Source organism: Toxotes jaculatrix, chromosome 14 (genome assembly GCF_017976425.1).
Source record: "Toxotes jaculatrix isolate fToxJac2 chromosome 14, fToxJac2.pri, whole genome shotgun sequence".
NCBI classification, from domain to species: domain Eukaryota; kingdom Metazoa; phylum Chordata; class Actinopteri; family Toxotidae; genus Toxotes; species Toxotes jaculatrix.
The window spans coordinates 13,428,844-13,500,932 of record NC_054407.1 but is presented as its reverse complement, the minus strand read 5'-3'; the positions used below and the strand labels follow the sequence as shown (position 1 = coordinate 13,500,932).

Genomic DNA, 72,089 nt, shown 5'->3' with positions numbered 1-72,089 from the left:
TGAGTCCTCTTTGTCTTCTGGTTTTGAGGTCAGAATAGAATTTACTCCATTTGTTAGACATTTATTCGGCCACACTAACACATTTTCACTATCTTCACGTGTCATCAGAGAGGCCTGCCTAATCATCAAGTTAGTTTTCTTATTTTAAGATTTTAAGAGTTCAATCTTTACTCATTGTCGAAACTCCCAAATTCCTGATTTAAACAATTTAAACAAAAAACACTGTGCACAATTACCTTTACCTGAACATTAAAATGCATGTCTAGGTGAACAGTGATCCAGATAATATTTGGTCTTACTAAAAAAATGACTTTTTTGGCCTATTTTGACGTCTATGACATTTTTTATGACATTTTGAGGTCTTACTAAAATATGTATTTTTTTTGGCCTATTTTGACGCCTTACTAAAATATGTCTTTTTTTTGGCCTATTTTGACGCCTTACTAAAATATGTCTTATTTTTGACCTATTTGACGCCTTACTATACTATGACGTTTTTATGACATTTTGAGGTCTTTCCAAAATATGACTTTTTTTGGCCTATTTTGACGCCTTACTATACTGTGACGTTTCTTATGACATTTTCAGGTCTTGCTAAGATATGACTTTTTTTGGCCTATTTGACCTATAATGGTCATAGTATAGTAAGGCGTCAAAATCGGCCAAAAAAAGTCAAAAATTTTTTTGACCTCAAAATGTCATAAAAAACGTCATAGTATAGTAAGGCGTCAAAATCGGCCAAAAAAAGTCAAAAATTTTTTTCACCTTAAAATGTCATAAAAAACGTCATAGTATAGTAAGGCGTCAAAATCGGCCAAAAAAAGTCAAAAATTTTTTTGACCTCAAAATGTCATAAAAAACGTCATAGTATAGTAAGGCGTTTTTTTCGGCCAAAAAAAGTCACAAATTTTTTTTGACCTCAAAATGTCATAAAAAACGTCATAGTATAGTAAGGCGTCAAAATCGGCCAAAAAAAGTCGAAATTTTTTTTCACCTCAAAATGTCATAAAAAACATCATAGTATAGTAAGGCGTCAAAATCAGCCAAAAAAAGTCAAAAAATTTTTTGACCTCAAAATGTCATAAAAAACGTCATAGTATAGTAAGGCGTCAAAATCGGCCAAAAAAAGTCAAAAATTTTTTTGACCTCAAAATGTCATAAAAAACGTCATAGTATAGTATGGCGTCAAAATCGGACAAAAAAAGTCCAAAATTTTTTTGACCTCAAAATGTCATTAAAAACGTCATAGTATAGTATGGCGTTTTTTTCGGCCAAAAAGTCAAAAAATTTTTTTGACCTCAAAATGTCATAAAAAACGTCATAGTATAGTAAGGCGTCAAAATCGGCCAAAAAAAGTCAAAATTTTTTTTGACCTCAGAATGTCATAAAAAACGTCATAGTATAGTAAGGCGTTTTTTTCGGCCAAAAAAAGTCAAAATTTTTTTTGACCTCAAAATGTCATAAAAAACGTCATAGTATAGTAAGGCGTTTTTTTCGGCCAAAAAAAGTCAAAAAATTTTTTGACCTCAAAATGTCATAAAAAACGTCATAGTATAGTAAGGCGTCAAAATCAGCCAAAAAAAGTCAAAATTTTTTTTGACCTCAGAATGTCATAAAAAACGTCATAGTATAGTAAGGCGTTTTTTTCGGCCAAAAAAAGTCAAAAATTTTTTTGACCTCAAAATGTCATAAAAAACGTCATAGTATAGTAAGGCGTTTTTTTCGGCCAAAAAAAGTCAAAATTTTTTTTCATCTCAAAATGTCATAAAAAACGTCATAGTATAGTATGGCGTCAAACTCGGACAAAAAAAGTCAAAATTTTTTTTGACCTCAAAATGTCATAAAAAACGTCATAGTATATTAAGGCGTCAAAATCGGACAAAAAAAGTCAAAAATTTTTTTGACCTCAAAATGTCATAAAAAACTTCATAGTATAGTAAGGCGTTTTTTTCGGCCAAAAAAAGTCAACATTTTTTTTCACTTCAAAATGTCATAAAAAACGTCATAGTATAGTAAGGCGTTTTTTTCGGCCAAAAAAAGTCAAAATTTTTTTTGACCTCAAAATGTCATAAAAAACGTCATAGTATAGTAAGGCGTCAAAATCGGCCAAAAAAAGTCAAAAATTTTTTTGACCTCAAAATGTCATAAAAAACGTCATAGTATAGTATGGCGTCAAAATCGGACAAAAAAAGTCCAAAATTTTTTTGACCTCAAAATGTCATTAAAAACGTCATAGTATAGTATGGCGTTTTTTTCGGCCAAAAAGTCAAAAAAATTTTTGACCTCAAAATGTCATAAAAAACGTCATAGTATAGTAAGCCGTCAAAATCGGCCAAAAAAAGTCAAAATTTTTTTTGACCTCAGAATGTCATAAAAAACGTCATAGTATAGTAAGGCGTTTTTTTCGGCCAAAAAAAGTCAAAATTTTTTTTGACCTCAAAATGTCATAAAAAACGTCATAGTATAGTAAGGCGTTTTTTTCGGCCAAAAAAAGTCAAAAAATTTTTTGACCTCAAAATGTCATAAAAAACGTCATAGTATAGTAAGGCGTCAAAATCAGCCAAAAAAAGTCAAAATTTTTTTTGACCTCAGAATGTCATAAAAAACGTCATAGTATAGTAAGGCGTTTTTTTCGGCCAAAAAAAGTCAAAAATTTTTTTGACCTCAAAATGTCATAAAAAACATCATAGTATAGTAAGGCGTTTTTTTCGGCCAAAAAAAGTCAAAATTTTTTTTCATCTCAAAATGTCATAAAAAACGTCATAGTATAGTATGGCGTCAAACTCGGACAAAAAAAGTCAACATTTTTTTTGACCTCAAAATGTCATAAAAAACGTCATAGTATAGTAAGGCGTCAAAATCGGACAAAAAAAGTCAAAAATTTTTTTGACCTCAAAATGTCATAAAAAACGTCATAGTATAGTATGGCGTTTTTTTCGGGCAAAAAAAGACAAAATTTTTTTTGACCTCAAAATGTCATAAAAAACGTCATAGTATAGTAAGGCGTTTTTTTCGGCCAAAAAAAGTCAAAAATTTTTTTGACCTCAAAATGTCATAAAAAACGTCATAGTATAGTAAGGCGTTTTTTTCGGCCAAAAAAAGTCAACATTTTTTTTCACTTCAAAATGTCATAAAAAACGTCATAGTATAGTAAGGCGTTTTTTTCGGCCAAAAAAAGTCAAAATTTTTTTTGACCTCAAAATGTCATAAAAAACGTCATAGTATAGTAAGGCGTCAAAATCGGCCAAAAAAAGTCAAAATTTTTTTGACCTCAAAATGTCATAAAAAACGTCATAGTATAGTAAGGCGTCAAAATCGGCCAAAAAAAGTCAAAAAATTTTTTGACCTCAAAATGTCATAAAAAACGTCATAGTATAGTAAGGCGTTTTTTTCGGCCAAAAAAAGTCAAAAAAATTTTTTGACCTCAAAATGTCATAAAAAACGTCATAGTACAGTATGGCGTTTTTTTCGGCGAAAAAAAGTCAAAAATTTTTTTGACCTCAAAATGTCATAAAAAACGTCATAGTATAGTAAGGCGTTTTTTTCGGCCAAAAAAAGTCAAAAATTTTTTTGACCTCAAAATGTCATAAAAAACGTCATAGTATAGTAAGGCGTTTTTTTTTGCCATAAGAAGTCAACATTTTTTTTGACCTCAAAATGTCATAAAAAACGTCATAGTATAGTAAGGCGTTTTTTTCGGCCAAAAAAAGTCAAAAATTTTTTTCACTTCAAAATGTCATAAAAAACGTCATAGTATAGTAAGGCGTCAAAATCAGCCAAAAAAAGTCAAAATTTTTTTTGACCTCAAAATGTCATAAAAAACGTCATAGTATAGTAAGGCGTCAAAATCGGCCAAAAAAAGTCAAAAATTTTTTTGACCTCAAAATGTCATTAAAAACGTCATAGTATAGTATGGCGTTTTTTTCGGGCAAAAAAAGACAAAATTTTTTTTGACCTCAAAATGTCATAAAAAACGTCATAGTATAGTATGGCGTTTTTTTCGGCCAAAAAAAGTCAAAATTTTTTTTGACCTCAAAATGTCATAAAAAACGTCATAGTATAGTAAGGCGTTTTTTTCGGCCAAAAAAAGTCAAAAAATTTTTTGACCTCAAAATGTCATAAAAAACGTCATAGTATAGTAAGGCGTCAAAATCGGCCAAAAAAAGTCAAAATTTTTTTTGACCTCAGAATGTCATAAAAAACGTCATAGTATAGTAAGGCGTTTTTTTCGGCCAAAAAAAGTCAAAAATTTTTTTGACCTCAAAATGTCATAAAAAACGTCATAGTATAGTAAGGCGTTTTTTTCGGCCAAAAAAAGTCAAAATTTTTTTTCATCTCAAAATGTCATAAAAAACGTCATAGTATAGTATGGCGTCAAACTCGGACAAAAAAAGTCAAAATTTTTTTTGACCTCAAAATGTCATAAAAAACGTCATAGTATAGTAAGGCGTCAAAATCGGACAAAAAAAGTCAAAAATTTTTTTGACCTCAAAATGTCATAAAAAACGTCATAGTATAGTATGGCGTTTTTTTCGGGCAAAAAAAGACAAAAATTTTTTTGACCTCAAAATGTCATAAAAAACGTCATAGTATAGTATGCCGTTTTTTTCGGCCAAAAAAAGTCAAAAATTTTTTTGACCTCAAAATGTCATAAAAAACGTCATAGTATAGTAAGGCGTTTTTTTCGGCCAAAAAAAGTCAACATTTTTTTTCACTTCAAAATGTCATAAAAAACGTCATAGTATAGTAAGGCGTTTTTTTCAGCCAAAAAAAGTCAAAATTTTTTTTGACCTCAAAATGTCATAAAAAACGTCATAGTATAGTAAGGCGTCAAAATCGGCCAAAAAAAGTCAAAATTTTTTTTGACCTCAAAATGTCATAAAAAACGTCATAGTATAGTAAGGCGTTTTTTTCGGCCAAAAAAAGTCAAAATTTTTTTTCATCTCAAAATGTCATAAAAAACGTCATAGTATAGTAAGGCGTCAAAATCGGCCAAAAAAAGTCAAAAAATTTTTTGACCTCAAAATGTCATAAAAAACGTCATAGTATAGTAAGGCGTTTTTTTCGGCCAAAAAAAGTCAAAAAAATTTTTTGACCTCAAAATGTCATAAAAAACGTCATAGTACAGTATGGCGTTTTTTTCGGCGAAAAAAAGTCAAAAATTTTTTTGACCTCAAAATGTCATAAAAAACGTCATAGTATAGTATGGCGTCAAAATCGGACAAAAAAAGTCAAAAAATTTTTTGACCTCAAAATGTCATAAAAAACGTCATAGTATAGTAAGGCGTTTTTTTCGGCCAAAAAAAGTCAAAAATTTTTTTGACCTCAAAATGTCATAAAAAACGTCATAGTATAGTAAGGTGTTTTTTTTTGCCATAAGAAGTCAACATTTTTTTTGACCTCAAAATGTCATAAAAAACGTCATAGTATAGTAAGGCGTTTTTTTCGGCCAAAAAAAGTCAAAAATTTTTTTCACTTCAAAATGTCATAAAAAACGTCATAGTATAGTAAGGCGTTTTTTTAGGCCAAAAAAAGTCAAAAAATTTTTTGACCTCAAAATGTCATAAAAAACGTCATAGTATAGTAAGGCGTTTTTTTAGGCCAAAAAAAGTCAAAAATTTTTTTGACCTCAAAATGTCATAAAAAACGTCATAGTATAGTAAGGCGTCAAAATCGGCCAAAAAAAGTCAAAATTTTTTTTGACCTCAAAATGTCATAAAAAACGTCATAGTATAGTAAGGCGTTTTTTTCGGCCAAAAAAAGTCAAAATTTTTTTTCATCTCAAAATGTCATAAAAAACGTCATAGTATAGTAAGGCGTTTTTTTCGGCCAAAAAAAGTCAAAAAATGTTTTGACCTCAAAATGTCATAAAAAACGTCATAGTATAGTAAGGCGTTTTTTTCGGCCAAAAAAAGTCAAAAATTATTTTGACCTCAAAATGTCATAAAAAACGTCATAGTATAGTAAGGCGTTTTTTTAGGCCAAAAAAAGTCAAAAAATTTTTTGACCTCAAAATGTCATAAAAAACGTCATAGTATAGTAAGGCGTCAAAATCGGCCAAAAAAAGTCAAAAAATTTTTTGACCTCAAAATGTCATAAAAAACGTCATAGTATAGTAAGGCGTTTTTTTCGGCCAAAAAAAGTCAAAATTTTTTTTGACCTCAAAATGTCATAAAAAACGTCATAGTATAGTAAGGCGTCAAAATCGGACAAAAAAAGTCAAAAATTTTTTTGACCTCAAAATGTCATAAAAAACGTCATAGTATAGTAAGGCGTTTTTTTCGGCCAAAAAAAGTCAAAAAATTTTTTCACTTCAAAATGTCATAAAAAACGTCATAGTATAGTAAGGCGTCAAAATCAGCCAAAAAAAGTCAAAATTTTTTTTGACCTCAAAATGTCATAAAAAACGTCATAGTATAGTAAGGCGTCAAAATCGGCCAAAAAAAGTCAAAAATTTTTTTGACCTCAAAATGTCATTAAAAACGTCATAGTATAGTATGGCGTTTTTTTCGGGCAAAAAAAGACAAAATTTTTTTTGACCTCAAAATGTCATAAAAAACGTCATAGTATAGTATGGCGTTTTTTTCGGCCAAAAAAAGTCAAAATTTTTTTTGACCTCAAAATGTCATAAAAAACGTCATAGTATAGTAAGGCGTTTTTTTCGGCCAAAAAAAGTCAAAAATTTTATTGACCTCAAAATGTCATAAAAAACGTCATAGTATAGTAAGGCGTTTTTTTCGGCCAAAAAAAGTCAAAATTTTTTTTCATCTCAAAATGTCATAAAAAACGTCATAGTATAGTAAGGCGTCAAAATCGGACAAAAAAAGTCAAAAATTTTTTTGACCTCAAAATGTCATAAAAAACGTCATAGTATAGTATGGCGTTTTTTTCGGGCAAAAAAAGACAAAAATTTTTTTGACCTCAAAATGTCATAAAAAACGTCATAGTATAGTATGCCGTTTTTTTCGGCCAAAAAAAGTCAAAAATTTTTTTGACCTCAAAATGTCATAAAAAACGTCATAGTATAGTAAGGCGTTTTTTTAGGCCAAAAAAAGTCAAAAATTTTTTTGACCTCAAAATGTCATAAAAAACGTCATAGTATAGTAAGGCGTCAAAATCGGCCAAAAAAAGTCAAAATTTTTTTTGACCTCAAAATGTCATAAAAAACGTCATAGTATAGTAAGGCGTTTTTTTCGGCCAAAAAAAGTCAAAATTTTTTTTGACCTCAAAATGTCATAAAAAACGTCATAGTATAGTAAGGCGTTTTTTTCGGCCAAAAAAAGTCAAAAATTATTTTGACCTCAAAATGTCATAAAAAACGTCATAGTATAGTAAGGCGTTTTTTTAGGCCAAAAAAAGTCAAAAAATTTTTTGACCTCAAAATGTCATAAAAAACGTCATAGTATAGTAAGGCGTCAAAATCGGCCAAAAAAAGTCAAAAAATTTTTTGACCTCAAAATGTCATAAAAAACGTCATAGTATAGTAAGGCGTTTTTTTCGGCCAAAAAAAGTCAAAAAATTTTTTTGACCTCAAAATGTCATAAAAAACGTCATAGTATAGTAAGGCGTCAAAATCGGCCAAAAAAAGTCAAAAATTTTTTTGACCTCAAAATGTCATAAAAAACGTCATAGTATAGTAAGGCGTTTTTTTCGGCCAAAAAAAGTCAAAAATTTTTTTGACCTCAAAATGTCATAAAAAACGTCATAGTATAGTAAGGCGTTTTTTTCTGCCAAAAAAAGTCAAAATTTTTTTTGACCTCAAAATGTCATAAAAAACGTCATAGTATAGTAAGGCGTCAAAATCGGCCAAAAAAAGTCACAAATTTTTTTGACCTCAAAATGTCATTAAAAACGTCATAGTATAGTATGGCGTTTTTTTCGGGCAAAAAAAGACAAAATTTTTTTTGACCTCAAAATGTCATAAAAAACGTCATAGTATAGTATGGCGTTTTTTTCGGCCAAAAAAAGTCAAAATTTTTTTTGACCTCAAAATGTCATAAAAAACGTCATAGTATAGTAAGGCGTTTTTTTCGGGCAAAAAAAGTCAAAAAATTTTTTGACCTCAAAATGTCATAAAAAACGTCATAGTATAGTAAGGCGTCAAAATCGGCCAAAAAAAGTCAAAATTTTTTTTGACCTCAGAATGTCATAAAAAACGTCATAGTATAGTAAGGCGTTTTTTTCGGCCAAAAAAAGTCAAAAATTTTTTTGACCTCAAAATGTCATAAAAAACGTCATAGTATAGTAAGGCGTTTTTTTCGGCCAAAAAAAGTCAAAATTTTTTTTCATCTCAAAATGTCATAAAAAACGTCATAGTATAGTATGGCGTCAAACTCGGACAAAAAAAGTCAAAATTTTTTTTGACCTCAAAATGTCATAAAAAACGTCATAGTATAGTAAGGCGTTTTTTTCGGCCAAAAAAAGTCAAAAATTTTTTTCACTTCAAAATGTCATAAAAAACGTCATAGTATAGTAAGGCGTTTTTTTAGGCCAAAAAAAGTCAAAAAATTTTTTGACCTCAAAATGTCATAAAAAACGTCATAGTATAGTATGGCGTCAAACTCGGACAAAAAAAGTCAAAAATTTTTTTGACCTCAAAATGTCATAAAAAACGTCATAGTATAGTAAGGCGTCAAAATCGGCCAAAAAAAGTCAAAATTTTTTTTGACCTCAAAATGTCATAAAAAACGTCATAGTATAGTAAGGCGTTTTTTTCGGCCAAAAAAAGTCAAAATTTTTTTTCATCTCAAAATGTCATAAAAAACGTCATAGTATAGTAAGGCGTTTTTTTCGGCCAAAAAAAGTCAAAAAATTTTTTGACCTCAAAATGTCATAAAAAACGTCATAGTATAGTAAGGCGTTTTTTTCGGCCAAAAAAAGTCAAAAATTATTTTGACCTCAAAATGTCATAAAAAACGTCATAGTATAGTAAGGCGTTTTTTTAGGCCAAAAAAAGTCAAAAAAATTTTTGACCTCAAAATGTCATAAAAAACGTCATAGTATAGTAAGGCGTCAAAATCGGCCAAAAAAAGTCAAAAAAATTTTTGACCTCAAAATGTCATAAAAAACGTCATAGTATAGTAAGGCGTTTTTTTTCGGCCAAAAAAAGTCAAAAAAATTTTTTGACCTCAAAATGTCATAAAAAACGTCATAGTATAGTAAGGCGTCAAAATCGGCCAAAAAAAGTCAAAAATTTTTTTGACCTCAAAATGTCATAAAAAACGTCATAGTATAGTAAGGCGTTTTTTTCGGCCAAAAAAAGTCAAAAATTTTTTTGACCTCAAAATGTCATAAAAAACGTCATAGTATAGTAAGGCGTTTTTTTCTGCCAAAAAAAGTCAAAATTTTTTTTGACCTCAAAATGTCATAAAAAACGTCATAGTATAGTAAGGCGTCAAAATCGGCCAAAAAAAGTCAAAAATTTTTTTGACCTCAAAATGTCATTAAAAACGTCATAGTATAGTATGGCGTTTTTTTCGGGCAAAAAAAGACAAAATTTTTTTTGACCTCAAAATGTCATAAAAAACGTCATAGTATAGTATGGCGTTTTTTTCGGCCAAAAAAAGTCAAAATTTTTTTTGACCTCAAAATGTCATAAAAAACGTCATAGTATAGTAAGGCGTTTTTTTCGGCCAAAAAAAGTCAAAAATTTTATTGACCTCAAAATGTCATAAAAAACGTCATAGTATAGTAAGGCGTTTTTTTCGGCCAAAAAAAGTCAAAATTTTTTTTCATCTCAAAATGTCATAAAAAACGTCATAGTATAGTAAGGCGTCAAAATCGGACAAAAAAAGTCAAAAATTTTTTTGACCTCAAAATGTCATAAAAAACGTCATAGTATAGTATGGCGTTTTTTTCGGGCAAAAAAAGACAAAAATTTTTTTGACCTCAAAATGTCATAAAAAACGTCATAGTATAGTATGCCGTTTTTTTCGGCCAAAAAAAGTCAAAAATTTTTTTGACCTCAAAATGTCATAAAAAACGTCATAGTATAGTAAGGCGTTTTTTTCGGCCAAAAAAAGTCAACATTTTTTTTCACTTCAAAATGTCATAAAAAACGTCATAGTATAGTAAGGCGTTTTTTTCAGCCAAAAAAAGTCAAAATTTTTTTTGACCTCAAAATGTCATAAAAAACGTCATAGTATAGTAAGGCGTCAAAATCGGCCAAAAAAAGTCAAAAAATTTTTTTGACCTCAAAATGTCATAAAAAACGTCATAGTATAGTAAGGTGTTTTTTTTTGCCATAAGAAGTCAACATTTTTTTTGACCTCAAAATGTCATAAAAAACGTCATAGTATAGTAAGGCGTTTTTTTCGGCCAAAAAAAGTCAAAAATTTTTTTCACTTCAAAATGTCATAAAAAACGTCATAGTATAGTAAGGCGTTTTTTTAGGCCAAAAAAAGTCAAAAAATTTTTTGACCTCAAAATGTCATAAAAAACGTCATTATAGTAAGGCGTTTTTTTCGGCCAAAAAAAGTCAAAAATTTTTTTCACTTCAAAATGTCATAAAAAACGTCATAGTATAGTAAGGCGTCAAAATCAGCCAAAAAAAGTCAAAAATTTTTTTGACCTCAAAATGTCATAAAAAACGTCATAGTATAGTAAGGCGTCAAAATCGGCCAAAAAAAGTCAAAATTTTTTTTGACCTCAGAATGTCATAAAAAACGTCATAGTATAGTAAGGCGTCAAAATCGGACAAAAAAAGTCAAAAAATTTTTTGACCTCAAAATGTCATAAAAAACGTCATAGTATAGTAAGGCGTTTTTTTCGGCCAAAAAAAGTCAAAATTTTTTTTCATCTCAAAATGTCATAAAAAACGTCATAGTATAGTATGGCGTCAAACTCGGACAAAAAAAGTCAAAAATTTTTTTGACCTCAAAATGTCATAAAAAACGTCATAGTATAGTAAGGCGTTTTTTTCGGCCAAAAAAAGTCAACATTTTTTTTCACTTCAAAATGTCATAAAAAACGTCATAGTATAGTAAGGCGTTTTTTTCAGCCAAAAAAAGTCAAAAATTTTTTTGACCTCAAAATGTCATAAAAAACGTCATAGTATAGTAAGGCGTCAAAATCGGCCAAAAAAAGTCAAAAATTTTTTTGACCTCAAAATGTCATAAAAAACGTCATAGTATAGTAAGGCGTCAAAATCGGCCAAAAAAAGTCAAAATTTTTTTTGACCTCAAAATGTCATAAAAAACGTCATAGTATAGTAAGGCGTAAAAATCGGCCAAAAAAAGTCAAAAAATTTTTTGACCTCAAAATGTCATTAAAAACGTCATAGTATAGTATGGCGTTTTTTTCAGGCAAAAAAAGACAAAATTTTTTTTGACCTCAAAATGTCATAAAAAACGTCATAGTATAGTATGGCGTTTTTTTCGGCCAAAAAAAGTCAAAATTTTTTTTTACCTCAAAATGTCATAAAAAACGTCATAGTATAGTAAGGCGTTTTTTTCGGCCAAAAAAAGTCAAAAAATTTTTTGACCTCAAAATGTCATAAAAAACGTCATAGTATAGTAAGGCGTCAAAATCGGCCAAAAAAAGTCCAAATTTTTTTTGACCTCAGAATGTCATAAAAAACGTCATAGTATAGTAAGGCGTTTTTTTCGGCCAAAAAAAGTCAAAAATTTTTTTCACTTCAAAATGTCATAAAAAACGTCATAGTATAGTAAGGCGTTTTTTTAGGCCAAAAAAAGTCAAAAAATTTTTTGACCTCAAAATGTCATAAAAAACGTCATAGTATAGTAAGGCGTTTTTTTAGGCCAAAAAAAGTCAAAAATTTTTTTGACCTCAAAATGTCATAAAAAACGTCATAGTATAGTAAGGCGTCAAAATCGGCCAAAAAAAGTCAAAATTTTTTTTGACCTCAAAATGTCATAAAAAACGTCATAGTATAGTAAGGCGTTTTTTTCGGCCAAAAAAAGTCAAAATTTTTTTTCATCTCAAAATGTCATAAAAAACGTCATAGTATAGTAAGGCGTTTTTTTCGGCCAAAAAAAGTCAAAAAATTTTTTGACCTCAAAATGTCATAAAAAACGTCATAGTATAGTAAGGCGTTTTTTTCGGCCAAAAAAAGTCAAAAATTATTTTGACCTCAAAATGTCATAAAAAACGTCATAGTATAGTAAGGCGTCAAAATCGGCCAAAAAAAGTCAAAAATTTTTTTGACCTCAAAATGTCATTAAAAACGTCATAGTATAGTATGGCGTTTTTTTCGGGCAAAAAAAGACAAAATTTTTTTTGACCTCAAAATGTCATAAAAAACGTCATAGTATAGTATGGCGTTTTTTTCGGCCAAAAAAAGTCAAAATTTTTTTTGACCTCAAAATGTCATAAAAAACGTCATAGTATAGTAAGGCGTTTTTTTCGGGCAAAAAAAGTCAAAAAATTTTTTGACCTCAAAATGTCATAAAAAACGTCATAGTATAGTAAGGCGTCAAAATCGGCCAAAAAAAGTCAAAATTTTTTTTGACCTCAGAATGTCATAAAAAACGTCATAGTATAGTAAGGCGTTTTTTTCGGCCAAAAAAAGTCAAAAATTTTTTTGACCTCAAAATGTCATAAAAAACGTCATAGTATAGTAAGGCGTTTTTTTCGGCCAAAAAAAGTCAAAATTTTTTTTCATCTCAAAATGTCATAAAAAACGTCATAGTATAGTATGGCGTCAAACTCGGACAAAAAAAGTCAAAATTTTTTTTGACCTCAAAATGTCATAAAAAACGTCATAGTATAGTAAGGCGTTTTTTTCGGCCAAAAAAAGTCAAAAATTTTATTGACCTCAAAATGTCATAAAAAACGTCATAGTATAGTAAGGCGTTTTTTTCGGCCAAAAAAAGTCAAAATTTTTTTTCATCTCAAAATGTCATAAAAAACGTCATAGTATAGTAAGGCGTCAAAATCGGACAAAAAAAGTCAAAAATTTTTTTGACCTCAAAATGTCATAAAAAACGTCATAGTATAGTATGGCGTTTTTTTCGGGCAAAAAAAGACAAAAATTTTTTTGACCTCAAAATGTCATAAAAAACGTCATAGTATAGTATGCCGTTTTTTTCGGCCAAAAAAAGTCAAAAATTTTTTTGACCTCAAAATGTCATAAAAAACGTCATAGTATAGTAAGGCGTTTTTTTCGGCCAAAAAAAGTCAACATTTTTTTTCACTTCAAAATGTCATAAAAAACGTCATAGTATAGTAAGGCGTTTTTTTCAGCCAAAAAAAGTCAAAATTTTTTTTGACCTCAAAATGTCATAAAAAACGTCATAGTATAGTAAGGCGTCAAAATCGGCCAAAAAAAGTCAAAAAATTTTTTTGACCTCAAAATGTCATAAAAAACGTCATAGTATAGTAAGGTGTTTTTTTTTGCCATAAGAAGTCAACATTTTTTTTGACCTCAAAATGTCATAAAAAACGTCATAGTATAGTAAGGCGTTTTTTTCGGCCAAAAAAAGTCAAAAATTTTTTTCACTTCAAAATGTCATAAAAAACGTCATAGTATAGTAAGGCGTTTTTTTAGGCCAAAAAAAGTCAAAAAATTTTTTGACCTCAAAATGTCATAAAAAACGTCATTATAGTAAGGCGTTTTTTTCGGCCAAAAAAAGTCAAAAATTTTTTTCACTTCAAAATGTCATAAAAAACGTCATAGTATAGTAAGGCGTCAAAATCAGCCAAAAAAAGTCAAAAATTTTTTTGACCTCAAAATGTCATAAAAAACGTCATAGTATAGTAAGGCGTCAAAATCGGCCAAAAAAAGTCAAAATTTTTTTTGACCTCAGAATGTCATAAAAAACGTCATAGTATAGTAAGGCGTCAAAATCGGACAAAAAAAGTCAAAAAATTTTTTGACCTCAAAATGTCATAAAAAACGTCATAGTATAGTAAGGCGTTTTTTTCGGCCAAAAAAAGTCAACATTTTTTTTCATCTCAAAATGTCATAAAAAACGTCATAGTATAGTATGGCGTCAAACTCGGACAAAAAAAGTCAAAAATTTTTTTGACCTCAAAATGTCATAAAAAACGTCATAGTATAGTAAGGCGTTTTTTTCGGCCAAAAAAAGTCAACATTTTTTTTCACTTCAAAATGTCATAAAAAACGTCATAGTATAGTAAGGCGTTTTTTTCAGCCAAAAAAAGTCAAAATTTTTTTTGACCTCAAAATGTCATAAAAAACGTCATAGTATAGTAAGGCGTCAAAATCGGCCAAAAAAAGTCAAAAATTTTTTTGACCTCAAAATGTCATAAAAAACGTCATAGTATAGTAAGGCGTCAAAATCGGCCAAAAAAAGTCAAAATTTTTTTTGACCTCAAAATGTCATAAAAAACGTCATAGTATAGTAAGGCGTAAAAATCGGCCAAAAAAAGTCAAAAATTTTTTTGACCTCAAAATGTCATTAAAAACGTCATAGTATAGTATGGCGTTTTTTTCGGGCAAAAAAAGACAAAATTTTTTTTGACCTCAAAATGTCATAAAAAACGTCATAGTATAGTATGGCGTTTTTTTCGGCCAAAAAAAGTCAAAAATTTTTTTCACTTCAAAATGTCATAAAAAACGTCATAGTATAGTAAGGCGTCAAAATCAGCCAAAAAAAGTCAAAAATTTTTTTGACCTCAAAATGTCATAAAAAACGTCATAGTATAGTAAGGCGTCAAAATCGGCCAAAAAAAGTCAAAATTTTTTTTGACCTCAGAATGTCATAAAAAACGTCATAGTATAGTAAGGCGTCAAAATCGGACAAAAAAAGTCAAAAAATTTTTTGACCTCAAAATGTCATAAAAAACGTCATAGTATAGTAAGGCGTTTTTTTCGGCCAAAAAAAGTCAAAATTTTTTTTCATCTCAAAATGTCATAAAAAACGTCATAGTATAGTATGGCGTCAAACTCGGACAAAAAAAGTCAAAAATTTTTTTGACCTCAAAATGTCATAAAAAACGTCATAGTATAGTAAGGCGTTTTTTTCGGCCAAAAAAAGTCAACATTTTTTTTCACTTCAAAATGTCATAAAAAACGTCATAGTATAGTAAGGCGTTTTTTTCAGCCAAAAAAAGTCAAAAATTTTTTTGACCTCAAAATGTCATAAAAAACGTCATAGTATAGTAAGGCGTCAAAATCGGCCAAAAAAAGTCAAAAATTTTTTTGACCTCAAAATGTCATAAAAAACGTCATAGTATAGTAAGGCGTCAAAATCGGCCAAAAAAAGTCAAAATTTTTTTTGACCTCAAAATGTCATAAAAAACGTCATAGTATAGTAAGGCGTAAAAATCGGCCAAAAAAAGTCAAAAAATTTTTTGACCTCAAAATGTCATTAAAAACGTCATAGTATAGTATGGCGTTTTTTTCGGGCAAAAAAAGACAAAATTTTTTTTGACCTCAAAATGTCATAAAAAACGTCATAGTATAGTATGGCGTTTTTTTCGGCCAAAAAAAGTCAAAATTTTTTTTTACCTCAAAATGTCATAAAAAACGTCATAGTATAGTAAGGCGTTTTTTTCGGCCAAAAAAAGTCAAAAAATTTTTTGACCTCAAAATGTCATAAAAAACGTCATAGTATAGTAAGGCGTCAAAATCGGCCAAAAAAAGTCCAAATTTTTTTTGACCTCAGAATGTCATAAAAAACGTCATAGTATAGTAAGGCGTTTTTTTCGGCCAAAAAAAGTCAAAAATTTTTTTCACTTCAAAATGTCATAAAAAACGTCATAGTATAGTAAGGCGTTTTTTTAGGCCAAAAAAAGTCAAAAAATTTTTTGACCTCAAAATGTCATAAAAAACGTCATAGTATAGTAAGGCGTTTTTTTAGGCCAAAAAAAGTCAAAAATTTTTTTGACCTCAAAATGTCATAAAAAACGTCATAGTATAGTAAGGCGTCAAAATCGGCCAAAAAAAGTCAAAATTTTTTTTGACCTCAAAATGTCATAAAAAACGTCATAGTATAGTAAGGCGTTTTTTTCGGCCAAAAAAAGTCAAAATTTTTTTTCATCTCAAAATGTCATAAAAAACGTCATAGTATAGTAAGGCGTTTTTTTCGGCCAAAAAAAGTCAAAAAATTTTTTGACCTCAAAATGTCATAAAAAACGTCATAGTATAGTAAGGCGTTTTTTTCGGCCAAAAAAAGTCAAAAATTATTTTGACCTCAAAATGTCATAAAAAACGTCATAGTATAGTAAGGCGTCAAAATCGGCCAAAAAAAGTCAAAAATTTTTTTGACCTCAAAATGTCATTAAAAACGTCATAGTATAGTATGGCGTTTTTTTCGGGCAAAAAAAGACAAAATTTTTTTTGACCTCAAAATGTCATAAAAAACGTCATAGTATAGTATGGCGTTTTTTTCGGCCAAAAAAAGTCAAAATTTTTTTTGACCTCAAAATGTCATAAAAAACGTCATAGTATAGTAAGGCGTTTTTTTCGGGCAAAAAAAGTCAAAAAATTTTTTGACCTCAAAATGTCATAAAAAACGTCATAGTATAGTAAGGCGTCAAAATCGGCCAAAAAAAGTCAAAATTTTTTTTGACCTCAGAATGTCATAAAAAACGTCATAGTATAGTAAGGCGTTTTTTTCGGCCAAAAAAAGTCAAAAATTTTTTTGACCTCAAAATGTCATAAAAAACGTCATAGTATAGTAAGGCGTTTTTTTCGGCCAAAAAAAGTCAAAATTTTTTTTCATCTCAAAATGTCATAAAAAACGTCATAGTATAGTATGGCGTCAAACTCGGACAAAAAAAGTCAAAATTTTTTTTGACCTCAAAATGTCATAAAAAACGTCATAGTATAGTAAGGCGTTTTTTTCGGCCAAAAAAAGTCAAAAATTTTATTGACCTCAAAATGTCATAAAAAACGTCATAGTATAGTAAGGCGTTTTTTTCGGCCAAAAAAAGTCAAAATTTTTTTTCATCTCAAAATGTCATAAAAAACGTCATAGTATAGTAAGGCGTCAAAATCGGACAAAAAAAGTCAAAAATTTTTTTGACCTCAAAATGTCATAAAAAACGTCATAGTATAGTATGGCGTTTTTTTCGGGCAAAAAAAGACAAAAATTTTTTTGACCTCAAAATGTCATAAAAAACGTCATAGTATAGTATGCCGTTTTTTTCGGCCAAAAAAAGTCAAAAATTTTTTTGACCTCAAAATGTCATAAAAAACGTCATAGTATAGTAAGGCGTTTTTTTCGGCCAAAAAAAGTCAACATTTTTTTTCACTTCAAAATGTCATAAAAAACGTCATAGTATAGTAAGGCGTTTTTTTCAGCCAAAAAAAGTCAAAATTTTTTTTGACCTCAAAATGTCATAAAAAACGTCATAGTATAGTAAGGCGTCAAAATCGGCCAAAAAAAGTCAAAAAATTTTTTTGACCTCAAAATGTCATAAAAAACGTCATAGTATAGTAAGGTGTTTTTTTTTGCCATAAGAAGTCAACATTTTTTTTGACCTCAAAATGTCATAAAAAACGTCATAGTATAGTAAGGCGTTTTTTTCGGCCAAAAAAAGTCAAAAATTTTTTTCACTTCAAAATGTCATAAAAAACGTCATAGTATAGTAAGGCGTTTTTTTAGGCCAAAAAAAGTCAAAAAATTTTTTGACCTCAAAATGTCATAAAAAACGTCATTATAGTAAGGCGTTTTTTTCGGCCAAAAAAAGTCAAAAATTTTTTTCACTTCAAAATGTCATAAAAAACGTCATAGTATAGTAAGGCGTCAAAATCAGCCAAAAAAAGTCAAAAATTTTTTTGACCTCAAAATGTCATAAAAAACGTCATAGTATAGTAAGGCGTCAAAATCGGCCAAAAAAAGTCAAAATTTTTTTTGACCTCAGAATGTCATAAAAAACGTCATAGTATAGTAAGGCGTCAAAATCGGACAAAAAAAGTCAAAAAATTTTTTGACCTCAAAATGTCATAAAAAACGTCATAGTATAGTAAGGCGTTTTTTTCGGCCAAAAAAAGTCAACATTTTTTTTCATCTCAAAATGTCATAAAAAACGTCATAGTATAGTATGGCGTCAAACTCGGACAAAAAAAGTCAAAAATTTTTTTGACCTCAAAATGTCATAAAAAACGTCATAGTATAGTAAGGCGTTTTTTTCGGCCAAAAAAAGTCAACATTTTTTTTCACTTCAAAATGTCATAAAAAACGTCATAGTATAGTAAGGCGTTTTTTTCAGCCAAAAAAAGTCAAAATTTTTTTTGACCTCAAAATGTCATAAAAAACGTCATAGTATAGTAAGGCGTCAAAATCGGCCAAAAAAAGTCAAAAATTTTTTTGACCTCAAAATGTCATAAAAAACGTCATAGTATAGTAAGGCGTCAAAATCGGCCAAAAAAAGTCAAAATTTTTTTTGACCTCAAAATGTCATAAAAAACGTCATAGTATAGTAAGGCGTAAAAATCGGCCAAAAAAAGTCAAAAATTTTTTTGACCTCAAAATGTCATTAAAAACGTCATAGTATAGTATGGCGTTTTTTTCGGGCAAAAAAAGACAAAATTTTTTTTGACCTCAAAATGTCATAAAAAACGTCATAGTATAGTATGGCGTTTTTTTCGGCCAAAAAAAGTCAAAATTTTTTTTTACCTCAAAATGTCATAAAAAACGTCATAGTATAGTAAGGCGTTTTTTTCGGCCAAAAAAAGTCAAAAAATTTTTTGACCTCAAAATGTCATAAAAAACGTCATAGTATAGTAAGGCGTCAAAATCGGCCAAAAAAAGTCCAAATTTTTTTTGACCTCAGAATGTCATAAAAAACGTCATAGTATAGTAAGGCGTTTTTTTCGGCCAAAAAAAGTCAAAAATTTTTTTCACTTCAAAATGTCATAAAAAACGTCATAGTATAGTAAGGCGTTTTTTTAGGCCAAAAAAAGTCAAAAAATTTTTTGACCTCAAAATGTCATAAAAAACGTCATAGTATAGTAAGGCGTTTTTTTAGGCCAAAAAAAGTCAAAAAATTTTTTGACCTCAAAATGTCATAAAAAACGTCATAGTATAGTAAGGCGTCAAAATCGGCCAAAAAAAGTCAAAATTTTTTTTGACCTCAAAATGTCATAAAAAACGTCATAGTATAGTAAGGCGTTTTTTTCGGCCAAAAAAAGTCAAAATTTTTTTTCATCTCAAAATGTCATAAAAAACGTCATAGTATAGTAAGGCGTTTTTTTCGGCCAAAAAAAGTCAAAAAATTTTTTGACCTCAAAATGTCATAAAAAACGTCATAGTATAGTAAGGCGTTTTTTTCGGCCAAAAAAAGTCAAAAATTATTTTGACCTCAAAATGTCATAAAAAACGTCATAGTATAGTAAGGCGTCAAAATCGGCCAAAAAAAGTCAAAAATTTTTTTGACCTCAAAATGTCATTAAAAACATCATAGTATAGTATGGCGTTTTTTTCGGGCAAAAAAAGACAAAATTTTTTTTGACCTCAAAATGTCATAAAAAACGTCATAGTATAGTATGGCGTTTTTTTCGGCCAAAAAAAGTCAAAATTTTTTTTGACCTCAAAATGTCATAAAAAACGTCATAGTATAGTAAGGCGTTTTTTTCGGGCAAAAAAAGTCAAAAAATTTTTTGACCTCAAAATGTCATAAAAAACGTCATAGTATAGTAAGGCGTCAAAATCGGCCAAAAAAAGTCAAAATTTTTTTTGACCTCAGAATGTCATAAAAAACGTCATAGTATAGTAAGGCGTTTTTTTCGGCCAAAAAAAGTCAAAAATTTTTTTGACCTCAAAATGTCATAAAAAACGTCATAGTATAGTAAGGCGTTTTTTTCGGCCAAAAAAAGTCAAAATTTTTTTTCATCTCAAAATGTCATAAAAAACGTCATAGTATAGTATGGCGTCAAACTCGGACAAAAAAAGTCAAAATTTTTTTTGACCTCAAAATGTCATAAAAAACGTCATAGTATAGTAAGGCGTTTTTTTCGGCCAAAAAAAGTCAAAAATTTTTTTCACTTCAAAATGTCATAAAAAACGTCATAGTATAGTAAGGCGTTTTTTTAGGCCAAAAAAAGTCAAAAAATTTTTTGACCTCAAAATGTCATAAAAAACGTCATAGTATAGTAAGGCGTTTTTTTAGGCCAAAAAAAGTCAAAAATTTTTTTGACCTCAAAATGTCATAAAAAACGTCATAGTATAGTAAGGCGTCAAAATCGGCCAAAAAAAGTCAAAATTTTTTTTGACCTCAAAATGTCATAAAAAACGTCATAGTATAGTAAGGCGTTTTTTTCGGCCAAAAAAAGTCAAAATTTTTTTTCATCTCAAAATGTCATAAAAAACGTCATAGTATAGTAAGGCGTTTTTTTCGGCCAAAAAAAGTCAAAAAATTTTTTGACCTCAAAATGTCATAAAAAACGTCATAGTATAGTAAGGCGTTTTTTTCGGCCAAAAAAAGTCAAAAATTATTTTGACCTCAAAATGTCATAAAAAACGTCATAGTATAGTAAGGCGTTTTTTTAGGCCAAAAAAAGTCAAAAAATTTTTTGACCTCAAAATGTCATAAAAAACGTCATAGTATAGTAAGGCGTCAAAATCGGCCAAAAAAAGTCAAAAAAATTTTTGACCTCAAAATGTCATAAAAAACGTCATAGTATAGTAAGGCGTTTTTTTCGGCCAAAAAAAGTCAAAAAAATTTTTTGACCTCAAAATGTCATAAAAAACGTCATAGTATAGTAAGGCGTCAAAATCGGCCAAAAAAAGTCAAAAATTTTTTTGACCTCAAAATGTCATAAAAAACGTCATAGTATAGTAAGGCGTTTTTTTCGGCCAAAAAAAGTCAAAAATTTTTTTGACCTCAAAATGTCATAAAAAACGTCATAGTATAGTAAGGCGTTTTTTTCTGCCAAAAAAAGTCAAAATTTTTTTTGACCTCAAAATGTCATAAAAAACGTCATAGTATAGTAAGGCGTCAAAATCGGCCAAAAAAAGTCAAAAATTTTTTTGACCTCAAAATGTCATTAAAAACGTCATAGTATAGTATGGCGTTTTTTTCGGGCAAAAAAAGACAAAATTTTTTTTGACCTCAAAATGTCATAAAAAACGTCATAGTATAGTATGGCGTTTTTTTCGGCCAAAAAAAGTCAAAATTTTTTTTGACCTCAAAATGTCATAAAAAACGTCATAGTATAGTAAGGCGTTTTTTTCGGCCAAAAAAAGTCAAAAAATTTTTTGACCTCAAAATGTCATAAAAAACGTCATAGTATAGTAAGGCGTCAAAATCGGCCAAAAAAAGTCAAAATTTTTTTTGACCTCAGAATGTCATAAAAAACGTCATAGTATAGTAAGGCGTCAAAATCGGACAAAAAAAGTCAAAAATTTTTTTGACCTCAAAATGTCATAAAAAACGTCATAGTATAGTATGGCGTTTTTTTCGGGCAAAAAAAGACAAAATTTTTTTTGACCTCAAAATGTCATAAAAAACGTCATAGTATAGTAAGGCGTCAAAATCGGCCAAAAAAAGTCAAAATTTTTTTTGACCTCAGAATGTCATAAAAGGCGCCATAAAAGGCGTTTTTTTCGGCCAAAAAAAGTCAAAAATTTTTTTGACCTCAAAATGTCATAAAAAACGTCATAGTATAGTAAGGCGTTTTTTTCGGCCAAAAAAAGTCAAAATTTTTTTTCATCTCAAAATGTCATAAAAAACGTCATAGTATAGTATGGCGTCAAACTCGGACAAAAAAAGTCAAAATTTTTTTTGACCTCAAAATGTCATAAAAAACGTCATAGTATAGTAAGGCGTCAAAATCGGACAAAAAAAGTCAAAAATTTTTTTGACCTCAAAATGTCATAAAAAACGTCATAGTATAGTATGGCGTTTTTTTCGGCCAAAAAAAGACAAAAATTTTTTTGACCTCAAAATGTCATAAAAAACGTCATAGTATAGTATGCCGTTTTTTTCGGCCAAAAAAAGTCAAAATTTTTTTTGACCTCAAAATGTCATAAAAAACGTCATAGTATAGTAAGGCGTTTTTTTCGGCCAAAAAAAGTCAACATTTTTTTTCACTTCAAAATGTCATAAAAAACGTCATAGTATAGTAAGGCGTTTTTTTCAGCCAAAAAAAGTCAAAATTTTTTTTGACCTCAAAATGTCATAAAAAACGTCATAGTATAGTAAGGCGTCAAAATCGGCCAAAAAAAGTCAAAATTTTTTTTGACCTCAAAATGTCATAAAAAACGTCATAGTATAGTAAGGCGTTTTTTTCGGCCAAAAAAAGTCAAAAATTTTTTTCATCTCAAAATGTCATAAAAAACGTCATAGTATAGTAAGGCGTCAAAATCGGCCAAAAAAAGTCAAAAAATTTTTTGACCTCAAAATGTCATAAAAAACGTCATAGTATAGTATGGCGTTTTTTTCGGCCAAAAAAAGTCAAAAATTTTTTTGACCTCAAAATGTCATAAAAAACGTCATAGTATAGTAAGGCGTTTTTTTCGGCCAAAAAAAGTCAAAAAAATTTTTTGACCTCAAAATGTCATAAAAAACGTCATAGTACAGTATGGCGTTTTTTTCGGCGAAAAAAAGTCAAAAATTTTTTTGACCTCAAAATGTCATAAAAAACGTCATAGTATAGTATGGCGTCAAAATCGGACAAAAAAAGTCAAAAATTTTTTTGACCTCAAAATGTCATAAAAAACGTCATAGTATAGTAAGGCGTTTTTTTCGGCCAAAAAAAGTCAAAAATTTTTTTGACCTCAAAATGTCATAAAAAACGTCATAGTATAGTAAGGTGTTTTTTTTTGCCATAAGAAGTCAACATTTTTTTTTACCTCAAAATGTCATAAAAAACGTCATAGTATAGTAAGGCGTTTTTTTCGGCCAAAAAAAGTCAAAAATTTTTTTCACTTCAAAATGTCATAAAAAACGTCATAGTATAGTAAGGCGTTTTTTTAGGCCAAAAAAAGTCAAAAAATTTTTTGACCTCAAAATGTCATAAAAAACGTCATAGTATAGTAAGGCGTTTTTTTAGGCCAAAAAAAGTCAAAAATTTTTTTGACCTCAAAATGTCATAAAAAACGTCATAGTATAGTAAGGCGTTTTTTTCGGCCAAAAAAAGTCAAAAAATTTTTTGACCTCAAAATGTCATAAAAAACGTCATAGTATAGTAAGGCGTTTTTTTCGGCCAAAAAAAGTCAAAAATTATTTTGACCTCAAAATGTCATAAAAAACGTCATAGTATAGTAAGGCGTTTTTTTAGGCCAAAAAAAGTCAAAAAATTTTTTGACCTCAAAATGTCATAAAAAACGTCATAGTATAGTAAGGCGTCAAAATCGGCCAAAAAAAGTCAAAAAATTTTTTGACCTCAAAATGTCATAAAAAACGTCATAGTATAGTAAGGCGTTTTTTTCGGCCAAAAAAAGTCAAAAAAATTTTTTGACCTCAAAATGTCATAAAAAACGTCATAGTATAGTAAGGCGTCAAAATCGGCCAAAAAAAGTCAAAAATTTTTTTGACCTCAAAATGTCATAAAAAACGTCATAGTATAGTAAGGCGTTTTTTTCGGCCAAAAAAAGTCAAAAATTTTTTTGACCTCAAAATGTCATAAAAAACGTCATAGTATAGTAAGGCGTTTTTTTCTGCCAAAAAAAGTCAAAATTTTTTTTGACCTCAAAATGTCATAAAAAACGTCATAGTATAGTAAGGCGTCAAAATCGGCCAAAAAAAGTCAAAAATTTTTTTGACCTCAAAATGTCATTAAAAACGTCATAGTATAGTATGGCGTTTTTTTCGGGCAAAAAAAGACAAAATTTTTTTTGACCTCAAAATGTCATAAAAAACGTCATAGTATAGTATGGCGTTTTTTTCGGCCAAAAAAAGTCAAAATTTTTTTTGACCTCAAAATGTCATAAAAAACGTCATAGTATAGTAAGGCGTTTTTTTCGGCCAAAAAAAGTCAAAAAAATTTTTGACCTCAAAATGTCATAAAAAACGTCATAGTATAGTAAGGCGTCAAAATCGGCCAAAAAAAGTCAAAATTTTTTTTGACCTCAGAATGTCATAAAAAACGTCATAGTATAGTAAGGCGTTTTTTTCGGCCAAAAAAAGTCAAAAAATTTTTTGACCTCAAAATGTCATAAAAAACGTCATAGTATAGTAAGGCGTTTTTTTCGGCCAAAAAAAGTCAAAATTTTTTTTCATCTCAAAATGTCATAAAAAACGTCATAGTATAGTATGGCGTCAAACTCGGACAAAAAAAGTCAAAATTTTTTTTGACCTCAAAATGTCATAAAAAACGTCATAGTATAGTAAGGCGTCAAAGTCGGACAAAAAAAGTCAAAAATTTTTTTGACCTCAAAATGTCATAAAAAACGTCATAGTATAGTATGGCGTTTTTTTCGGGCAAAAAAAGACAAAAATTTTTTTGACCTCAAAATGTCATAAAAAACGTCATAGTATAGTATGCCGTTTTTTTCGGCCAAAAAAAGTCAAAAATTTTTTTCATCTCAAAATGTCATAAAAAACGTCATAGTATAGTAAGGCGTCAAAATCGGCCAAAAAAAGTCAAAAAATTTTTTGACCTCAAAATGTCATAAAAAACGTCATAGTATAGTATGGCGTTTTTTTCGGCCAAAAAAAGTCAAAAATTTTTTTGACCTCAAAATGTCATAAAAAACGTCATAGTATAGTAAGGCGTTTTTTTCGGCCAAAAAAAGTCAAAAAAATTTTTTGACCTCAAAATGTCATAAAAAACGTCATAGTACAGTATGGCGTTTTTTTCGGCGAAAAAAAGTCAAAAATTTTTTTGACCTCAAAATGTCATAAAAAACGTCATAGTATAGTATGGCGTCAAAATCGGACAAAAAAAGTCAAAAATTTTTTTGACCTCAAAATGTCATAAAAAACGTCATAGTATAGTAAGGCGTTTTTTTCGGCCAAAAAAAGTCAAAAATTTTTTTGACCTCAAAATGTCATAAAAAACGTCATAGTATAGTAAGGTGTTTTTTTTTGCCATAAGAAGTCAACATTTTTTTTTACCTCAAAATGTCATAAAAAACGTCATAGTATAGTAAGGCGTTTTTTTCGGCCAAAAAAAGTCAAAAATTTTTTTCACTTCAAAATGTCATAAAAAACGTCATAGTATAGTAAGGCGTTTTTTTAGGCCAAAAAAAGTCAAAAAATTTTTTGACCTCAAAATGTCATAAAAAACGTCATAGTATAGTAAGGCGTTTTTTTAGGCCAAAAAAAGTCAAAAATTTTTTTGACCTCAAAATGTCATAAAAAACGTCATAGTATAGTAAGGCGTTTTTTTCGGCCAAAAAAAGTCAAAAAATTTTTTGACCTCAAAATGTCATAAAAAACGTCATAGTATAGTAAGGCGTTTTTTTCGGCCAAAAAAAGTCAAAAATTATTTTGACCTCAAAATGTCATAAAAAACGTCATAGTATAGTAAGGCGTTTTTTTAGGCCAAAAAAAGTCAAAAAATTTTTTGACCTCAAAATGTCATAAAAAACGTCATAGTATAGTAAGGCGTCAAAATCGGCCAAAAAAAGTCAAAAAATTTTTTGACCTCAAAATGTCATAAAAAACGTCATAGTATAGTAAGGCGTTTTTTTCGGCCAAAAAAAGTCAAAAAAATTTTTTGACCTCAAAATGTCATAAAAAACGTCATAGTATAGTAAGGCGTCAAAATCGGCCAAAAAAAGTCAAAAATTTTTTTGACCTCAAAATGTCATAAAAAACGTCATAGTATAGTAAGGCGTTTTTTTCGGCCAAAAAAAGTCAAAAATTTTTTTGACCTCAAAATGTCATAAAAAACGTCATAGTATAGTAAGGCGTTTTTTTCTGCCAAAAAAAGTCAAAATTTTTTTTGACCTCAAAATGTCATAAAAAACGTCATAGTATAGTAAGGCGTCAAAATCGGCCAAAAAAAGTCAAAAATTTTTTTGACCTCAAAATGTCATTAAAAACGTCATAGTATAGTATGGCGTTTTTTTCGGGCAAAAAAAGACAAAATTTTTTTTGACCTCAAAATGTCATAAAAAACGTCATAGTATAGTATGGCGTTTTTTTCGGCCAAAAAAAGTCAAAATTTTTTTTGACCTCAAAATGTCATAAAAAACGTCATAGTATAGTAAGGCGTTTTTTTCGGCCAAAAAAAGTCAAAAAAATTTTTGACCTCAAAATGTCATAAAAAACGTCATAGTATAGTAAGGCGTCAAAATCGGCCAAAAAAAGTCAAAATTTTTTTTGACCTCAGAATGTCATAAAAAACGTCATAGTATAGTAAGGCGTTTTTTTCGGCCAAAAAAAGTCAAAAAATTTTTTGACCTCAAAATGTCATAAAAAACGTCATAGTATAGTAAGGCGTTTTTTTCGGCCAAAAAAAGTCAAAATTTTTTTTCATCTCAAAATGTCATAAAAAACGTCATAGTATAGTATGGCGTCAAACTCGGACAAAAAAAGTCAAAATTTTTTTTGACCTCAAAATGTCATAAAAAACGTCATAGTATAGTAAGGCGTCAAAATCGGACAAAAAAAGTCAAAAATTTTTTTGACCTCAAAATGTCATAAAAAACGTCATAGTATAGTATGGCGTTTTTTTCGGGCAAAAAAAGACAAAAATTTTTTTGACCTCAAAATGTCATAAAAAACGTCATAGTATAGTATGCCGTTTTTTTCGGCCAAAAAAAGTCAAAAATTTTTTTGACCTCAAAATGTCATAAAAAACGTCATAGTATAGTAAGGCGTTTTTTTCGGCCAAAAAAAGTCAACATTTTTTTTCACTTCAAAATGTCATAAAAAACGTCATAGTATAGTAAGGCGTTTTTTTCGGCCAAAAAAAGTCAAAAATTTTTTTGACCTCAAAATGTCATAAAAAACGTCATAGTATAGTAAGGCGTCAAAATCGGCCAAAAAAAGTCAAAATTTTTTTTGACCTCAAAATGTCATAAAAAACGTCATAGTATAGTAAGGCGTTTTTTTCGGCCAAAAAAAGTCAAAATTTTTTTTCATCTCAAAATGTCATAAAAAACGTCATAGTATAGTATGGCGTCAAAATCGGACAAAAAAAGTCAAAAATTTTTTTGACCTCAAAATGTCATAAAAAACGTCATAGTATAGTAAGGCGTTTTTTTCGGCCAAAAAAAGTCAAAAATTTTTTTGACCTCAAAATGTCATAAAAAACGTCATAGTATAGTAAGGCGTCAAAATCGGCCAAAAAAAGTCAAAATTTTTTTTGACCTCAAAATGTCATAAAAAACGTCATAGTATAGTAAGGCGTTTTTTTCGGCCAAAAAAAGTCAAAATTTTTTTAGACCTCAAAATGTCATAAAAAACGTCATAGTATAGTAAGGCGTTTTTTTAGGCCAAAAAAAGTCAAAAAATTTTTTGACCTCAAAATATCATAAAAAACGTCATAGTATAGTAAGGCGTCAAAATCGGCCAAAAAAAGTCAAAAAATTTTTTGACCTCAAAATGTCATAAAAAACGTCATAGTATAGTAAGGCGTTTTTTTCGGCCAAAAAAAGTCAAAATTTTTTTTGACCTCAAAATGTCATAAAAAACGTCATAGTATAGTAAGGCGTCAAAATCGGCCAAAAAAAGTCAAAAATTTTTTTGACCTCAAAATGTCATAAAAAACGTCATAGTATAGTAAGGTGTCAAAATCGGCCAAAAAAAGTCAAAAATTTTTTTGACCTCAAAATGTCATAAAAAACGTCATAGTATAGTAAGGCGTCAAAATCGGCCAAAAAAAGTCAACATTTTTTTTGACCTCAAAATGTCATAAAAAGCGTCATTGTATAGTAAGGCGTTTTTTTCGGCCAAAAAAAGTCAAAAATTTTTTTGACCTCAAAATGTCATAAAAAACGTCATAGTATAGTAAGGCGTTTTTTTCGGCCAAAAAAAGTCAAAAAAATTTTTTGACCTCAAAATGTCATAAAAAACGTCATAGTACAGTATGGCGTCAAAATCGGACAAAAAAAGTCAAAAATTTTTTTGACCTCAAAATGTCATAAAAAACGTCATAGTATAGTAAGGCGTTTTTTTCGGCCAAAAAAAGTCAAAAATTTTTTTGACCTCAAAATGTCATAAAAAACGTCATAGTATAGTAAGGTGTTTTTTTTTGCCATAAGAAGTCAACATTTTTTTTGACCTCAAAATGTCATAAAAAACGTCATAGTATAGTAAGGCGTTTTTTTCGGCCAAAAAAAGTCAAAAATTTTTTTCACTTCAAAATGTCATAAAAAACGTCATAGTATAGTAAGGCGTTTTTTTAGGCCAAAAAAAGTCAAAAAATTTTTTGACCTCAAAATGTCATAAAAAACGTCATAGTATAGTAAGGCGTTTTTTTAGGCCAAAAAAAGTCAAAAATTTTTTTGACCTCAAAATGTCATAAAAAACGTCATAGTATAGTAAGGCGTCAAAATCGGCCAAAAAAAGTCAAAATTTTTTTTGACCTCAAAATGTCATAAAAAACGTCATAGTATAGTAAGGCGTTTTTTTCGGCCAAAAAAAGTCAAAATTTTTTTTCATCTCAAAATGTCATAAAAAACGTCATAGTATAGTAAGGCGTTTTTTTCGGCCAAAAAAAGTCAAAAAATTTTTTGACCTCAAAATGTCATAAAAAACGTCATAGTATAGTAAGGCGTTTTTTTCGGCCAAAAAAAGTCAAAAATTATTTTGACCTCAAAATGTCATAAAAAACGTCATAGTATAGTAAGGCGTTTTTTTAGGCCAAAAAAAGTCAAAAAATTTTTTGACCTCAAAATGTCATAAAAAACGTCATAGTATAGTAAGGCGTCAAAATCGGCCAAAAAAAGTCAAAAATTTTTTGACCTCAAAATGTCATAAAAAACGTCATAGTATAGTAAGGCGTTTTTTTCGGCCAAAAAAAGTCAAAAAAATTTTTTGACCTCAAAATGTCATAAAAAACGTCATAGTATAGTAAGGCGTCAAAATCGGCCAAAAAAAGTCAAAAATTTTTTTGACCTCAAAATGTCATAAAAAACGTCATAGTATAGTAAGGCGTTTTTTTCGGCCAAAAAAAGTCAAAAATTTTTTTGACCTCAAAATGTCATAAAAAACGTCATAGTATAGTAAGGCGTTTTTTTCTGCCAAAAAAAGTCAAAATTTTTTTTGACCTCAAAATGTCATAAAAAACGTCATAGTATAGTAAGGCGTCAAAATCGGCCAAAAAAAGTCAAAAATTTTTTTGACCTCAAAATGTCATTAAAAACGTCATAGTATAGTATGGCGTTTTTTTCGGGCAAAAAAAGACAAAATTTTTTTTGATCTCAAAATGTCATAAAAAACGTCATAGTATAGTATGGCGTTTTTTTCGGCCAAAAAAAGTCAAAATTTTTTTTGACCTCAAAATGTCATAAAAAACGTCATAGTATAGTAAGGCGTTTTTTTCGGCCAAAAAAAGTCAAAAAAATTTTTGACCTCAAAATGTCATAAAAAACGTCATAGTATAGTAAGGCGTCAAAATCGGCCAAAAAAAGTCAAAATTTTTTTTGACCTCAGAATGTCATAAAAAACGTCATAGTATAGTAAGGCGTTTTTTTCGGCCAAAAAAAGTCAAAAAATTTTTTGACCTCAAAATGTCATAAAAAACGTCATAGTATAGTAAGGCGTTTTTTTTCGGCCAAAAAAAGTCAAAATTTTTTTTCATCTCAAAATGTCATAAAAAACGTCATAGTATAGTATGGCGTCAAACTCGGACAAAAAAAGTCAAAATTTTTTTTCATCTCAAAATGTCATAAAAAACGTCATAGTATAGTATGGCGTCAAAATCGGACAAAAAAAGTCAAAAATTTTTTTGACCTCAAAATGTCATAAAAAACGTCATAGTATAGTAAGGCGTTTTTTTCGGCCAAAAAAAGTCAAAAATTTTTTTGACCTCAAAATGTCATAAAAAACGTCATAGTATAGTAAGGCGTTTTTTTATGCCATAAGAAGTCAACATTTTTTTTGACCTCAAAATGTCATAAAAAACGTCATAGTATAGTAAGGCGTTTTTTTCGGCCAAAAAAAGTCAAAAATTTTTTTCACTTCAAAATGTCATAAAAAACGTCATAGTATAGTAAGGCGTTTTTTTAGGCCAAAAAAAGTCAAAAAATTTTTTGACCTCAAAATGTCATAAAAAACGTCATAGTATAGTAAGGCGTTTTTTTAGGCCAAAAAAAGTCAAAAATTTTTTTGACCTCAAAATGTCATAAAAAACGTCATAGTATAGTAAGGCGTCAAAATCGGCCAAAAAAAGTCAAAATTTTTTTTGACCTCAAAATGTCATAAAAAACGTCATAGTATAGTAAGGCGTTTTTTTAGGCCAAAAAAAGTCAAAAAATTTTTTGACCTCAAAATATCATAAAAAACGTCATAGTATAGTAAGGCGTCAAAATCGGCCAAAAAAAGTCAAAAAAATTTTTGACCTCAAAATGTCATAAAAAACGTCATAGTATAGTAAGGCGTTTTTTTCGGCCAAAAAAAGTCAAAATTTTTTTTGACCTCAAAATGTCATAAAAAACGTCATAGTATAGTAAGGCGTCAAAATCGGCCAAAAAAAGTCAAAAATTTTTTTGACCTCAAAATGTCATAAAAAACGTCATAGTATAGTAAGGTGTCAAAATCGGCCAAAAAAAGTCAAAAATTTTTTTGACCTCAAAATGTCATAAAAAACGTCATAGTATAGTAAGGCGTCAAAATCGGCCAAAAAAAGTCAACATTTTTTTTGACCTCAAAATGTCATAAAAAACGTCATAGTATAGTAAGGCGTTTTTTTCGGCCAAAAAAAGTCAAAAATTTTTTTGACCTCAAAATGTCATAAAAAACGTCATAGTATAGTAAGGCGTTTTTTTCGGCCAAAAAAAGTCAAAAAATTTTTTGACCTCAAAATGTCATAAAAAACATCATAGTATAGTATGGCGTCAAAATCGGACAAAAAAAGTCAAAATTTTTTTTGACCTCAAAATGTCATAAAAAACGTCATAGTATAGTAAGGCGTTTTTTTCGGCCAAAAAAAGTCAAAAATTTTTTTGACCTCAAAATGTCATAAAAAACGTCATAGTATAGTAAGGCGTTTTTTTCGGCCAAAAAAAGTCAAAAATTTTTTTGACCTCAAAATGTCATAAAAAACGTCATAGTATAGTAAGGCGTCAAAATCGGCCAAAAAAAGTCAAAATTTTTTTTGACCTCAAAATGTCATAAAAAGCGTCATAGTATAGTAAGGCGTTTTTTTCGGCCAAAAAAAGTCAAAAATTTTTTTGACCTCAAAATGTCATAAAAAACGTCATAGTATAGTAAGGCGTTTTTTTCGGCCAAAAAAAGTCAAAATTTTTTTTGACCTCAAAATATCATAAAAAACGTCATAGTATAGTAAGGCGTTTTTTTCGGCCAAAAAAAGTCAAAAATTTTTTTGACCTCAAAATGTCATAAAAAACGTCATAGTATAGTAAGGCGTCAAAATCGGCCAAAAAAAGTCAAAATTTTTTTTGACCTCAAAATGTCATAAAAAACGTCATAGTATAGTAAGGCGTCAAAATCGGCCAAAAAAAGTCAAAATTTTTTTTGACCTCAAAATGTCATAAAAAACGTCATAGTATAGTAAGGCGTTTTTTTAGGCCAAAAAAAGTCAAAAAATTTTTTGACCTCAAAATATCATAAAAAACGTCATAGTATAGTAAGGCGTCAAAATCGGCCAAAAAAAGTCAAAAAAATTTTTGACCTCAAAATGTCATAAAAAACGTCATAGTATAGTAAGGCGTTTTTTTCGGCCAAAAAAAGTCAAAATTTTTTTTGACCTCAAAATGTCATAAAAAACGTCATAGTATAGTAAGGCGTCAAAATCGGCCAAAAAAAGTCAAAAATTTTTTTGACCTCAAAATGTCATAAAAAACGTCATAGTATAGTAAGGTGTCAAAATCGGCCAAAAAAAGTCAAAAATTTTTTTGACCTCAAAATGTCATAAAAAACGTCATAGTATAGTAAGGCGTCAAAATCGGCCAAAAAAAGTCAACATTTTTTTTGACCTCAAAATGTCATAAAAAACGTCATAGTATAGTAAGGCGTTTTTTTCGGCCAAAAAAAGTCAAAAATTTTTTTGACCTCAAAATGTCATAAAAAACGTCATAGTATAGTAAGGCGTTTTTTTCGGCCAAAAAAAGTCAAAAAATTTTTTGACCTCAAAATGTCATAAAAAACATCATAGTATAGTATGGCGTCAAAATCGGACAAAAAAAGTCAAAATTTTTTTTGACCTCAAAATGTCATAAAAAACGTCATAGTATAGTAAGGCGTTTTTTTCGGCCAAAAAAAGTCAAAAATTTTTTTGACCTCAAAATGTCATAAAAAACGTCATAGTATAGTAAGGCGTTTTTTTCGGCCAAAAAAAGTCAAAAATTTTTTTGACCTCAAAATGTCATAAAAAACGTCATAGTATAGTAAGGCGTCAAAATCGGCCAAAAAAAGTCAAAATTTTTTTTGACCTCAAAATGTCATAAAAAGCGTCATAGTATAGTAAGGCGTTTTTTTCGGCCAAAAAAAGTCAAAAATTTTTTTGACCTCAAAATGTCATAAAAAACGTCATAGTATAGTAAGGCGTTTTTTTCGGCCAAAAAAAGTCAAAATTTTTTTTGACCTCAAAATATCATAAAAAACGTCATAGTATAGTAAGGCGTTTTTTTCGGCCAAAAAAAGTCAACATTTTTTTTGACCTCAAAATGTCATAAAAAACGTCATAGTATAGTAAGGCGTTTTTTTCGGCCAAAAAAAGTCAACATTTTTTTTTACCTCAAAATGTCATAAAAAACGTCATAGTATAGTAAGGCGTTTTTTTCGGCCAAAAAAAGTCAAAATTTTTTTTGACCTCAAAATGTCATAAAAAACGTCATAGTATAGTAAGGCGTTTTTTTCGGCCAAAAAAATTCAAAAATTTTTTTGACCTCAAAATGTCATAAAAAACGTCATAGTATAGTAAGGCGTTTTTTTCGGCCAAAAAAAGTCAAAATTTTTTTTGACCTCAAAATGTCATAAAAAACGTCATAGTATAGTAAGGCGTTTTTTTCGGCCAAAAAAAGTCAAAAAATTTTTTCACTTCAAAATGTCATAAAAAACGTCATAGTATAGTAAGGCGTCAAAATCGGCCAAAAAAAGTCAAAATTTTTTTTGACCTCAAAATGTCATAAAAAACGTCATAGTATAGTAAGGCGTTTTTTTCGGCCAAAAAAAGTCAAAAATTTTTTTGACCTCAAAATGTCATAAAAAACGTCATAGTATAGTATGGCGTCAAAATCGGACAAAAAAAGTGAACATTTTTTTTGACCTCAAAATGTCATAAAAAACGTCATAGTATAGTAAGGCGTTTTTTTCGGCCAAAAAAAGTCAAAAAATTTTTTGACCTCAAAATGTCATAAAAAACGTCATAGTATAGTAAGGCGTCAAAATCGGCCAAAAAAAGTCAAAATTTTTTTTGACCTCAAAATGTCATAAAAAACGTCATAGTATAGTAAGGCGTTTTTTTCGGCCAAAAAAAGTCAAAAATTTTTTTGACCTCAAAATGTCATAAAAAACGTCATAGTATAGTAAGGCGTTTTTTTCGGCCAAAAAAAGTCAAAATTTTTTTTGACCTCAAAATGTCATAAAAAACGTCATAGTATAGTAAGGCGTTTTTTTCGGCCAAAAAAAGTCAAAAATTTTTTTGACCTCAAAATGTCATAAAAAACGTCATAGTATAGTAAGGCGTCAAAATCGGCCAAAAAAAGTCAAAATTTTTTTTGACCTCAAAATGTCATAAAAAACGTCATAGTATAGTAAGGCGTTTTTTTCGGCCAAAAAAAGTCAAAATTTTTTTTGACCTCAAAATATCATAAAAAACGTCATAGTATAGTAAGGCGTTTTTTTCGGCCAAAAAAAGTCAAAAATTTTTTTGACCTCAAAATGTCATAAAAAACGTCATAGTATAGTAAGGCGTCAAAATCGGCCAAAAAAAGTCAAAATTTTTTTTGACCTCAAAATGTCATAAAAAACGTCATAGTATAGTAAGGCGTTTTTTTCGGCCAAAAAAAGTCAACATTTTTTTTGACCTCAAAATGTCATAAAAAACGTCATAGTATAGTAAGGCGTTTTTTTCGGCCAAAAAAAGTCAACATTTTTTTTTACCTCAAAATGTCATAAAAAACGTCATAGTATAGTAAGGCGTTTTTTTCGGCCAAAAAAAGTCAAAATTTTTTTTGACCTCAAAATGTCATAAAAAACGTCATAGTATAGTAAGGCGTTTTTTTCGGCCAAAAAAATTCAAAAATTTTTTTGACCTCAAAATGTCATAAAAAACGTCATAGTATAGTAAGGCGTCAAAATCGGCCAAAAAAAGTCAAAATTTTTTTTGACCTCAAAATGTCATAAAAAACGTCATAGTATAGTAAGGCGTTTTTTTCGGCCAAAAAAAGTCAAAATTTTTTTTGACCTCAAAATGTCATAAAAAACGTCATAGTATAGTAAGGCGTCAAAATCGGCCAAAAAAAGTCAAAATTTTTTTTGACCTCAAAATGTCATAAAAAACGTCATAGTATAGTAAGGCGTTTTTTTCGGCCAAAAAAAGTCAACATTTTTTTTGACCTCAAAATGTCATAAAAAACGTCATAGTATAGTAAGGCGTTTTTTTCGGCCAAAAAAAGTCAACATTTTTTTTGACCTCAAAATGTCATAAAAAACGTCATAGTATAGTAAGGCGTTTTTTTCGGCCAAAAAAAGTCAAAATTTTTTTTGACCTCAAAATGTCATAAAAAACGTCATAGTATAGTAAGGCGTTTTTTTCGGCCAAAAAAAGTCAAAAAATTTTTTCACTTCAAAATGTCATAAAAAACGTCATAGTATAGTAAGGCGTCAAAATCGGCCAAAAAAAGTCAAAATTTTTTTTGACCTCAAAATGTCATAAAAAACGTCATAGTATAGTAAGGCGTTTTTTTCGGCCAAAAAAAGTCAAAAATTTTTTTGACCTCAAAATGTCATAAAAAACGTCATAGTATAGTATGGCGTCAAAATCGGACAAAAAAAGTCAACATTTTTTTTGACCTCAAAATGTCATAAAAAACGTCATAGTATAGTAAGGCGTTTTTTTCGGCCAAAAAAAGTCAAAAAATTTTTTGACCTCAAAATGTCATAAAAAACGTCATAGTATAGTAAGGCGTCAAAATCGGCCAAAAAAAGTCAAAAAATTTTTTGACCTCAAAATGTCATAAAAAATGTCATAGTATAGTAAGGCGTTTTTTTCGGCCAAAAAAAGTCAAAAATTTTTTTGACCTCAAAATGTCATAAAAAACGTCATAGTATAGTAAGGCGTTTTTTTAGGCCAAAAAAAGTCAAAAATTTTTTTGACCTCAAAATGTCATAAAAAACGTCATAGTATAGTAAGGCGTCAAAATCGGCCAAAAAAAGTCAAAATTTTTTTTGACCTCAAAATGTCATAAAAAACGTCATAGTATAGTAAGGCGTTTTTTTCGGCCAAAAAAAGTCAAAAAATTTTTTTACCTCAAAATGTCATAAAAAATGTCATAGTATAGTAAGGCGTTTTTTTCGGCCAAAAAAAGTCAAAAATTTTTTTGACCTCAAAATGTCATAAAAAACGTCATAGTATAGTAAGGCGTCAAAATCGGCCAAAAAAAGTCAACATTTTTTTTGACCTCAAAATGTCATAAAAAACGTCATAGTATAGTAAGGCGTTTTTTTTCGGCAAAAAAAAGTCAACATTTTTTTTCACCTCAAAATGTCATAAAAAACGTCATAGTATAGTCAGGCGTTTTTTTCGGCCAAAAAAAGTCAAAATTTTTTTTGACCTCAAAATGTCATAAAAAACGTCATAGTATAGTAAGGCGTTTTTTTTCGGCCAAAAAAAGTCAACATTTTTTTTCACCTCAAAATGTCATAAAAAACGTCATAGTATAGTAAGGCGTTTTTTTCGGCCAAAAAAAGTCAAAATTTTTTTTCACTTCAAAATGTCATAAAAAACGTCATAGTATAGTAAGGCGTCAAAATCGGCCAAAAAAAGTCAAAATTTTTTTGACCTCAAAATGTCATAAAAAACGTCATAGTATATTATGGCGTCAAAATCAGACAAAAAAAGTCAAAATTTTTTTGACCTCAAAATGTCATAAAAAACGTCATAGTATAGTAAGGCGTCAAAATCGGCCAAAAAAAGTCAAAATTTTTTTTGACCTCAGAATATCATAAAAAACGTCATAGTATAGTAAGGCGTTTTTTTCGGCCAAAAAAAGTCAAAAATTTTTTTGACCTCAAAATGTCATAAAAAACGTCATAGTATAGTAAGGTGTTTTTTTCTGCCAAAAAAAGTCAAAATTTTTTTTCACTTCAAAATGTCATAAAAAACGTCATAGTATAGTAAGGCGTCAAAATCGGCCAAAAAAAGTCAAAATTTTTTTGACCTCAAAATGTCATAAAAAACGTCATAGTATATTATGGCGTCAAAATCAGATAAAAAAAGTCAAAATTTTTTTGACCTCAAAATGTCATAAAAAACGTCATAGTATAGTAAGGCGTTTTTTTCGGCCAAAAAAAGTCAACATTTTTTTTGACCTCAAAATGTCATAAAAAACGTCATAGTATAGTAAGCCGTTTTTTTCGGCCAAAAAAAGTCAAAATTTTTTTTGACCTCAAAATGTCATAAAAAACGTCATAGTATAGTAAGGCGTTTTTTTCGGCCAAAAAAATTCAAAAATTTTTTTGACCTCAAAATGTCATAAAAAACGTCATAGTATAGTAAGGCGTCAAAATCGGCCAAAAAAAGTCAAAATTTTTTTTGACCTCAGAATATCATAAAAAACGTCATAGTATAGTAAGGCGTTTTTTTCGGCCAAAAAAAGTCAAAAATTTTTTTGACCTCAAAATGTCATAAAAAACGTCATAGTATAGTAAGGTGTTTTTTTCTGCCAAAAAAAGTCAAAATTTTTTTTGACCTCAAAATGTCATAAAAAACGTCATAGTATAGTATGGCGTCAAAATCGAACAAAAAAAGTCAAAATTTTTTTTGACCTCAAAATGTCATAAAAAATGTCATAGTATAGTAAGGCGTTTTTTTCGGCCAAAAAAAGTCAAAATTTTTTTTGCCCTCAAAATGTCATAAAAAACGTCATAGTATAATAAGGCGTCAAAATCGGACAAAAAAAGTCAACATTTTTTTTGACCTCAAAATGTCATAAAAAAACGTCATAGTATAGTAAGGCGTTTTTTTCGGCCAAAAAAAGTCAAAAAATTTTTTGACCTCAAAATGTCATAAAAAACGTCATAGTATAGTAAGGCGTCAAAATCGGCCAAAAAAAGTCAAAAATTTTTTTGACCTCAAAATGTCATAAAAAACGTCATAGTATAGTAAGGCGTTTTTTTCAGCCAAAAAAAGTCAAAAATTTTTTTGACCTCAAAATGTCATAAAAAACGTCATAGTATAGTAAGGCGTTTTTTTCGGCCAAAAAAAGTCAAAAATTTTTTTGACCTCAAAATGTCATAAAAATGGTCATAGTATAGTAAAGGCGTCAAAATCGGACAAAAAAAGTCAAATTTTTTTTTTGTCTCAAAATGTCATAAAAATGGTCATAGTATAGTAAGGCGTCAAAATCGGACATAAAAAGTCAAAAAAAAATTTTGCCTCAAAATGTCATAAAAATGGTCATAGTATAGTAAGGCGTCAAAATCGGACAAAAAAAGTCAAAAAATTTTTTTGTCTCAAAATGTCATAAAAATGGTCATAGTATAGTAAGGCGTCAAAATCGGACATAAAAAGTCAAAAAAAATTTTTGCCTCAAAATGTCATAAAAATGGTCATAGTATAGTAAGGCGTCAAAATCGGACAAAAAAAGTCAAAAAAATGTTTTGCCTCAAAATGTCATAAAAATGGTCATAGTATAGTAAGGCGTCAAAATCGGACAAAAAAAGTCAAAAAAATTTTTTGCCTCAAAATGTCATAAAAATGGTCATAGTGTAGTAAGGCGTCAAATTCGGACAAAAAAGTAAAACATTTTTTTAGCCTCAAAATGTCATAAAAATGGTCATAGTATAGTAAGGCGTCAAAATCGGACAAAAAAGTCAAAAAAAAAATTTTGCCTCAAAATGTCATAAAAATGTCTTTTTTTTTTTTTTTTTTTTACTTTTTTTGGCCGTCAAAATCGGCCAAATGAAGAGGAGACAGGCTCCAGGAATGTTCTTTTTCAGTGGTTCAGATTATGTAGATGTCCCGATTAAAGAAAATGCCAGACGTCCAGTCGAGTTAGTCTATTTATTTCTGTGCTTCCTTCAGTGTGTGTGTATGTGTGAACGAGTGAGTGAGTGGTCTGAAACGACAATACATAATGAACGCTAAGTATAACGTGCAATGCAGTTCAATATTTATAACTTATGTAAATAAAACATATGCAAGGACGGTAAACGCAAACTAAGCATGTCAGCGTTACGAACAAGCTAACATATAGCCTCTTACGGGTCATAGGCGAACTTAGCCGTTGGCAACAGGCTACTAAGCAATGAAAATGACTCCTGATGTGAACATTACACCCACCTTTAAGCAGGTACACACTAAAACACTACAGACACACACTGGAAGTTAACGAGCGACACTTCGAACTATAACAGCCACACGGGCAAAGGAAAAATAACTAGTGTCTGTATTTCGCCGTACAGCCGCGATCGAGGTGCATTCACCGTCAGTTGGGAAATTACAAATTCACTTTGCATTCAATGAAATAGGAAAGGTAAGTGAACCAACAAAGTACAAATACAACAACTTTATGTAAATAACACCAACACCCCAGCTCCTAGGCAGCCCCCTGCCCCAGCGTCTCTAGTGCATGTGCATGCTTATGTGTGAGTGTGTGTGTGTATTTCGTTCACTTGGTGTGGGTAAAATGCAGAGTAATTTCCCCAGGAGGGATCAATAAAGTCATTTTTTTTAAATGGCACAGCCCCGACACTGAGATAACCCCTTGCGTGAGTATTTTTACTTACTTAGGACTTTTTCTTAAGTAAGATTCTTGATGTAGTGCTTCCACTGTCACTTGAGTAAATGTTTTGCGGGATATTTGTACTTTTACTTAAGTACTAAGCTTCAGTACTTCCTCCACCGCTGCTGACCTGTCAGTAAACTGTCATGACGGTAAACTGACCTGTCGGTAAACTGACCCATCAGTAAAACTGACCTGTTGGTGAACTGATCCGTCAGGTGTTCAGTTCACCTGATGCTCCAGCAGAGGGCGCTCCTGATGTTTGCCATCGGCTTGACCTGTGGATGTAAACTGACCTGACAACAGTGGTGGAATGTAACAAAGTATTTGTACTTCGTTACTATCCTTAAGTATTTTTTTTTACGTATCTATACTTTACTTAAGTAAAAATAATAATGCATACTTTTGATTTTACTTCATTACATTTTGCAGCAATTATCTGTACTTTCTACTCCACTACATTTCTACAATGTATGCTGTTACGCTGCATTTGGTAGCAGCAGGAGCTGGTGGACTGGCCTGATTCCGGCGAGAAGAAACAACATGCAACATCAACATGAACCCAGAGCCAAAGTCGGCTGAGCGTGAGCCTCAGCCCTCCAGCTCAGAATCAGACAGCCATCTTTGGCCGTATTTAAGCAGGTGTTATATAGTTGCTTGTGAGCAGTGACATAGGCAGAGGCATAAATCAGTATATCAACATTCTTTATCAAAATTTGTTCATGGGTGTCATGGAAAGGACGTGGGATCAAGCAGTAGATGCAGAGTAAAAATGATAACAATATAGCCAGAATAATTTAGGCTGGCTAAGATATTCACTTGGACACGTGCATTTCTTAACATAATCCCTTAAATAATGAAAGAGCCAAAGTCAAGAGCTCAGGTTTATCTCAGGGGATTAACTAAAATGGGAATTATAGAGTACAGAATATCCTCGCAGTTTTCACCCTCTGCACCGTTTTACAGGACCCCTCGTCCCCTCCAAGAAATTATGGGTCTGTGGACAAACAGTGAATCCCCAACCCCCACCACCACCGGGTCACAGCGTGTCACTGGCCTCACAGCAGCTCTGAGACATGAGGTGCACCAACACGAGTTAAACCGATTCTTTCTTCATGAGCTGTTTCATTCATATTTTTTCGTACATTCCGGATTATGTTTTGATTGAGATCCTGTCTGAGCAAATCGTCTGGACTTTCTCCACCAGCGCCGCCACTTCCTCCGCCCCTGCATCGTGACGTCGCTGCTCGCCTATATCAGGCGGAGAGAGCTGAGCCCAGACACGCCAGATGGATACGGTCGGAAGAGGCGGACGCATCGTTACGCACCAGACCAACTACTGAAATAAATAAGCGAAGGGGATATATTCACTTAAATATTTATATATACACGAACTGATCGCTTTTACCGCCGTGTTAAATGGATGCCGGTTGTTTCACCGCGACGCAGCGTATTTCGTGCCACACCATGAATGCGGATTTATTTAAGGCTGTTCCAGAGCGTGGACCCCAACAGTCCTCTGCCCCGGTGAAAACCAGCAGGAATAAACTCGAACAAACCAAACCAGAGCTGGCCCAGGTGGTGACAGACTCCAAGACAGGAAAATCTTACAGCAAAGGAAAGCTTTTGGGAAAGGTACGAAGATTTTTTTTTTTCCTTTACATGTGATAGCCTCGCTTCACCACCGGAATCTTTTTGAGGCGTTTCATCGGAGGCGATAGATGGATCTAGAGTCCGTAGGAATGAATCGCCGTTTCAGGTTGATACGGAAGCTGTGAATGATTTAAAAATTAGTTGTCAGCTGTTTTCCAGGTGTGTTACTTAGGCAGGCATAGGGAATGACCTCGTGGTGGATGTGACCAATCTCTCCCTGCTGTGCGCGTCATTGCTGAATGAATCAGGCGCAAGGTGTGCCCAGCTCCTGGGCGCACACAGGATTGGCAACACCTTCTAAAACCTCAAGAGTTATTATTTATAATGATCCCTGCATTTCAATGGCACCTCAGACTGACTGTTAAACCAAAAACCATTCTGTCTGACCTATGCTATTGTCCCCCTGCCTCGCATTGTTGCCACTGTAATGATTTTTGATGCCGTATGTGCTGTATGTGAATGGAGCGACTGTATCAACATGTTGCTCGTCATCGATACGCTGCGTCGGGCAGTCAGCCAAGTCTCTCTCTCTCTCTTTTTTTCCTCTGCTGCCTGCCGCAGAGCTGGAAACGTCTCCGTCAATTTCACGGTTAATGAATGCAGTAGCCTGGTCTGCCTCATCCCTCATGTCCTCAAGCCTATATATTCTTGATTGCATCAATAGAAAAATGCTTGAATAAACAGCAATAAACATGATATTTGAGGTCGATGGCCGTTTTAAAGCATAGCAGCACATCCGAGGCAACAAAGGATGCTGATTACTTTGATTATAAAATGAGTCATTGGAACAGATTTAACCCTTTTTAAAAATTCTGTGTAATCCTGGGTTGCATGTTTCCTCACCTGTTTAACAGATCCTTTGTCTCCACATCAGACTTGGCTAAATCATTGCTGTATAGATATTGATCACTGGGTCAAACACTTGCCACTGAGGCAGATTATTTATGACCATTGCAGGTTTTCAACCTGCTGCTTTATCTGATCATTATGTTTGTTTCCCCCAAGGGTGGCTTTGCTCGATGCTACGAGATGACGGACCTCTCCACCAACAAAATGTATGCCGTGAAGGTGATTCCACAGAGCAGGGTGTCCAAACCACATCAGAGGGACAAGGTACGTGATCACACGTATTTGTGCAGTAGAGAGAATGTTGCATAACCAGACTTCAAATGTCTAGGTTTGAAATATGCTCACAAATCGAGTGATTGTCAATTTATTTATTTTTTTTGGACAGATTACAAATGAGATCGAACTGCACAAAACCCTGTCACACAAGCACGTGGTGAAATTCTCTCATCATTTTGAAGACCATGAAAACATCTACATATTCCTCGAGCTCTGCAGTCGGAAGGTGAGACTTCAGAAATGCCTAGAACAGTCTGCACAGTTTTCTTGCACATACAGTATACAGCTTGTCTTGTATTTCTCGACAGCGGTACAATAGAAACAAAACTGAATATAATAATTTCCTCTCTTTTCAAGTCACCATTGACGTAAAGTCCCAGACACCCACCTAGTTTACATCAGCACCTCATTTTAATGCTACTGCAGAGTGTGTGTGTGTGTGATGTGCTTGCAGCAGTGTTGTACATTCCCACTGACGGATGCGGGGTTGACAGTTCACTCATTGCTTTGTCTCTGCAGTCCCTAGCGCACATTTGGAAGGCCAGACACACACTCACAGAGCCAGAAGTGCGATATTACCTCAGACAGATCATATCGGGCCTCAAATACCTCCACAGCAGAGGAATCCTGCACAGAGATCTCAAGCTAGGTATGTGATCACATGACTGAAAATGTGGCTTTACGCACACACAAGAATCCCAGGAATCTGCTGTGACTTTGGGCAAAGCACATGTTATCTGTGGAATGCTGACTGGTCAAATGTTTTTGTCTCTTTTAGGCAACTTCTTTGTCAATGAGAACATGGAACTGCGGCTGGGAGACTTTGGCCTCGCTGCCAAGCTGGAGACAGTCGAGCAGAGGAAAAAGTTAGAATTATTTATTTATTTAGTTTAATCAATGGGAATTAGCTGTAAACTCTCAGATGGACGAAAAACATATATATTTGAAAGTGATAAATTGCTTTGGAACTTTTCTCACTATTACTCCTATTATACACCCATTCATCAACATTACTTCTTGAGGGGTATCCAGACTTTGAACATTACAATCTTAGCTGTTTTCTAGGCTTGCACAGTGCGCACTGACCTAAAACCATTATGTCAGTTACTTAGCACATTCTTCCTCCCAGCATTTTTCCCCTCAGTAAGTACCTAACTAAACCGGTTTACAAGCGGCAGTTGAGTCTAGCGCTTAGATCAGAGTTTCAATACCAGTATGACACCTTCCTGTGGAATACCAGAAGAATAATTGTGAGGGGAAAAAATGCTTCAACCACTACTTCCTTATCTGCATGATACAGCTACAGAACGGAAAATGAATTTAACAGTTTGAAGCATTAAATCTGTCCTACTTGTTTTTCTCAGGACAATTTGTGGGACTCCCAACTACTTGGCTCCTGAGGTGCTCAACAGACAGGGCCACGGCACGGAGTCTGATGTATGGTCGCTTGGATGTGTCATGTGAGTGTTTTTTTTTTTTTTTTTTTTTTTTTTTTGGCTAATTTTAACCCAGAGTTGTTTGTCTTCTCTAGTCATGTGGAAAATAACACTTGTGTATTTTGGAGCGTCATGCTTTGCTTTTATCTTATCCTATCTCAGTCAGCGTGGAAATGAGGACATTGCACTCGAACAGTAAGACCGCGTTTTAGTCGGAATCAGCAATTTAAATGGTTGCCTTGGTTTCTCCTATTCAGGTACACACTGATGTGTGGCAGCCCTCCGTTTGAGACTCTTGACCTGAAGGAGACCTACAAATGTATCAAGGAAGTTCGGTACAACCTGCCCTCCACACTCTCCCCTGCTGCACAGAAACTCATCTCAGGCATTCTGCAGAAAAACCCCAGCGACAGACTCACACTGGATCAAATCCTCAACCATGAGTTCTTCACCAAAGTATGTCACAGTGATGGTGTCATTTTAATGAAACCATAATCAAAATGCTAATGCTTGTTTGGAGAGTAGTTGATGTATCATCAGGCTCAGATTGAGCTATGTGCTGTCTGCTTCCCCTTTGCATCTTCCTCACCTTCTTTGTCTGCCTTCTCTCTGCCTCTTGCTCCTCTAGGGTTTCACTCCTGATAAGCTTCCCCCCAGCAGCTGTGTAATGGTGCCAGAGCTCCACCCCCCCAGCCCTGCCAAGAAGTTCTTCACTAAAATGGCCAAGAGCTTCTTTGGCAAGAAGAAATCAAAAGGTAAGCAGCAGCGCAGCAATCAAATGACCGACACAGTAGAAGGCTAGGTCATTCATTTTGCGAGTAATTTCCTTAGTTACATATTTGTCCTGGTATCTTGTTAATCCAGTTTTCTCTTACAAGACTGTTGTTTAAAAATGTTTAAGCTGAGCCATCAGATAGTAATTCAGTTCTAGTTTTCCTTCAAGCGGTTTTTAGATCACTTTAGGCATTTGTGTTTCTCCCATGCTTGAGCATATTTGTTGTGACTACATTGTACAAATCTTGTTGTTGCAGTGGAGAAGATTCCATGCGAGGAAAAAGATGACAAAGACTTTTCCAAGCTGGTTTCCGGCATCGTTAAATGTTCAATCAACCGCCAGATCAGCCACAAGACAGTGGGACCTAATGAGGTAGATTTTTTTTTCTCCCCACTTCTGCTAGAAAAAAAAATGTTGGACTAGTTAAAAATGGGGTAATTCCAACTACTAATAAAGTAATCAAGTCCCATGAAACTTCTCAATTGGTCTTTAATTTGCAAAGACAAAAATGAAGTACATATTTTCATGGCAGACAGCGTCCCTTATGGCTGGTAATTGCTTTGCGTCCAATGTTTGAAGTAAGCTTAAAACCTTGCCAGCATGTTCCTTTAAACAGTGAAAAGATCTTATAAATGGTACTGCAGTGGAAAGTGGATGAATAAATTCTTTAATTATGAAGGAGAGCTGGAGTGGTTTTCCTCAGAATAGCACTGCATATACAAGCTTTGACGGCCATCTCAGACAGATTGAATTAGGAGCAATTTATTATTTGAACCACGGTTAAAGCTTTTAACTATACAGATATTTAAAGGGAATCAGCTTTGTTTTTAAAGAGGTTTTAGAAGTTTGTTTTTCTGGCTGTTTAGCTCTGTTTGGCTGAGACTGCGGTATAAGAGGCCGAATTGTCCCGTAAGTCCTTCAGCTTGTCAACAGACAAGTGAAAGTCGGAGGAAAAATATATCACAGTCTTTTATGTTGGTTGTAGTTAAGGTTTAGTGAGACACTGAAGTACACTTAGACATATTAAGGCCAGTATTTGTAGCAGCAAGAATCTGAGGAAACCATTACTGTGTACTTAGTTTTTTTGTTTGTTTTTTTCCCCCGACCACCCAAAGTAGTTGTCAAAGACCCTTGTTTAGTTTTTTTTTGTACATATGTTATGTACAAAGAGGTGACATGCTAACAGATTACTGTCAGATAATTTAAAAACAGGTTTGTGGTAACATAGCATTAGGAACTAAATGTAGCAAAGCTGCAGCATGCTTGCAAGCATACAGATCGAAACTGTGGTATTAAAAGTTGTTTCACCTCAGCGCAGTGGCAGAAATATGCTCAAGATTAAAACCTTGAAAACCAATGAAGCAACTATAGCTCAAGCTGTAGCAGAAGTTAGAACAAAAGAGCAACGTTGCAGGACGAGTCTTTGCTTAGACCCACAAATGACAAGCAAGCCTTGCTCATGCAATTATTTAACATTGTAATTTTTTGGCACATATTTTTTTTTTGTTGTTGTCTTGAATGTGTGTTGAATCATATTTCTCCTTGCTGCTCAGGTGCCCTCACCCACCGGTCAGCTGGTCAGCTCTGTGCCTCTGGAACAGACTCCTGCTGAGGAGGAATCTAGGAAATCAATCTCTCGCTCCTTCAAGGGCACCATGGCCAGCAGCACTGAACGTAGGTTTCAGTACTTCTTTTGGGTATATATATATATATATATATATATATATATTTTTTTTTTTTTTTTTTTTTTTTTGATTGGCTTTAAAAAACACTTTTAAAAACTTCAAAAAAAACTTTACTTTTTAATACTTATTTTTAAAAATATTCTTTTGTAATCAGTGTTTCATGTTTTGCTTGTTTTCTCTCCAGCATGTGAGGATGTCCTGACCCCTGCAGCTGTCGCTGAATCTGCCATGAAAGTTCTCAACAGCTGCCTGGCCACCATGCCTGCAGGTAGGAGAGCGTGAGGCAGAGATGTGAAAGACTACAAGAGTACTTTTGACATACTGCTTAATGATAGTGTTTGGCAAGTTAGATCTGATGTGTGCTGAGTAGCACTTTACAACCTTTGCATTTGAAATTGGGCTACAGAGAACCAAAACATCACGCAGAATGAATACTGCTTCACTTGAGTCTTGTAACATGAACCATTTTTTACTTTCTGTTGCATTAAATAAAAAATGAAGCAGAATCATTGGAATTTAATCAGCCAGATCTTTTCCTTGCCTCAGCCATTTCTTTAAATTCTATAAATATCTGCTGGCTCATGTAGCACCAAACACCTCTGAGCGTATATCTTTCCTAATATTATAGGGTCATTTTGTGAAATGCCGACTTATAGACTTTGGAAATATAAACATTACTTTTGTGTTCTCAGTTTACTCTGGATTGATATTATTATATGCTACTAAGTTGTTCCACAGCCCCCCCTAACATTTTTATCTCTCTCCAGCCACCAGAAACCCACCCTGTTTGTCCAGACCACAGTCCTTCCTGTGGGTGACTAAATGGGTCGACTACTCAAACAAATACGGTTTTGGCTACCAGCTGTCGAACCAAAGTATTGGTGTGCTTTTCAATGAGGGAACACATCTCAGTCTTTGTGACCAACGCAAGTAAGTACTTTAAGAGTTACAGTATTTACCTAAGGCATCTTGTAAACATTTACATCCCTCATTATTACAGAAATGACTAACCCTGGCCAAGTAAATGAATTGTGTTCCAACTTGGGGAATATGACTTTAATTTCAAACTTTGTCTGACTTTTTTTTAAATAAAGTTTTATTTTCCCTTCCAAACAGGACAGTCTACTATTGTTTGACCAACAACAAACCCTTAAGTTTCCCTGCCAGCTCTCTACCTGAGCAGCTTCGCAGCCAGAAACAAATTGTGGAGCTTATGGCAAACTACATGGAACAGAACCTCATGGAGGTAAGAGGAAATGTCACTGTTTTAGCTGCTGCACTATAGACATTAATTTGATTAATCAAATACTAAATAATGATTTTATATCTTTAATTTGAAAATACATATTTTTTTATCTTTTAAAAGTCTTTAAACTTTTATGAGGCAAAAAAGGATTTATAACTAACTTTTGTTGTAGATTTTCAAAGGTATCTCAGTGCAATTAAGTATTTAACCTGACCTTGTGACCTTTCCAACCTCCTCAGGGTGGAGATCTGCACTGTGAAGAACAGGTCTCAGATCCTCCTCTGCTGCTCCAGTGGGTGAAGACTGACCACGCTCTTGTCATGCTCTTCAACAACGGCACTCTGCAGGTTCAAAAATGCTCAAATGTTATATTTAGAGTCCTAGGAGCAGTTATAAAACAACACTGTAAACAGCAGTTGCCAAAAAAAAAGTCAGTCACATGCCATTTACCCTTTTGGGTTATGGCTTTTTTTACGTTTTACAGTTTGGCCCTCCTTTATTAACGTTCATGCTCTGTTTTCAATTGTTCCAGGTTAATTTCTACACAGACCACACCAAGATCATCCTGTGCAAGTCATCTGATGACTCCTACTTACTCACCTACATCAGCCGGGAACGCGTCTCATGCACTTACCTCCTCAGCATGCTGAATGAGATGGGTTGCACCAGCGAGCTACGACACCGACTCCGATATGTGGTGCAGCTGCTCCAACACCACGCTGATGCCTGAGAGCTGCCTGAGAGGCAGATGTCTTAGAGGCAGCCTTACTGGTTGACACCTTTTCTTTGGCAGCCTGACTGGTTGATATAATTTCTCAAGGCTGTGCTGGGAGGGGCTGATGCCTGTTCAATTGAAGGATGGAAGCCTGCTCAACATCTGAGCAATGTTCTTGTCTCGACTGGTGCTTAGGCTGCTGATTATCAAATTGATTGACCTTGATGAACATCAAGCAGTCAGGAAGTTGCCCACTGCAGCGTCTGCCTCAAGGGTGTGTGCCTGTCCAGTTTATGCCTCAGAGGTGTCCACCTGGAAGGCATTGATACCTAAAAGACTCCCACTTGGCCTGAAATCATGGATTTCTCACAGGCAGATGCCTATATGAACACACAAACTCCAATTACCTTCCCTCACTCACTCAAAACCACCGCTTCTTGGCTCTTTTAAAGCCACCACCCAACCCTGCAGCTTTCAGCTTCCACTGATAGCCGATAACCCAGACATGGTTTCTCAAAGGTATCTAAACACTAAAATTGTCATGTTTGCTTGCAACGGAACAAGAATAATCTTGCAGCTGGAATGCTTTCAGGCTCCATTTTTCTAAAGTATTTTAGCAGCAAGGTTTTTACGCCGTTGACTTGCACTGGACCTGTGATCTTACAGAAGAGATGCTTTGGGAAGAAGTGTGGTTTGATTAGAGAGAGAGAGAGACCCTCCTGCCCTCAGTTGGTTTCTGGCCTCTTTGGACTCTGGTGCACACAATTCATTTTGTTTCCCTCCTTTTAAAAAAACAAAAACAATTATGAGCCAGCTATAGGATCACACTACGATCTTGACCTCACATGCACAAATAACATTCCTGGCCTTATTTGACGATGGTGATGCTAAAGTTTGGAGAGTCATTGCTTCTTCTGCTCCATCATCACCTCTGTCTTTTTGTTAGTTATTAGAGACAAATTTCACTGAAGTAGTACACAACATATTAAAGGGGCTATGGGAGCAACACAGTTTTGCACTTTTTTTTTTCTTTGTAAATTCATTTGGAAAGCAGAAACTTTTACTACCACTTGTTATATTTTATTTGTTTTTAACTAGATACCAAAAGGCATTTTCTTTGTTGGTTTTTAAAATGATTCAGTTTTAAATTCACATATAGTAGGTGAATGTGTGTGTGCCACACATGTGCTGGTAAACATAACTGTTGGAATATGAGGGTTAGGGGAGGGGGGAGGGGATAAAAGTGCCTTTCTGAGGGATGTCTGTTTAGTGCAATAACGACCCTTTGTGAATGTCAAGCTGGATACAAACACGATTTGAAATGGGTTTAACAGGTGGGATTTACTTTTGGACTTTGAGTTGAGTTTAAAAGTAAATCCACTAGCACTACACTCTCACTACCTGGTATAAGCTTTTAGAACAACTGGTATCATAAGTATATATCCCAGTACTATCTATTATTGAAAAAAGAAAACATTGTACTCCGTTGTACTGTACTGTAATCCTTATTGGTTTACATTGCTTTCTCGACCCAGAGTTGTATCCTAAAAACTGTGACCTGGAATGCAAGTATTACGTACGTGTTTTCAAAGAACCCAACATTGTGAAAGCCATCTGCCAATTCAGAAGAGTCTTTATTTTTTGGCACATAATGTCCTGTTAATTTATTTTTTATTTATACATGTTTTTTTTATTTATTGTTGTGTAAATGTTATGGTCTTGACACAAGGAATTCTGATCACCTTTTGTATGTAATGTATTTGGGGGAAATGGGACAAAAATAAAGTTTATTGAAAGTGAACTTCATTTGCCCTCATTATTGCCGACTGCAAAATTTCATATTCATCATTTGCTTGTCCTCATTTTAAAGTAGACTGAAAATAAATTTGAAATGATATTTCGCTTTAACTAGATTAACAGTGATAGCAGGATGAGTGCATCAAAAACACACCATTATATGAGTTGGCTTATCCATAATACCGTTAGTTTTAGCAGTCAGTGCCACATAGTCACTGTTTGCTATTACAGACACAGTGTTGCCATTACACATATTGTATCACTTCACTACTGCTGAATTTAATATTTGGCATCTTATCTCTTTGTAAACCAACCTTAGCTTCAGCTGTTTTCATATCAACTGAAAGAACTTTTTTTTTCAGGTAAAAGTAGGATTGGGTGAGATGGACAAAATATTAAATTATTACAAAATTCTTTCTTAATATGGCAAGATATCAACTAACTAATCAAAAATCATATATAAAAACATAAATGCATTTTCTCCATATAGGGTCAAGTTTCTTTTGTAGGACAAAAACCAAAAACGCAGGCAGATAGTAGAAAATACTAGCCTCTAATGGCTTTTGCTCTTGCCAGAGGTACTTGACAGGACTGTCTTTTCTGCCTATTACTTTTTGTGAGCGTGATTGAGCCGTTGACAGTGGCTATGAAGCTTTAGAAGGATGTTACAGAATGTATGGTGATGAGCATTCTGAATAAATTGCTGTCTTTGCAGATGACATTCTTGTGTATTTAGAGAGTTGGCATGAAATGACCCTCGTTTTCAGGAGTGAAATCATACTAATAAAAATAAATTTCCTGCCTTGACCTCTGTATCCTCTACTATTCTATACTTATGAATGCCTTGACAAGTAGCTTAACTGATAGGAAAGGACATCTACTAGATCTATTCAATGTGGCAAGAAGCCTAGGAAGAGAGTATAAACAGTACCAGCTCACAAGGGCAGCCTGGGTATGCTGTGACTTTTCAGTCTAGGGGCTGATTCACATGCAGAATACTTTGACTGAGGTTTCAGTGTGGACTCTTGGGTGTGTTTCTCCACTTCTTGTCTTGTTGCCACAACTTCCCTGCGAGAAAAGCGAGAAATTAACAATAATGTACACTGCTAGCCCCCCAGCCCCCCCAGTTGATATTAGCGAAGACCAGCAAGGCACCTTTGACTGTCAGAGCAGTATTAATTGCAAAAAAGTCTTGCAGCAGATTAAGGTAAACTCTGGCTTTGAAATTACAAAGTTAAAAATCAAAATGTACACACATCCCAATGATGTGTTGGCAAAAACACATACTAGCAAATATATTACATCTATCCTGATGAAAGTGTACTGTCAAAATATTGTAGCTGTACACAACATTCTGTTAAAAGCATCAACTTAGTGTGTAAACATGCTAGAACCAAATGCACCATAACTAGCTCTGGTGTGTACTATAGTCATGTGCATTGTATGACAGACATCAAATGACACTACACCACACAATGAAGGCGGTGTGTGTTGCCCTAAATCCTGGGCTCTTCTTGCTGATGTCAGTCCTAAAGAGAATTGTAATTTCCTTCTTGATAGAAAAAAATACAGGACCTACAGCCATGGTCTAAGCAGCCATTGTGAGTGTAATTGTGTCTTATCATGTTTCATGTGACACAATTGCATCCAAAACCAGATCTACTTCTTGCTCTTTGTACAGAGCAGACCGTAAGAGACAGTCTGCTCTGTACAAAGAGGAGCTTCTAAACATGACCCTGTTCTTGTTGCCCTGCTGCCTTGAGCAGTAACATCGCTGACACCCCTGAGTAAGTTCCCCATCAGTGTATCTTTACACGTGCAAAAACCGCTTCATTAACGTAAACAGTGTCTACCATCTAAAGCATATGAATTCCTTATGATAGCGTTGGTACAGTACACAATAGTTCATTGAAATGTCAGTACAGCCCAGTGTGACTTCCTTTAGTAAACAGCAGGAACCCAACATGTTTCATATCCTTTCTTGCTATTCTCAGTATAGTAATGTAAGGTAATGCAGTAAATTAGTGAAAACAGTATTTATGCATTCATTTAGACAAGAACTTGGCACACAATGTCATCATGACTTTTATTTAATGGATAAGCTGGTAAAAACATAAGACAGCAGATTTTATGGTAAACGTTTAGCAAAATAACAAACAAGACATTTGCAGCAGTAAATTATTTGTTCAACAAAACATGGAAACTGATTATTATTCCAAAATGTTCAAAATTCAGCTCTCACAATTAACCAAAACTGGTGCTAATTTGCTGTTTTTATAAAAATGGATGAGACATAAAAATGAAAAACAGTTTTTGTCTTCTGTTTAAATTTCCATTCAGGATCAGCTGAGAGATTCCATCTTCAGATAAGGAGAAAATAGCTGATGGTATGATGTCAGTGAGAGAATCACATTACTGTTTAAAACCTGTCAAGCATGTTGTACTGGTTGTACAAGACAAGGACACATTTTTTTTTTGTTACGTTCTTGCCAATAGTTCCCACACCTAGGAATACCTTGAAGACAGTGTAGAAGAAGTGTAGCTGTTAGGTATACAATAACAGCCAACAACCAGTTCAGTAGAAACCAAGTGCTGACAGAGAATTAGTAAACTGTTAACCACACTTTATAAAAATTTCCTCATGCTGCCTCGGCTGTGATGGAAGAACCCGTTAAAAACCTTATGACACGACTCCCTACATGTTGCTCCTCTGGGTGAGTGAGAAGGTGGAGATATGTGAAAACAAGCAGATGACACATTTAGTGCAAGTACATGGATATGTAGATGAACACGTGAATTTGTACATGTTCACATACACAAACGCATGTTTTCCATTTGGTCAAAAAAAGCACATTCACATAAACAAAACTGACTCATACTCACGTGCAACAGACAGCACTAGTTGTTAGACAACCGAGCACACAAAAAGCACACAATTACACACACACACACACACACACACACACAGCCTGGCTCATTGCCACACTCTCAGCTGTTGTTATGATGCTGCTTTTTTCAACCATGGGCACAAGCAGAGAGGCAATGAGAGCCAATGCAGCCTCGTTAGTAGGTTGTTTTGTGTTACATGAGTGTGTCTGTGTGTATACAGGAAAAAAAGCCTACAGATAGACAGGACTCACTTGGCAGCTACTCTATGAAACTCCATAGAGACAGAGAGGGAGAGAGAGAGAGAGTGTGAAATGTCGTCAAACTTCCCTCCTGATTGCGGCCTGGAATCTGGGGCAGCAGCAAGAGATCACAAGGCTGCTTTGCTGTAACTCTGAGGCCAAAATGTGCTGATTCCACATCTTTAATTGCAGCGAGAGACCTTCACTTCACTCCACTCAGTCTGTTATTACTTCAGGAGTATAAATGGGAATCTCCACCGTCAAAGTCTTTCTGAATTCTCTACTTTAAAGATGCAGTGGTATGCCTTTCTGCACTCAAAATCTAGGATGATAAATTCCGTCTACTGATCAATAACACACAGTGCATCCTTGATGAGGATACACTGCCTTTATTTAATAGCTGACAGTCTAGAGAGAGACAACAAACAAGGGCAGAGAGAGGGGGGATAGGGCAGGCAACAAGTTACCCCAGCTATAAGCATGAGCCTACTGGGGGACCCAGAAATGTCATAATCAATTGAAAATTATGCTGATGTCACCTGTGCTGGTGTGATGTTGGAAGATATACAGAGGGGGAGACAAACAGATTCAGATAGAAATGTATTTTGTGCTGATGTGGGCCATATTAGGGAGAGATAGGGTTTAAAGTTTGAGTGTTAAAGACAGAAGTGAACTGTTATCTCTCCCCATGTTAACGATGGTATCTGCTCACACTGGCAGTTACAAATAGAGGAGGGAAGCTTGCTGTATTTAGAATACATACACAGGCCTGCCTGACAGGTTGCATTTTAAGTGTTTGTTTTAAACCGGCCTCAGTGTCTGACTACTTGTGTTTCTTGTCCCATCTGACTAGTTTGCAAAGTTGCTGTGCTCCTATATCTCAGCAATTTTCCCAATGTGTATATTATATTATATTGTATATTGCCAAACAAATAAAAATAAGTTTGAATTTGTAATAAACTGGAATTATCTCTAAGTGCTATACAAAGGCAACTGGACTTGACTGAGGTTTTTGAAGACATTTCACATGTAATCCAAAAGGCTCCTTCAGTCCAAACAAAGTAGAAAATTTGTTAAATATGTCCTTCTTTCATGAACCCTGCTAAGGGATCTGTCTCTCATTATTTCCTATTTATTTTAAATCTATTTCCATTTGTTATGGAAAACATAAGAGTTTTCCATTACAATTGTAAATGTGGGTGCACCCACAGCCGACCCACCTGGCCATCATGTGAGTCACATGTGTCATGGTGGGAATGGGTGTTAAGCTGCCTTGGGAGGGATCTCAAGACTGCAAGTGGCATTACAAGTGGCTTATATGTGATGTTGTAGACCACCTCCTCCTCCTGTTTAGTGATGGTTGTTCACTCCAAACCATCAGTCTCCTTCTCTGACTTCTCGGACACATTTTGGCCAGAGAAGACCGACAGAGAGACAACAGGGAAAGCAGCATCAGAAAAACACTGACTTAATCAGCAAGGATCTGAACATACTACAGTATGGTGTCTCTGAATGTGATTTCTAGGAAGGAAAATTAGTGTTTAACACCAAACACATCATGAGCATCTTGCAATTTACCAGTCTAATTATAATATTTATGTGAATTGTACCTTTTTAAACCACATTGTATGAAGACACAACAAAAAGATACAGAAAACCTGTTAAAGATCAGACATATTTAAGTGGAACATGGACTTGTGTGTCCTTGATAAGAATTTGGGATATATGCTGGAAATAAATTGTATCACTGCCACACTGAAAAACACAGAGTCAGTACAGTATATAGCAATTTCAGCATCAAACCTCCTCCTCAGCTGTACCTGAATGGCAATATTCCAGCTCCTTTCAGCAATACGATTGCTTTCTCAGCCCCCAAAGTTATTTTCTTTCTCTCTATCCCTCTTATTTTGTTCAAATTATCATGGCTGCAAATATTTCACGAAGCCATGATTTAACAGAGTTGGGCGGGTCATCAATTATTACTGAAGACGGATAAAAGTTTTCCAAATCTCCTGATCTAAATGAGGTCATTTTGTCATTGCAAAGGGATTCTGCAGTGTGGGAGTGGGCCTGTCACTTTAACATGTCTGAACATGTCTGGAAAGGCCTGGTAGGCCTATCTCTGTCCCAGACAGCTGGCAACAGGAACTGGACCTGAATGCAGATTGTAAGTATATTTCTATTTTACAATACAGATGTGAGAAATGTTTGTTGGGATTCATTCGTCAGTAAATGCCACATTAAACTTTGAAAAAGTCATATACTTTACATTCAAAAATTGTGACGTGGATAATTACTGAAAGACGGCAAAAAATAAGTGTTTCAACAGTGAAAGAAAGAAGTCTCAGTTTGTAGATGATTCATGGAGTCATTTCATTAACTGGCAAGTGTGTGTATGTGATAGAAACACTGCTTTAAAATCCTATATATCTCCTGCTTAAAGCATAGTGTTAACCAGAGGATGTGTTGTTGTCACATTTATAAGATGATAACTCTGCCTATCATGTTACATGGTATCATGTTTACACAGTGAGGTCACCCGTCCAGTCCCAAATCACAATAACAATTCTGCTTAGAAGAATAAGAAAAATTAATTTTAAAGATATCATCAATGTCTAATAAATATATTTGAGTATGGGGTTCCTCATTTCCCCACAGAACGGAATGGCTGTGGGTATGTGGGGAACCCCATGTTTCTTTCCATAGCTGCTTTGATATTAATGTTTAAATCCTTCTGAGGATTGCTTTCTTTGTGGCATTGTTTCCCCCTCACTTTTACAGGAAAAAAGACAATCACCATTACTGCATTGATATTTAAAATCTTTGAAGAAGGTAATATGAGACAAGGCAAAGCGGGTGGCATGGAGAAGAAGTTAAAGGAGGGGATGTCCATCCCTTCCTCTGTTGCTATTTCACTGACCCTTGGCCACATCTTTTTCTAGCTGTGATGTGTTTTTGTTGGCCGTGGCCTATCCCTCATGCGGGATCTTGCTGCTGATGTCACATTCCTGCCTGTTAAGGCTACAAGGAGTGCATCACAAACTTACGTACGTCACAGTCCAGCCCTACAGGAAATGTGTGTTTCCTTTTATGATTGTCCCTCTGTTTCCCATTAAAAGCACAAAGGAGAATGTCATCCACTCGTGTGCTGCCAGACTGAAATTTTCTCTCCACATTTCAGTGAATCAGCTAGCGCCACAGTGATTCACAAAAGAAGATGAAGTTGTTTCCCACCCTATTTAATCAAATCTTGGGCCATTTATCTAAATGATTTCAAGGAAGCAAATCTACCCCAAATTTCTGAGCTTTCAGCACAGCCTTTTTTGCACATTAAAATGAAAACAGTATTGAAGAAATAGAATGGCCTGACAGATTTGATAAGGTTACATGCCTCACTGTGAACTATGTTTCATTCTGTGATGTTTTTGTGATCTCTACCAGCCACCAGTAGTGTTTAGTGTTCTCTATTCCCCAAAGAATATTCAGTAGTCGTTTTTAGGAGAGAGAACTAGCTGTAAATCTATTAAAAATGTATCCTGTATCTCATGTCTCCTGTTTAATATATTGTTTTTCTTCTCTGTTTTTGGTGTTTCAACTGGGCTCATTATTCATCCTCACTAATGATCAGGCACGATATCTCCTGCTGTGACAACCGAACATGAAACAGTACTAAAACCAGTCAGGTCAGTGCATCAGGAAGACAGACATCTGAAGGGAGACAGCTGAGAGAAGAGAGAGAAAGAGAGGGGGAGAATTCGGCCAGACATCTACTGCTGTGGGACAATTTTACCTAATTAGTAACTTCTGTTTTCTCAAGAGCTTTCCTCTTTCCCCAGCCCCCCTCAGCATGTGTGTGTGAGAGAGGGAAGCCATTGTAATGCTCCTTCCTCATATGAATTCCAGCCAAGGCCGCAAGCCACGGCCTGTGTGAGTGTGTGCGGGTAGGTTTTTGCTTTTGAAGGGGTTCTTAGCTAACGCTCGTTTCCTCTCAGGAACAAGCATTGCTCAGTCATTTGCATCAGTTGGATCAGACCCTTTCCCTTCCCACGACTCTACAGTCGGGCCTGGTGCATCCTAATGCATTGTTCAAATCTGCACATTCACTTCCCAAATAGATTTTTTATATTAGCGGCTTTCCTATCCACCACCTTAACAAATTATGTCTCCCTCAGGAGGCATCACCTGCTCACACAAAAATAATCCCAGTTCATTCATAGAATCTCAGGTGTCAACCACAACCTGTTTCCTGGTTTCCTTCTGTTTCCCCATTCTAAATGTAATTTTATGTTCTGTTCAGAAACTTCCCTTCACTGGTTTTCATCAAAATAATTTCTAAAGTATTCTAAGCCCTAGGAAATTTGCAGAATTGAGTATACCTCATTTGTATGTTGGTTTGCACAGAAGTGTCTGCCTAATCAGTGAACAAAAACGTCAATAAGGTTTTCTACCACGTGGAGGTTTTAACCATTAGTAGAGTTAAGTTTGAAGTAAAGTTCTGATTCCCAATTCTTTTGATCTGTGCTCTTTTTATGTTTCAAAATGCTTTTTTTTTTTTTTTTTTTTTTTTTAGCACATTTGACCTTTATTGATATAGTGGAGTCATGCTGAAAACATGGGGAGTGATGCTGCAATCAAATAGGGTGACATTATACTTATGCAGAATAATTTTTAACCAACTGACTCTGCTGGTTTTAAATTATACAAAAAAAAAAAAAAAACCTCTCTAACACAAGTACATGTCACTGCTGCCAGTGAATATACACTACAGCACACTCAGAGCAGATTTTTAAAAATATGTACGACTTCTGTAAAGCACTGTCTAGTGGTAACAGACTGTAAACAGTAAGCCTACATCAGGGAAGCTCTTCAGTCCTTTGATATCTGATACAAGAGTGCTACTAATGACAACATAACTGTCCAGATGGCTTTCAGCCCTTTGAGCACCGAGCCAAGTCAAAACTGTGACTGTCCTTCACTTGTCTGAATCTGTGTGTGCGTGGGCGTGCACTTGCTAGAGATAAACACTTAGGCACACAATAAACTCACACATACATGTCGAAATACAAAGAAGAACTATTAATAGATTTGAAAAGTCACGAGGGCTATGATGGGTGTTTTGTACTTTATGGAAAGATTAACTATGACTATCTTACATCCTGTTGTATACAAATACAACCCCCAAACCCACCCACACACATACACACACACACATAAATAATCACACTTTCCTGTTTGTCAGGTGCAGAGGAAGCCAGACACAGTGCCCACACAACAACAAACTTGTGAGACGGAGCAAAATAAAAAACTCTTCCGTGGTGCAATGTGATTTTTCCATCAGTTATGAACATCAAAGACCCAGTTGGAGTATTTCAGTTTACTTCTTTTGGAATATCAGTATCACACAGGTGTGACTTTTTCACCAGTTACAAAGCTACTTGTTGTATAGACACTGAGCAGGGAACATGGCTAAAGACTTAATCCACAAATATGTATTGATATTAGTATTGAAAATAAATTTATTCTCAAAATCTCTTCAAATCTCCATCGTGCTTTCAGTGAGTTGAGTCAGCATGTCTGACACTCAGGTGACACATTATTTTTCATAAAGCTGCACCACATGAAAAGTGATGTGTAAGATGTAAATACTAAATGTCACCCTTCTATGCAAATGTCTGCTGGGAATAAAGCTGATTGAGGGATTTTTGTAAAACATTATCTGCTATTTTTTCATCATCAGGCTGAAGAATGTAAATGCTCAGTGCTAACCTCTGAACATTTACAGTGTTTCCATACTTTACCATATATATTGTCACTGGACTACTGTTATTATGTCTTCAACATTTAATTTTCTTCGTCAGCTTCCCATGAGATCTTTTTGGAAACAGCATGTCCACAACCTTGAATTATGTGGAGACACCTTGTATGAGAGACTGTTAATCCACTAATGTCTTTGGTAGGGAGAAACTGTGCTGACAAGACAGAAACACACACAGCCTGGAAACAGATGGCCCGGAGACAGCGATGCAGAGGATGTACTGAGGCTCTAGATTAAGTTTTCTAAAGGGTTTTCATAGGGCTAGTACTACAAACTGATGATTAAGTATGTAAGTATAGGCACTTTAAATCAGTTATTGGGTATTAGTTTAAAGGTATAATATGTAACTTTTCTGAATTATAATGTCTAAAAACGACTATACCTATGTTATATATTTTGTTAAGTTGTGTTCTCATATTACATCCCAAATGTATCCCAGCAATTTTCAAACCTTGAGAAATCCAGAATTTTAATCAAGGTAACGGTCCGTTTCACATCACTGCCCGTCAATGGTGTCAAATCCCCTCTATGGGGAAACCCCAGAATAAACACCGGATGAAATGTCAGAGAGTGCAGAAAAAAGAAAAGAAGGAAAAAAAAGAAAAAGTCTGCTAATTTGCTAGCCACTTGTGACAAAACGTAACTTGAATAAAACAAAAAAAAAACAAACAAAAAAATGTCCCGTCAAATAGATTTTCATCAGCTGTGGTGGTGAGGACAACTCCTATAATTCAACGCTAATTCACAATGTCATCAAATTACATATTTTGTTATTGGTTTGACTGAGAGACCCCTAGTGGCAGAAATTACATACTGTCCATTTAAATGTAGAAGGAATTATTCTGTTCAAAAGCAGCAGCAGTAGCATCTTAGAGGGACAGCTTGTGCATATGTGCTTCATCCCAGTGATATTTGTTTTATTGTTTACAGTACATTTGCTGGGTCATCAATCTTCACCACTGACATCATCTGTAAATTCATGTACTGAAAGTGAGATTTAGCATTAAAGAAGCACCACAAGTGGTCAGACCACACTGTGGTCAACAACACTCGTGATAGGAAGTGTGACGGGACTGACAATTCATCCCCTGCTGAATGAGATCATTGAGAATGGACAGATCAGCAGCTCCTCCACTCATATGACAGCTGATCAAGGTCATTCACCAGCCAGGTCATCCACTCACATGAGTGACAGCAAAACTGAAAAGTGAATGAACAGTGCCATGAAATGGCAAGTGAGCCGGCGATTTGTTTGCATGTGATATCCTACAGATATTGCAGTCATCATCGTAGTTATGGTCATCATCTGAGGCTGTATCCATGCAGTTGTTTTTTTGTTTTGTTTTTTGGTCTCAGATCATAACTTACGAAATAGTTAATGACACATTTGGCCGATGTTCCTGTGATGAGAAAACAAATGCTGAATCATTTCAGAGGTTGCTCTTTAACCCCAGAGATAATACCACCTTGACCAAAAGGTTCTGTTCAGAGTCCGCATAGTGTCTCTACTGTATCAGTCAGCTATCAACAGATCAGCCTTCATCACTTGATAGCCTTCATCAGTTGTGACAGAGATGGATCTGTTAATATGTGAGTTCAGTAGCTGTTTGCACTTTTAGAACTTTCCTACTTAGTTTCATTTGTCTTAGATCAGTGTGGAAAATACCATGGGGCTTCTGGGTAAAAAACTATATGTGACGATCATGTGGTAGAATCACAAGGGAAATATATGTTTTAATACTAAAAACTATGACCGTGGAACATTTTGACAAGACAAATCATGGTAGATGAGTGATACACATAATATCACATGAGAATTTTGTGCCTAAAAAATATATCTGTATGGATATAATTACTCCTTTTATCCAGCAGTTCACAAGATCACAAAGTCAGATTTAGGACCAGCCTCTTTCAGCTAAATGTTTCTTTTCATTTCTTTTCACTATATAATCTCTGAAGGCTACTTTCTCTGTTTGACAATCAAGACACTGAAAAGCCTCCTACTACAAGCATGTTTGAGTTCCAGTCCGTCTGTTATAGAATAAGAGCTTGTTGTTGGACAAGGCACCCTGGGCCCTCTCACACATCTGAATGGGGCACTTTGTATTGTGTCCGTTTCTATGTGGGGGCTGTTTGAAAAACCCCAAGAGACTTTATTAGCTCCTAATTCAAAGTCAGGAGTCAATAGAAAAATGCAACTAGCAAGAAAAGAAAAGATCTTAGTTAAGTTAGAAAATAATATTGTTAATGTTAGTTAAATTAAAATTAACTGAATGCAGAGATTAAGAAAAAAAGATCACAGATAAGATGTAAGATGATTTGCCAAGACATGCATGTGATATTTTAATTTCACACTCTTTCTTTTTTTGTCCCTGTCTCTGTTTCTCTTCCTCTCTTCTCTTTCACTGTTTCCCTTTCTGATCTTCATGAACCCAAACAAGCATTAGTGCTACAGAGAGATTCCAGACCAGACTGACTGATAAGAGGGAAATTCCCACACTGTGGATCATTTGACGCTCGCACATACACACGCACGCACGCACGCACACACAGCCACAGAAAGAGCCAAGTTTCACCATGACACAAAGTTCAGCTCAGATGAAAAGCGCTTGTTAAAACAATATGTCAGACTTTAAGTTGAGTCAAGATTTATTTCTGCATTAGCTTTAAGTTTTGGAAAGACGAGGGGAAGATGTTTGATTTACAACATGGGAAGCACCTGCAATGTGATTCCCCTACATGTAGTTTTTTTAGAGAAAAGACAGAAGACCTGTTCATGAGACAGAACTGTTTATGAGACTGCCGATAAAATCCCCATTTTTCAGTGAATTTACATAGAAACATAAATGAGGCATTCAATTCTCTTTTCTAGTTAAAGGTAAACTAACATGACTCATGCTTAATGCTCAGCAACCTACCATATGTCGTACACTCAGTGCTTAGGAAGCACACTGTAAAACCCTGTCATAGAGTTTTATATATAAATCAGGACAGCACATTATCATTTATTGTCTATGAATAAAAATGCCAAGGCAAGCTGACAATATAAAGTGATAAGAAGAATTTAATCTAATCCAGGAGGAATGAGGGGAATACCCTCAACCTGACTGACTGACTGGAAGCAAACTCAGCTAGCCATGATAATGGGATTATTGTGCTGTATTTCAAGCTGTCCTGTGCCGACAGCTAGAATAGTTGTATGTCTTTGTTTACTACAGTAGAGGTCTTGGACTCTGTGAGCCCCTAGAGCTGAAACCATGATTAATGATTTTTCTGTCCACCGCCCATTTTGGATTCCATCCTGAGCTTAGTCTGAGAAACAGGATACTGTAGATGGTAGCAGTTAACCACAAGGAACCATATGTTATGGAAGTTCATTTGTCTATCTTATAGGCAGGGAGCGATGAGTTTATCATTGCAACAGGTCAATTAACTTGTAATTAACATAGTTTATTTATACCAAGGTGTAAATGAGTTGTTTCTTGTACTTTGTGTCTACAGATGAGAAATGACCAAAAAGCTGATGTGGAAGCTGGTTTGCTCTCTTCAGGGTGATGGTGCTGTTTGTAGAGGCAGGATGGTTTAGATAGACTGTGAAGCAGATGATGCTGATTGAAAAAAGAGTCAATTGTTTGGTGTCCTTGAACAAAATGGCTGTTGTTCTGCAGCTGACGATGCTTTCAATGGGGAGAAGTAAAAACAATTTTTCTGAACAAGATCAATATTAAATTCCATGACTGTCACTTCCACAAGCAGTGTTAAGCAGTAGCACATTACTGTGTGATGCATTACAGCTATATGGTTACTTTTCTCAGTATAGCATAGTGAGGTGATCACAATTGAAAGCACACTACAGTAACATTAGCCCCAGTAAAGCCGTAACTGTTTGCAATTTTGACATTTTGGGGAGTCGGCCTTTTTGCTGTCTTACCAGGAGTTTGATGGGATGCTCAATATTGACTTGGTCTCTGTGTCTTCAGTGGAAAAACTGGCATGTATAAGCTTGATGCAGCAGATGAAGTTAGTGGGAAGCAGCTAAACTTCAACAAAAATTAGCTGCGAAGGTCACTCCAAAGTTTTCTCATGTGTTCGTATTGGTAGCAGTAGGAGTGTAAGGATACAACAAGATAGATATTATCTAGTCGTCTTTCTTTGAAGGAATGGATTTTTCAAGACTTTTGCCCAACACCATCATAAAGTCAGTAAACTGACATAGTAGTATCAATTAACACAGCCATTATCCACTAACATTAGCCGCCATAAGCTAAAGGTTATGGAGAGCCAAAGTGAAACCAGATTTTCCAGGCTCTGTTACAGTAAGAAAACCTCATTCAAAAGCCCACTGACATTTGTAATAATGCCAGTAGGTTAACAATAAATAACAATCCAGCCTTGGAACAGAGCCTTTCTCAACAGTAAGTTGTGCAGCTTGCTTTATATGTTTAGTTAAGGTTGGTAGCTTTTCAAAAATGATCTAAATACCAATCTAAATGTGTTTTAATATTGTTGTTTATTCAGTGTTTATGTTTTTTGCAACCTTTAATTAAAATTATTTCCCATAAGCCCCAGATGTTTGCTGGCTACATGTCACGGCTCGAAAGAAGAGTCGAGCTCATGAGTCGAGGTGTAGCTCAGACAACTGTAATGACAGCTGGACAGAGTACAAATGCTGTAGAGGTTGTTGGATGTCTAGTGGAACAGAGGCATGACTTCGGCTCTCTAAAACAGGCCTAGCAGGGCTGTAGCAACCAAACCCCTGGGTTTACATTTTGTTGCTTATGAATTAATTGTAGTCTCATATTAAAGACAGCTTGTGGCAGTTGTTTAGGGAAGCAGGAATGGCACTGTTGGTTCAGATACACTGAAGGTGTAGGAACACAGAGGTGTACGAAACAAAAAGCTGAAGCTTACACCTGAATGTTTTTGAATATTCATTAATTAAAATGTAATTTTCACTTGTGAGTTTTAGCTTCTGTAATTTTTTTTTTGCCTGCACTATTGACAGGGAAATTCTACAAGGAGGAACTAGGTAAGTCACTTTGTCATTTAATTATATGGCAAACAGTTGTCACATAAAAAAGTAAGTGTGGGGGAGGGACAACAATAGTTCTTTTAGTCAGCAAAACACCCAGCTACCCAGCTCCGGATCTCCCCACCGCAGCCTCCGCTGCTTTTCATAATGTCCTTTAGTGTACTTCAATAAACTGCGGGACTGTCCCATGGGTGCTACCTTCCTCATAACAACCCACTTTGTGTATTCACAATCAGTCTTTCAATAAGGGGATCCCAGAAAACAACGCCACACATGTGAACTACGTGTGTGTCTCTGCGGAGGTGTGTGTGTTGGCGTGTAGGCAAAGCAAAAGTGAGAAACTACTTTATCTTGAAAGACCCAAAGGTTTCTCTGCTTGATGTTATAGGGTTTCTCTTCTTGATGTTGTGGGGATTACCTCTTTTCCTGTAAAGTTTTCAAGGTTTACCAATGTGCATTTTCCTGTTTAAACCAAACAGTGGGCCAGAAGAAAAAATACTACAAGATCATGGTAGGAAACAACATTTAAAGGACAATTACACCCACTAGGGCTGAAAAACAAGTCTAAAGGCAATCAAAACAGCTCATATCAAAGTGCTTATCTGAATGTCAGATTAAAAATACAGCCAACGGTAAATACCTGAAGTTGGCAGAGCTGTATTTTATGATGGGTGACAGATAAGTCTGGTATTTGCAGCTATAAATGTCTGTGGATGTTGTTTACTTATTAAATTTTATTGGCCTGTTTTCATCTGCTCTAACATATTCCAATGTGGCCTCATGACATCTTAAAAAGGTTCATTTTGAAGGCTGAAAATTAATGTGAGTTTTTAATGTTTGACACAGCTTTTTATCTTGGTTTCAGCTTTTCTGTTTGTCACCCTTTAGTTTCTGTGTGCATTTATTTAGTTACCTGTGTCAGATTACAGAGATTCCAGGGAACGAAAGAAGGAAGTGAAAGGGCAGTCAGTGTCCAAAGAGAAACCAGAGGAGGTAACAGTAAAACTGAAAACTTTAAGGGAAGTCTGAATGTCATCAGATTTAAATCAGCTTCCCTTGAATGAACAGGTGGTTTTGGATTGTTTAAATTAATAAATCTAGAAACACTGAAATCATAATATTCTCCAGAGACACCACCACAAACACATTTCTAAACAGTTACTGATCCACATTTTACTCTGTGCACTTTCTTTTACTTTAGTCAGTCAGAGGGACCTCATTTGAACTCTCCGAGACTGTTGACAAAAGAAGGGAATGATCCAATGAGCCATTGTGGGTTGGGTAAACTAAAAACATTAATATATAAATTGTACAAGTCCATAAATAAATAAATAAATAAATAGGTGTTGATTTATGGTCTCCAGCACCAAGGCTTAGTGGACGTGCATACAGCTATTCTAGATCACCAGTAACAGAACAAGCACAAACACACACACACACACACACACAATGGTTTACGTAATTATTATCACATTGTTGTCCACACACCACTCATAGAGTGTCATGGTAACTGCTTTTGAGAAAACAAAAAGGATAAACAGAATGATTTCCACCTACTCCTATGTTATTATACTCTTCTACAAAGCTCAGTATTTACAACCATACACATATATATCTCTCTCTATGAAAGTGTTATACATTAACCCTGTAACTCTGACTCTGACGATATGTTTGGACGGAGTTTCAGTCAGGGAGTATGTATTGGTCTGTGTCAAACTCTAAAATGTTCTTTTGCACTTTTTCCGGTAAGCAGCCAGCAGTCCCACTCTCAGGGGAAGAAGAAATTCCAGGCTAATCTTTACTTGGACGAAACTCGGTCCTACACAGAAGGCTGTGTTCAGATCTGTTGTGAATATTTAGTTGTGTCATGGATATTCTTATCTTTCTTGGATATTCACCTACGGCTGTTAGGTGTATATGCCCTGTGTGTATGTCTATTCTCAGTAGAGGCTGTCATTAATTAATCTCTTCCTGCCAGTGCGGTAGTTAAAAGTGACTCTTGTGGAATTTATTGCTCCATATAGTGTCAGCTCAGCCTGATCTTAATCACATGTCACGTGTATAAATCACATATGTCTTCACTTGTGTTCCTCTGAGTGTGAGCCTGAGAACGAGACAGAGATCACAGACAGATACAGATTTACAAATAAACATATACAAAAATTAGCGACCATCTTCTGATGGGATCACACCCGTCGCGACCCCCTTCAACATGTTGATGTTCTGACCCATGAGTACATGTGGTGTCGGACCACACCAATGTTCAAACTTGGCCATCATTTTTATCTCAGCACGCCTTAAAAGTTTTGTGGTTGTGACAGTCATGAAGTTATAGAGGTGACAAAATCAGTTGACACACAGATAACACCTGCCAAGGTACTGAAAACCACCTCTGTGGCGGTTCCTGCTACAGTAGGTGTCTCCAGGACCAAATTTTGCCATGACACACATACGCATGCACACACAGAAAAAAGAACCACGCTGTTGCAGCTGGTAACAAACAGAAAACTGCTGCTCATATCAGTGCACAAGCTTTGCATGCATACACTTACTCATGCAAATACTCACATATATTATCATATAACACAAAGAACTGCATAGTATCAAAGATATTTGCACATGCACTCACTCTTTCACTCACACATGCATGCACACATATTTGTAACTGCCATATCTGTGTCTGCTATCAACTCAGTATTCAAGCCTGGATTCCATGATGCTAAAAACTGTGTCACAGTGTTATCTTACAGAATCACACACATGCACACACATACACACAATGGCAAAACCATCCGCAATGTGTGGTGTGACTATGAATAGGCCCTTCAAAAAACAGATTGGGAAATACCGATGTGGCTGCTGAATGAGAATAAAAATCTGAAGTTATTTCTGGTTCCACACCTCTGAAACAACCCAAGTTACAACTAATGTGGTACAGCACATACATTTTGAAGGAAGTGCAATGTTGACTGAAATCTATTTTGTAGTAACACAATATGGTAATGTTAATTAACCCTGTGAGACCTGAACTATGAAAGAATGGTCAGAAAATTCTAATTTTTCAAATATGAACTCTTTATTTGTCCCTTTGACAAAATGTAAAAAAAAAAAATTAAAAAAAAAAAATTCTAAGTATATTTTTTGTTTGTATCACACATGTCAAAACATTTAGAAAAGTGAGGAGTGTCTACCAGGAGTCAGTATACGAGCATAAGAGTTCATCTAAAAGGGTTAAATGCAAAGTTTATGCTTGATGGTGATGCAATGAGTCCCAGAAATGTGGGTATCATATATGATACGTACGGGCTCACAGGGTTAATGCCTCTGGCAAAAATGATGATACAGAGAGGTATCAGTTGAATGTTCACTTACATTTGTTTTCCACAAAAATATCTGCTCTTATAATATCTGCCCTTTATGATTACCACATTATTAAACTTGTTTGTTATGTTTAGGCACCAGCAGCACTTGGTGAAGGGTTAGATAAAGATCATGGTCTTGGTTTAGTATAGGAAACATTATCAGTAACTTCAGACAGAAAACACGGTTGTTAACCTTAACCAAAGTGCTTTTGTTGCCTAAAGCAACGTTCAGATACAGCAACTCTTGACTCTTTATTTCTTTGATCAATCTGAATAACTAAAATTAACTGCCCTGAGCAGTTACCACAACCACCACAGCGCCTGTAGCTTCTGTGGTGGCCGAAAATGACACTGGACAGGCAAAGATGTTGCTGCCTACTAACTGATAAGGGTGAAAGAAATCATACCCCAACATGAAATCGACTAACACGAACATGAATATTTACCTGAATGAATAAAGAGAAACAAACTGGTGATGCAGTCTGATCTATTGGGCCAGTCATTTATCATATCCCTGGAGCTTCATGTTTGTATATTAAACATATTTAAGCCCATATCCACATTTTTGCATGAATTCTTTGAAAGTCAGCATTAACTTCAAATTTAGCAACATGCTGTAAATGTCCAGTCATGTTCATAGCAGCCATTTCTTTCGATTGAATTTCTCACCATGCAGCCCCCGTGTCACGTTGAAAATATCTGTACTGTGACTCTTTAAGGGCAAGTGTGACATTATTGTCACCTTCCACCCACTAACACACAAACAAACACACACACACTCAGACACAGAAATGAGGCATTAGCACAACACAGGATGTGTTTCCATGGTAATGTGACAACCCATAATCACACTGTGAGCATGTCTTGGTGAGTCACCCAGTGTTAATCCATATTCATATCCCCTGAGTGCTTATTTCTTCTATTTATTGTATGCCTTCGTGTGTGGGTTTGTGTATATGTGCTTTAATGTTTGTAGCTGGTAATTATATCAAATAAGTGATGAAAATTCATTACTCAACTTCTGTGGTCATTATTTGGACACCGGACCCCTGTCTGTTTCTCCCATTCAGCACACGTATTAGTGTGTGTGTTTGTGTGTAAAAGACAAGAGGACAGAGAGAGAGGTGGCATAGTTAATTTGTTGGGAAGTGTCCCTAATGTTTTCTCCAGTAACCACCTGCTTCTCTTTCGCTCTGTCTCTTTATTGTTGTCTGTCCCTTTCTCTCTCTCTGTCTCACTCTTTCTCTGATGTGTTTTCCAGAAACTAGGTCCCTGCCATTTCATCCTAAGGATCCTCCCCCTTGCTAAGTCTTGTATAGTTCCAGGTGCAAAGCTAAAAACAGCACAGTGGAAAATCCTGTTTTTGATACAATAGTGCAAGCAGAAGGGCTCTCTTAGACATGCACCTCATGCCAGCAAATATGCTGGCAACTTTTTGTCACATGTATAAATAGTAAGGCAAACTCTTACAAGCTCAGTCCTTGTATAATGGCTATTACATTTTTCACTAACCCTAAAATCTGAGTTGAACGCTGTCTAGTTGATGAAAGGTTACAGCTACACATAGATAAATAAAAAGAAATATTAAATATGCAGCTTGTTCCAACTTTCAAGAGCACATTCTGTGCTCTTGAAAGTTGGCAGCACTGTCTTGTCATGTTTGAGTGAAGCCATTTATGCAGACAAGCTTTGTGTGAATGTCAAAAAGAAATCACTTTAATAGATAAATTAAGTCAGCAATGTTACAGATCCTGTGCCTCATATTCTTTACACTAAAGAATAATTACTGTATTTTTCCAAATGTTTTTCCCTGAGACCAGACGGCCTGCAGCCTCCATAGTGCACCAAACCCCATACTGTTTTATTATTGGGAGGGTGGTTGGGGTTATGTGGGAGTGTGTTGCTGGGGTTTGTGTAATCTACGTGTTTGTATTTAACACTTCCTGGGTGAATCATGGTCCTGGCCTCATGCAGGGGTGATGATCTACAGCCGACTGGTGTGAACTCTTCACATCTACTCTCTAAACATGTGATATTGGGGGTCAGAGGCGGAAATCACATGTTATGGTTTCAAGGGGCATATCTGTCTCAGCTCTACTTTTCAGACACAGTCAAAGGCAATGCAGCACAGAGGGGAAAACAGAGGCAGACATCAGCAGACGGCTGCATAGAATTCCTCAGTGAGGTTTGGGAGTGGGGGAGTTTAGGCTCCAGCTGTGAAAGCTGCTCCAGTTGTCTTGTGAATGAATGGCTGTGGAATATGTCCCTGCTAGGGCCTGTTTTTCTACATAGTATCAATATGTGTTTTCCAGCTGAAGGAACAATGTGGTGGACAGCTGACATGTATAAATTTAACTTAACTAAGTCTAAAAATCTCACTAATTTTTTTGTTTAGAAAAAATACCTTTATTCTTGCTACAAAATACTAAAAATACTAAAAATCTTTATGTCTGGACATTATATTTACGCACATAATACAAAAGTTTGGGCTATGCAGCTCTATGGAAGAGGGTGCAGTTGGGTTTTCATTTTAATTTCAAAGAAAATATTCTCATTTAAAGCAATACCTTTCAGAAAATGGCAGACATTCAAAATCCCAATGTCATTATACACTGAATATTGCAAAGTAATTGAAAACATGTCTGCATTGCGCAATTAAATAATAAAAGAAATATCAACACAAGCATGCAAATAGAATTATTTCATAATGTCTAAAAGGCTTGGCAACCACCACCAAAGAAAAATACTAATCTATCCAACCATTTTCTTTACTTGCTTATCCTGTTCAGGGTCACAGGGATCTCCCAGCATGCACTGGGCTAGAGGCAGCATAGATCCTGGACAAGATGTCATTCTGTCACAGGACAAGAAAAATAAAAATATTAAAAAATATGGCACAATCCATAAACATAAGGTAAATACATCAATTAGATGCAGATGCTTCAGGGTATCTAAAGATATCTAATCCCAATGTTGGTAAGAGGTTTTCATTTCATTTTAAAAGTTATCATGTAACTGGTAATGAAAAACTTGAATTAACTGAACTTGGAAAATTTCTTTAACATACCACAATATCACGCTAGAGCTGGGTGGATTTAACATTTGCATCACCCAAAAGATTTGTTTATAGTAAAACATAAAGAGGAATGCGGAAAAGAGGTTGAACCACTGACCACAGAACTGACAACACTGAAACACTGTGCTATGTATTGAAGCGCAGAAAGTCAATGGAAAGTTATGACAGTGTATTTGAACATCTGCTGCTTCAGTTCTGCACACCCACAGCTTGTTCATAGAAAAAGACAAAAGGAAAAGGGGATTATGATCTAGTTGCCATAGCAGCTGTAACTTGGCTAGTAGGATGGCGGTGTGTGTGCAGCATTACTCTACATAATGCATCCAGACTGAACTGACGTAGGCACTGTACGCAAATGTTGCCATGCACTGATGCTGAATGATCACTTCTAGTAGCTTAAACATCAGTATAGACGACTGTATTCATGAAAAAGTACATTACCTTGGCACCGTGACGTACTTTGTAGATGAAACACATGACTCATTGATCTGTACTTTTGTTACTTTCACATCTGATGAAACACATGTCAAACACATGTTGTGCACATTTAGTATTGGTCACGTCCTGCACCAGAAGTATGGGTCGCAATGATTATTGGTTGAAACATTATTTGCAGAGTAGTCATACATTATAATTGCTAATTATAATGTATGATTAATTCTAATTCTACAAAGGCCCACGATGACTTATTTATCAGTTTATGAGCTTTGGCTCAAACACAGTGTGACTGACCCTCTGCCATCTGCAGTAATGACTACAGCTTTACAGAAACAACCCACCAACAAGGCAACTGTCCTCCAAATGACTGACAGAAAATATTAGAAGAGATGACATCTGTTTAAAAAGTCAGCAAATATTTCAAATTTAGAGAACAAAGGCAGTAGCCACAATAAAGTTTATCTAATTCCATTGCATTTGAGGAATGTTTAATTAATCTCAAACCTGGCACTGCATTAGTAAAACTTAATTCGTTATGAATCACCAATTGTTTCATATTTCTTTAACTTTGTTAGCTATGCTTGACTGATCAAACCATTCCTCACATAATGACCCTAATGAAGCACAAAGCTAAACCTTTAATCCGTAATCTTACATCACACTTCATAAGTGCAAGAAATTCACTGCAGAAAATTCATTTTAGCTTTAAGTGAAGTCTTCCAATGTTTTTGTGCCGCACATTTGACAAATCTTGTAGTATGCCATCTATAATGTCTTAATGTATGGTGCTGTGGTGACAAACTGTGAAGACAATACTGAAATATTACCACATTATAAAGATGATAAGATGAAGTTGTCAGCAAACGTTGGCTTATTTACATCAAGCAACAACATTTTTATTCAGAGTCATATTTCTGGGCACCTGGTGAGTGTAAGTCAAAAACTCATGCTCATTTTAGATCTGTTTTGGTCTCCACCAACTCCTGAAAGAATATGTAGTTCTAGAATATGTAGGTCATTGAATGCCATTTTAACAAGATAGCCGAAGACAGACTGCTGTCTGTCTGCCTGGGCAAGAGGCTGCAAGTCAGTAAAGTCTCAGGACTCAAAAAACAAAACAAAGAAGCCATAAAGCTTTGTAAAGCTGAAGGCAAAAGCAGAGGGATTAATCACTTCGAACAACTCCTTTAAATAAGAACTCCATCCATTGTTTTTATGAAAATGTTAATATTATTACTGCCCCTTTGAGTAACTTGCATTCCACATTCCAACATTTTAAATTCCCAAAATACATGATATATATAATAAAATAAATACAGGTTCCCCACCAGGATCAATATTCTGGGAGAGCCGGGGATCTGTAATCAATACAAGCTCCAGATGAAGCACGTCACGTATCTGTTGTCAGGGCGGATCTACGCAGGATGAAAATTAGGTTAGAATGAATCATGACTGCCGATATGCATTCCTTTACTGGAGACAGTACAGCAGTGTGTCTTTCCAGTCCTCATTTAATAGGTATAATTGTGTCCTTGCATTTCTGCATGATTGGATATTGAGGCAGGGTGGTTTCGCATTACTGAATGAATAGATATTGCCACGGAGCATCCTTGCTTTTGTGAATGGTTGCATTATTTTCCTGCCCTGGGGGTGCAATCAAAAAAATATACTATGCATTTTTATGCCTCAAACTGGACTAAGATCAGCATTTCTCCCCACTGAGGTCAATAAAATCTAATTGAATATTTGTGGAGGTCATTTTGTGAGCTCATATTTGGCCAACAGTGATGAAAACTGTTAGTACACTGGTTTAGAAGGGGAGGTAGTGAGAAGGAATGCATGAATGATGGAGTAGGACAGTATGACACTGTGCATCATGCATCTCTCAGCACAGAGGATCTGCTGTGCC

General features: G+C 34.0%; 1 protein-coding gene across 1 annotated transcript; it reads left to right on the top strand.

Moving 5' to 3' along the window:
• Positions 1-40,193: 40,193 nt before the first annotated feature.
• plk3 (polo-like kinase 3 (Drosophila)) lies at positions 40,194-49,333 on the top strand. The gene is made up of 15 exons (XM_041054857.1): positions 40,194-40,532; positions 41,556-41,663; positions 41,785-41,901; positions 42,195-42,324; positions 42,454-42,541; positions 43,040-43,135; positions 43,369-43,567; positions 43,740-43,866; positions 44,143-44,258; positions 45,440-45,560; positions 45,756-45,839; positions 46,339-46,501; positions 46,688-46,817; positions 47,057-47,164; positions 47,350-49,333. Exons 1-15 carry the CDS (start codon positions 40,317-40,319, stop codon positions 47,545-47,547), a joined length of 2,001 nt encoding a protein of 666 aa, XP_040910791.1. The 5' UTR covers positions 40,194-40,316; the 3' UTR covers positions 47,548-49,333.
• Positions 49,334-72,089: the final 22,756 nt, after the last annotated feature.

What these genes read in the sequence shown, in the direction of transcription:
- plk3 (XM_041054857.1), top strand. Translation starts at nt 40,317, where the DNA reads ATGGATGCCGGTTGTTTCACCGCGACGCAGCGTATTTCGTGCCACACC. An exon ending in AGACAGTGGGACCTAATGAG is followed by an intron (nt 44,259 to 45,439) that starts GTAGATTTTTTT and finishes CTTGCTGCTCAG; the next exon opens with GTGCCCTCACCCACCGGTCA. An exon ending in CCTGGCCACCATGCCTGCAG is followed by an intron (nt 45,840 to 46,338) that starts GTAGGAGAGCGT and finishes ATCTCTCTCCAG; the next exon opens with CCACCAGAAACCCACCCTGT.